At 38.9% G+C, this 72,089-nt stretch overlaps 2 protein-coding genes and 1 pseudogene across 2 annotated transcripts; 1 reads left to right on the top strand and 2 right to left on the bottom strand.

Annotated features, from left to right (window-relative positions):
- Positions 1-15,691: 15,691 nt before the first annotated feature.
- CAPZA3 (capping actin protein of muscle Z-line subunit alpha 3) lies at positions 15,692-16,591 on the bottom strand. Its single transcript, XM_040235278.1, has one exon. The coding sequence runs from the start codon at positions 16,589-16,591 to the stop codon at positions 15,692-15,694; it is 900 nt and encodes a 299-aa protein (XP_040091212.1).
- A 439-nt stretch (positions 16,592-17,030) lies between these two features.
- PLCZ1 (phospholipase C zeta 1) lies at positions 17,031-66,599 on the top strand. The gene is made up of 13 exons (XM_040233902.1): positions 17,031-17,101; positions 18,467-18,626; positions 28,938-29,169; positions 33,341-33,542; positions 37,918-38,062; positions 44,406-44,555; positions 45,121-45,363; positions 47,193-47,340; positions 53,680-53,796; positions 55,205-55,377; positions 60,957-61,080; positions 64,908-65,057; positions 66,514-66,599. Exons 1-13 carry the CDS (start codon positions 17,031-17,033, stop codon positions 66,597-66,599), a joined length of 2,001 nt encoding a protein of 666 aa, XP_040089836.1.
- Positions 66,600-68,330: 1,731 nt separating this feature from the next.
- On the bottom strand, positions 68,331-70,525 carry LOC120857988 (annotated as a pseudogene).
- Positions 70,526-72,089: the final 1,564 nt, after the last annotated feature.

Genomic DNA, 72,089 nt, shown 5'->3' with positions numbered 1-72,089 from the left:
CAGCATTGTAAAGCAATTGTCCTCAAAAAAAAAAAAAAAAAAAAGAAAGAAAGAAAAAAAAGAAAAAATCTACCAAACACTCATTATATTCCACACTCTGTAATGGCTTCACCAAAGTAAGTAAGTCCTTTTTCTTGAGGCATACATCTATAAAGACCTTTTTTTTTTTTTTTTTTAAATAAAGACCTATTTTTTGAAGGTTAATTTAAAAGAAGGAATTGATTGATGGGAATGTAAAAAGGAAACAGGGTTAGTAATAAGTCCATGAAAATATTTTGCAGAAGAATTTTGGAGTTAAATAAATTTGCAGTAACATAAGAGAGGATCTTGGGATTTTAGTCTTTTAAAAAGGAAGAAGAGGAGACACATATGGATGAGTTGGGCCAGGTCAGATTGTTCTGCAAAGTCCAGAAGGGTTTGGTATGAGGTCTTCTTGGGTGAATGAATACAGTGTGACTATGGGTGTTGGTAGCTGATTAGAAGTACATCCCCAAACCAACACAATATTGTGAAGCAATTTTCCTCCAATTAAAAAATAAAAGTACATCCTAGGACAAGCTAAGTCAATGCAGCTTAACTCAAATTTTCTAGTCAAATTCCCTATGAATAGATGTGTACTGAGAGTCAGTGGCCAACAAAGTGTATTGAATGGTTCCATGTGACTATAAATAGCCACTCTCATCATATTTTCTTCTGTATCATGAGGTCTTGTCATTAGAAATCATGACACAGTGCAAGAATTTCTAGAAATTCTGAAGAGATCAGTTTGATGAATGAATTTCAGTGCTAGACTTGGTGAATTTAATGCCAGACAAATACCTCAGACCCTTCTTGAACTTTGGGCATTTGTTATGCTATAATAATAGTTTGGCAAAAGAGTCTTGATTTTTCTTTTTTTGTTATTTTCTAATAAATTTGAAAGCGTTTGAGCTATTGAAGATTGTTTAATCCAAGAATGAGGTATAAAATGAAGTACTGAAGTGAACCTAGTAAATATCTTTTGGAAACACTGGGATACTGTTCAGGTATCTCTACTAAAAAAATATGATGTTTATGGAATTTTTGCATTACTTCATTGTCCCTTGCCTTGACTATGTCTGAACTGAGGGGCTGCATTTGCATGCTGCTAGGGTCACTGATCACATTCTTTGGGAATAAAAAAAAGAATTTGTTCAATTAGTAAATCCTATTCACACCATAAATTATTTTTTATTCATATGAGTTTAGTGCACAGACATGGTGCTTGCAAAGTGCAGGTACTTTACATATTCCAAAATAAGAATAAAACGTGACTAGGGAAATAAGAACAGTATGATAAGTATTATATTTATGTAATAAAATTAATTCAGGAAAGCTGTTGCATTTATAACCTAGAAGAGGTTGTCCTTTTCAGGGGAGTTAAAATGGACTGAAGTATATAGAAAAATTATTTGAAATCCTTCCAAACAGAGCTTTTATGTAGCTTTACAAAATATATTTATTTGTTCAAAATAATGACATTTTTAAATGAACAAAAGGATGAAATGTACTAAGAAAATGCCAGATGTTCGTCATGCTAAAACAAAAGACCTGCCTGGTATGAGAAATCATATTCAGATGAATGAATGTGTTTCTGGTATCTTCCATTTGCCCCTCCAGATCCATCTTCTTCCTTTTACCTCCCCTGCCCCCCAACTATTGGCCTTGGAAGACAAATGCGCATGGACTATTCATGGACTCCCTTGCCCTCTCATTTTTGATTGGGTTTGCCAAAGGGGAGCTCTGACAGAAGCGAGAGAAAGAAGTATACTGATGCCCTTGGCTCTCTTCCTGAGGGGTCTCCTTGAGCTGGAGTGTTCCTCCACAGAAGGTTACAGCATTTCTTCTGTTGACCCATTATACTGACTCCTTCCACATTCTAGTGGTAACTCCCTGACCCTGATCTAAAGAGGTAAACTGCTCTCACGTTATTCCACTGTCCCTTGTGTTCCCACATCTTTGTGGATAATTCCTTCATTATATTTTCTTTGAAGTATCCTATCTGTATTTGTATCTGTTTCCTAATGGGACATTCATCATTCATAGATGAATTTTTAAATTATCCATTTATTTATTTTTGGCTGTGCTGTGTCATCACTGCTGCTGTGCAGGCTCTTCTCTAGTTGCAGCGAGTGAGGGCTACTCTAGTTGCAACGCACGGGCTTTTCACTGCAGTAGCTTCTCTTGTTGTGAAGCTTGGGCTCTAGGGCTCATGGGTTTCAATAGCTGTGACTTCCAGGCACTAGAGCACAAACTCCATAGTTGTGGCACAAGCCTTCATTGTTCTTGGGATGTTGTATCTTCCCGGACCAGGGAAGATTGAACCCATGTCTCCTACACTGGCAGGTGGGTTCTTTACCACTGAGCTGCCAGGGAAGCCTGATTGATTAAATTTGAAAGCAAATCTTATCCCTGGAGCTTCCTTCAGTTCAGTTGCTAGGTCGTATCCGACTCTTTTTGACCCCATGAACCATAGCATGCCAGGCCTCCCTATTCATCACCAACTCCCGTAGTCCACCCAAACCCATATCCACCGAATTGGTGATGCCATGCAACCATCTCATCCTCTCTTGTCCCCTTCTCCTCCTGCCCTCAATCTTTGCCAGAATCAGGGTCTTTTCAAATGAGTCAGATCTTCGCATCAGGTGGCCAAAGTATTGGAGTTTCAGTTTCAACATCAGTCCCTCCAATAACACCCAGGACTGATCTCCTTTAGGATGGACTGGTTGGATCTCCTTGCTGTCCAAGGGACTCTCAAGACTCTTCTCCAACACCACAGTTCAGAAGCATCAATTCTTCGGCACTCAGCTTTCTTCACAGTCCAACTCTCACATCCATACATGACCACTGGAAAAACCATAGCCTTGACTAGATGGACATTTGTTGGCAAAGTAATGTCTGCTTTTGAATATGCTGTCAAGGTTGGTCATAACTTTCCTTCCAAGGAGTAAGTGTCTTTTAATTTCATGGCTGCAGTCACCATCTGCAGTGATTTTGGAGTCCCCCAAAATAAAGTCTGACACTGTTTCCCCATCTATTTGCCATGAAGTGATGGGACCAGATGCCATGATCTTAGTTTTCTGAATGTTGAGCTTTAAGCCAACTTTTTCACTCTCCTCTTTCACTTTCATCAAGAGGCTCTTTAGTTCTTCTTCACTTTCTGCCATAAAGGTGGTGTCATCTGCATATCTGAGGTTATTGATATTTCTCCTGGCAATGTTGATTCCAGCTTGTGCTTCCTCCAGCCTAGCGTTTCTCATGAAGTACTCTGCATAGAAGTTAAATAAGCAGGATGACAATATACAGCCTTGACATACTCCTTTTCCTATTTGGAACCAGTCTGTTGTTCCATGTCCAGTTCTAATTGTTGCTTCCTGACCTGCATACAAGTTTCTTAAGAGACAGGTCAGGTAGTCTGGATTTCCCATCTCTTTCAGGATTTTCCAGTTTGTTGTGATCCACACAGTCAAAGGCTTTGGCATAGTCAATAAAGCAGAAATAGATGCTTTTCTGGAACTCTCTTGCTTTTTCCATGATCCAGCAGATGTTGGCAATTTGATTTCTGGTTCCTCTGCCTTTTCTAAAACCAGCTTGAACATCTGGAAGTTCACAGTTCACGTATTGCTGAAGTCTGGCTTGGAGAATTTTGAACATTACTTTACTAGCGTGTGAGATGACTGCAATTGTGCAGTAGTTTGAGCATTCTTTAGCATTGCCTTTCTTAGGGATTGGAATAAAAACTGACCTTTTCCAGTCCTGTGGCCACTGCTGAGTTTTCCAAATTTGTTGGCATATTAAGTGTAGCACTTTCACAGCGTCATCTTTCAGGATTTTAAATAGCTCAACTGGAATTCCATCACCTCCACTAGCTTTGTTCATAGTGATGCTTTCTAAGGCCCACTTGACTTCACATTCCAGGGTGTCTGGCTCTAGGTGAGTGATCACCCCATTGTGATTATCTGGGTCATGAAGATCTTTTTTGTATGGTTCTTCTGTGTATTCTTGCCACCTCTTCTTAATATCTTCTGTTTCTGTTAGGTCCCTACCATTTCTGTCCTTTATTGAGCCCATCTTTGCATGAAATGTTCCCTTAGTATCTCTAATTTTCTTGAAGAGATCTCCAGTCTTTCCTATTCTATTGTTTTCCTCTATTACTTTGCATTGATCACTGAGGAAGGCTTTCTTATCTCTCCTTGCTATTCTTTGGAACTCTGCATTCAAATGGGTATATCTTTCCTTTTCTCCTTTGCTTTTCGCTTCCCTTCTTTTCACAGCTATTTGTAAGGCCTCCTCAGACAGCCATTTTGCTGTTTTTGCATTTGTTTTTCTTGGAGATGGTCTTGATTCCTGTCTCCTGTACAATGTCACAAATTTCCATCCATAGTTCATCGGGCACTCTGTCTATCAGATCTAGTCCCTTAAATCCATTTCTCACTTCCACTGTATGGTCATAAGGGATTTGATTTAGGTCATACCTGAATGGTCTAGTGGTTTTCTCCACTTTCTTCAATTTCAGTCTGTATTTGGCAATAAGAAGTTCATGGTCTGAACCACAGTCAGCTCCCAGGCTTGTTTTTGCTGACTGTATAGAGCTTCTCCACCTTTGGCTGCAAAGGATATAATCAATCTGATTTCGGTGTTGACTGTCTGCTGATGTCCATGTGTAGAGTCTTCTCTTGTGTTTTTGAAAGCGAGTGTTTGCTATGACCAGTGTGTTCTCTTGGCAGAACTCTACTAGCCTTTGCCCTGCTTCATTCTGTACTCCAAGGCCAAATTTGCCTATTACTCCAAGTGTTTCTTGACTTCCTACTTTTGCATTCCAGTCCCCTATAGTGAAAAGAACATCTGTTTTGGGTGTTAGTTCTAGAAGGTCTTGTGGGTCTTCATAGAACTGTTCAACTTCAGCTTCTTCAGTATTACTGGTCTGAGCATAGATTTGGATTACTGTGATATTGAATGGTTTGCCTTGGAAACAAACAGAGGTCATTCTGTTGTTTTTGAGATTGCATCCAAGTACTGCATTTTGGACTCTTTTGTTGACTATGATGGCTACTGTATTTCTTCTAAGGGATTCCTGCCCACAGAAGTAGATATAATGGTCATCTGAGTTAAACTCACTGATTCTAGTCTATGTTAGTTCACTGATTCCTAGAATGTTGATGTTCACTCTTGTGAACTCCTATTTGACCACTTCCAATTTGCCCTGATTCATGGACCTGCCATTCCAGGTTCCTATGCAATATTGCTCTTTACAGCATTGAACCCTGGTTCCATCACCAGTTCCATTCACAACTGGGTGTTGTTTTTGATTTGACTCCATCCCTTCATTCTTTCTGGAGTTATTTTTCCACTGATCTTCAGTAACATATTGGGCACTTACTGACCTGGGGAGTTTGTCTTTCAGTGTCCGATCTTTTTGACTTTTCATACTGTTAATGGGATTCTCAAGGCAAGAATACTGAAGTGGTTTGCCATTCCCTTCTCTAGTGGACCACATTCTGTCAGATCTCTCCACCATGACATGGCCATCTTGGGTGGCCCCACATGACATGGCTTAGTTTCATTGAGTTAGACAAGGCTGTGGTCTGTGTGATCAGATTGGCTAGTTGCCTGTGATTGTAGTTTCAGTCTGTCTGTCCTCTGATCCCCTCTCTCAGTGCCTCTGTCTTACTTGGGTTTCTCTTACCTTAGACGTGGGGTCTCTCTTCACGGCTGCTCCAGTAAAGCACATCCGCTGCTCCTTACCTCAGATGCGGTGCTTCCTTAAGGGATCTACTTTCATTTGGCATATAATATGATACAAGGAATTTATTTCCAGGAAAATATAGCATGGGAATTATATTTTTATCTTGTGCCAGACACTATGAAAGATCTTTAAAATATTAATCTGTATTTCCAAATCAGAGATATTGGTAAACAGTTCCCAGAAGACAGAGAGCTTTGTTTGAATTGAGGAATGATGCTCTCAGATCCTTTCTCTTATCTTTAGGAAATACTGCTTGTGAAGCTCTGGCCAACCTGAGAGACTTATAGGAAGCTCTCCTACCTGGGACATTTACACTAACCATTTGTTGCTCACACATTATATATAAAACATCATGCATTTAACAAATGGAACAATTGGGTATCAAAGAAATCATATATTTTAACCTTGTGTTTTGTTACAAAAGAGATGATTGATAGAATGAGAACTCAAATTTAGATATTCTGACTCAAAATTTCATAGATTTCCACTACATTGTGTATGAATGCAGCAAAATCCCTTCGTTAGTGTATTAAGAGGAATAGGACACAGATGTCTAATATTCAAATTAGGATGGGAAAGTTTCATGGCAAAATTAGAGAAAGTAGGTATTTACATGTAGGAAATGAAGAGAGCATTTGTGATGAAGCTTCTCATAGGCTTTTTGGAAAAGGTGTTTAAGTCCAATCCTAAAGTCCAGTTTAGCCATATTAAATCCATGGAAGATACAGGGACATTTGGGTCATGGGGGACCTTGGAATGCTAAGCCAGAAAGTTTAAAATGTAACCCCTAGTCAGTAGATGTTTTCTAAAAGTATTTGATTAAGATTGTAACACCAGTGAATAATCAGTTAAGGTTTATGAAAATTAACTTGGCAGCGTCTCAGAGAAGAGGTTTTAAAAAGGAAATAAAAGAAGGCTAGTTAGAAAACATGATATATGAGAAGTAACAAAATTTACTGATAAGTGAGAAAGGGAAAAAATAAGAAAAATACTTCAAAGAATAGTAATAAAAAATTACAATGACTAATTGGATTTGGGGAAATAGGAAGGGAGTTAAAGATGCCTGAAGTTTTGATCTTGAATTAATGGTAAGACAGAGATTCTAAAGGAGGAAAAAATCATATTATTGAAGAGGAGAGAGGCAGGAAAGAATAAAAACTTAATTCTGAAATTTCTGCCTTTGACACACTATAAGAAGGAAATGGCAACCCACTCCAGTACTATTGCCTGGAAAATCCCATGGACAGAGGAACTTGGTAGGCTACAGTCCATGGGGTTGCAAAGAGTCGGACACAACTGAGCGACTTCACTCACTCACTAAGTAGGACTTCTAGGTAATATTGAAATGTAGAAGCGAGGCACAGTCCAGTTGATTGGGTCATCTCTAAGATTATTTAGTAGATGTCTTGTTTTTGTTTGTAGAACATAGGTGGCCAGGGTTGGAGGGATGGTTGGATGGAGTGTGGATCAAGGGGTAGCTGTGTCAAGACAGGATGTTCTTGAAGGTCAGGTGTAAGTGGGAGATGTGTTCATGTGAAGCTACCCTGGGAGATGTGGTCAAGGTTGTATCTTAGTGCTTTGCATCAAGTTCAATAATAAAATAAGACGGAAAAAATAAATAACAAGTTTGAAAGCCAAGAGCAAAGAGAAGACACATATGCTATAAAAAATACTGTTTTGAAGAGCTACTTAATCATAGGTGTGGATTATGAGTATCCAGTACTGTTGTAGCTGAATATTATCATGAATATTGTGAAGAAAAGGGTGGTTGCTGAAAACCTTGGTGTGTGAGGGTGATCATGTAAGAGGAAGAGAATGGAGAGCTAAAGTTTGGAGGATGCCTATGTCTGATTGAGTGTGGGGTACAGTGGAAGAGGAAAAATGAAAAGACTTAGAGCAGGAGGAGGCTAGGATGCAGTTAGAACTGTGGAAAGGAAAGCTTTTCAGGATAAAGAAATAGTCAAGTTCCCATGATGATGACTGAGGGGAGGTCATTGGAATGAAGAACGATGATACTGAAAACTTGCAAGAATGGATTCTCAGTATACTCCGGGGCCAGAAGCCACAGAGTTAAGGGCAGGAATTTTGAAGTGTGACATACCTAAATTGGAATCCCAGTTCTGTCACTTACCAGCTGTGTCAATTTGGCCAAATTTCTTAAGAATATTTCTAGTTTTCTAAAGTGTAAAAAATAATTCCCTGTTGTATGATTCTTATAAGAATTCAATGAGGCAGGTGAAATTGCTTGGTAGAATGCCTAGAACATAGCACAGTCTTAATTAAACCTATTCCTTTAAGAAAATAATAAGTGGTAAGGAAACAGAAAAAAAGCTAAGAGTAGGGTAATCTTTTGAAAAGTTTCACAGTGAAAGGACCTGAGAAATTCATAGGGAAGATTTTATTTTTTAGGATAATTGGAACTGAGTATGTTTGCTTATGGGTTTCCCTGGTGGCTCAGGTGGTAAAGAATCTGCCTGCAATGCAGGAGACCTGGGTTCAATCCCGGGGTCAGGAAGATCCCCTGGAGAAGGGATGGCTAGCCACTCCAATGTTCTTGTCTGGAGAATCCCATGGACAGAGGAGCCTGGTGAGCTATAGTCCATGGGGTCACAAAGAATTGGACATGAATGTATGACTAACATACACACACATTAGCTTATAGAGGAGAGAGAGAAAAAAAAAAAAACAACAACGATGAATCAAGAGCCTGGATGACAAAAGATCAAGGATTTAGGATCAGGTGTGCAAGAAGAACGTGCCTCAAAGGGAACATACATGACTTTGGTGACTGTTAGGAAGGAGAAGGAAATAAGTATCTTTTTAAGTGCAGAGAAGAGAAGCTGTCGCAGCTCTTTTTGAAAGCATGTGTCTTGCTAGTAAAGGAACACAGTTGTTTATTTAGTGTAGGAATGATGTAACATTAGAAAAAAAATACTGTACATCATTTTTGGAGAACTTGATTTTCTTAAACATGTTGGAGGAAACAATCTCTCTCCATTGGGAGTGGGAAAAGAGCAAAGGTTTTCATCAGAGCTTGAGGCAGCTTCAGAAAGCAATCAACTGCCTTAGTATGAAGAGTCCCAGTGTCAGTCTTGGTAATAGGCAGAGGAATGCATGGCTCTTAAAGGGACAGCAGTGATTCACAGTTTACAAAATAAACCTCAAGCCCGATGAAGTCTACCATGCTTCATGTGTCTGTTATCCTGCTTTGTTCATTCATTCATTCGTTGAGTACGTATCTTAACACAGACAATTATAAACTAGATACTTGGGATAAACAAGGTCCATGTTCTTAAGGAGATAACAGTCCAGGTGGAAATAGCATTGAGGAGAAAATACTAGAATATTAAGAAAAATATCACACTGAGTCTTCAGAATCTGAAGCATTGTGTGTCTGTGTGCATATGCCTGTATGCATGCATGCTAAATTGCTTCAGTCATGTCCGACTCTTTGCGACCCTTTGGACTTTAGCCCACCAGGCTCCTCTGTCCATGGGATTCTCCAGGCAAGAATACTGGAGTGGTTTCCAATGCCCTCCTCCCGGGGATCTTCCCAACTTGGGGATCGAACCCACATCTCTTACATCTCCTGCATTGACAGGCAGTTTCTTTACTACTGGTGCCACCTGGGAAACCCATGTATATGCCTAGGCATACGTACATGTGTTTGTATCCATATCCAGCTTTAAATATAAATGTATTTGTGTATGTGTGTGATAATTATTCAGAAAAGAGGTAGTAACTGTAGATTTTCCTGACTATTCCAGCCTTCATATAAAGAAAATAACTACTAAATAATATCACTGTGGGCATGCTTTTAGGTAGAGGGCAGCATAAGTTAGAAGGAGTACAGAATGGAGGAGGGCAAAGGCTAATAGAGTTTTGCCAAGAGAACACACTGGTCATAGCAAACACCTTCTTCCAACAACACAAGAGAAGACTCTACACATGGACATCACCAGATGGTCAATACCGAAACCAGATTGATTATATTCTTTGCAGCCAAAGATGGAGAAGCCCTATACAGTTCAGTTCATTTCAGTTCAGTCCCTCAGTCGTGTCCGACTCTTTGCGACCCCATGAATCGCAGCACGCCAGGCCTCCCTGTTCATCACCAACTCCCGGAGTTCACTCAGACTCACGTCCATCGAGTCAGTGATGCCATCCAGCCATCTCATCCTCTGTCGTCCCCTTCTCCTCCTGCCCCCAACCCCTCCCAGCATCAGAGTCTTTTCCAATGAGTCAACTCTTCGCATGAGGTGGCCAAAGTACTGGGGTTTCAGCTTTAGCATCATTCCTTCCAAAGAAATCCCAGGGCTGATCTCCTTCAGAATGGACTGGTTGGATCCCCTTGCAGTCCAAGGGACTCTCAAGAGTCTTCTCCAGTCAGCAAAAACAAGACTGGGAGCTGACTGTGGCTCAGATCATGAACTCCTTATTGCCAAATTCAGACTTAAAATGAAGAAAGTAGGGGAAACCACTAGACCGTTCAGGTATGACCCAAATCAAATCCCTTACAGTTATACAGTAGAAGTGACAAACAGATTGAAGTGATTAGATCTGATAGAGTACCTGAAGAACTTTGGACGGAGATTCGTGACATTGTACAGGAGGCGGGGATCAAGACCATCCCCAAGAAAAAGAAATGCAAACAGGCAAAATGGCTGTCTGAGGAGGCCTTACAAATAGCTGAGAAAAGGAGAGAAGCCAAAAGCAAAGGAGAAAAGGAAAGATATACCCATCTGAATGCAGAGTTCCAAAGAATAGCAAGGAAAGATAAGAAAGCCTTCCTCAGCGATCAGTGCAAAGAAATAGAGGAAAACAGTAGAATAGGAAAGACTAGAGATCTCTTCAAGAAAATTAGAGATACCAAGGGAATATTTCATGCAAAGATGGGCACAATAATGGATAGAAATGGTATGGACCTGACAGAAGCAGATGATATTAAGACGAGGTGGCAAGAATACACAGAAGAACTGTACAAAAAAGATCTTCAAGACCCAGATAATCATGTGATCACCAACGTAGAGCCAGACATTCTGGAATGTGAAGTTAAGTGGGCCTTAGGAAGCATCATTATGAACAAAGCTAGTGGTGGTGATGGAATTCCAGTTGAGCTATTTCAAATTCTAAAAGATGATGCTGTGATAGTGCTGCACTCAATATGCCAGTAAATTTGGAAAACTCAGCAGTGGGCACAGGACTGGAAAAGGTCAGTTTTCATTCCAATCCCAAAGAAAGGCAATGCTAAAGAATGCTCAAACTACTACACAGTTGCACTCATCTCACAGGCGAGTAAAGTAATGCTCAAAATTCTCCAAGTCAGTCTTCAAAGTAAGTGAACTTTGAACTTCCAGATGTTCAAGCTGGTTTAGAAAAGGCAGAGGGACCAGAGATTCAATATCCGTTGGATCATCACAAAAGCAAGAGAGTTCCAGAAAAACATCTGCTTTCTTGACTATGCCAAAGGCTTTGATTGTGTGGATCACAACAAACTGTGGAAAATTCTTTTTTTTTTTTTATACTTTATTTTATTGGTTTTGCCATACATTGACCTGAATCCACCACGGGTGTATACAAGCTCCCAATCCTGAATCCCCCTCCCACCTCCCACCCCATATCATCTCTCTGGATCATCCCCATGCACCAGCCCCAAGCATCCCGTATCCTGTATCGAACATAGACTGGCACTTCGTTTCTTACATGATAGTATACATGTTTCAAAGCCATTCTCCCAAATCATCCCACCCTCTCCCTCTCCCTCAGAGTCCAAAAGTCCATTCTATACGTTTGTGTCTCTTTTGCTGTCTTGCATAAAGGGTCATCATTACCCTCTTTCTAAATTCTGTATATATGTGTCAGTATACTGTATTGGTGTTTTTCTTTCTGGCTTACTTCACTCTGTATAATCGGCTCTAGTTTCATCCATCTCATTAGAACTGATTCAAATGTATTCTTTCTAATGGCTGAGTAATACTCCATTGTGTATATGTACCACAGCTTTCTTATCCATTCATCTGCTGATGGACATCTAGGTTGAACAAACTGTGGAAAATTCTTAAAGAGATGGGAATACCAGACCACCTGACCTGCCACTTGAGAAATCTGTGTGCAGTTCAGAAGGCAACAGTTAGAACTGGACATGGAACAGACTGTTTCCAAAAAGGGAAAGGAGTACATCGAGGCTGTATATTGTCAGCCTACTTTATTATCTTATATGCAGACTACATCATGAGAAATGCTGGGCTGGATGAAGCACAAGCTGGAATCAAGATTTCTGGGAGAAATATCAGTGACCTCAGATATGCAGATGACACCACCCTTATGGCAGAAAGCAAAGAACTAAAGGGCCTCCTGATGAAAGTCAAAGAGGAGTGAAAAAGTTGGCTTAAAGCTCAACATTCAGAAAACGAAGATCATGGCATCTAGTCCCATCATTTCATGGCAAATAGATGGGGAAACAGTGGAAACAGTGAGAAACTTTATTTCTTGGGCTCCAAAATCAATGCAGATGGTGACTGCAGCCATTAAATTAAAAGATGCTTGCTCCTTGGAAGAAAAGCTATGACCAACCTAGATAGCATATTCAAAAGCAGAGACATTACTTTGCCAACAAAGTTCCGTCTAGACAAAGCTATGGTTTTTCCAGTAGTCATGTATGGATATGAGAGTTGGACTATAAAGAATGCTAAGCGCTGAAGAATTGATGCTTTTGAACTGTGGTGTTGGAGAAGACTCTTGAGAGTCCCTTGGACTGCAAGGAGATCCAACCAGTCCATCCTAAAAGAAATCAGTCCTGAATATTCATTGGAAGGACTGATGCTGAAGCTGAAACTCAATACCTTGGCCACCTGATGCAAAGAGCTGACTCATTGGAAAAGACCCTGATGCTGGAAAAGATTGAAGGCGGGAGGAGAAGGGGACGACAGAAGATAAGATGGTTGGATGACATCACCAAGTAAATGGACATGAGTTTGTGTAAACTCTAGGATTATGGAGGCCTAGCGTGCTGCAGTTTATCGGGTCTGAAAAAGAGTCGGACAAAACTGAGCGACTAAACTGAACTAAACTGAACATAAGTTAGTAAAATACCTTTTATACTTGTTTTACTTTAAAGTATGTTGCCTTTCAAAGAAAAATTTGATATTTAGTATTGCCAAGATTTTAGCGAGGCACTCTTATGCTACCGATGGGAATATAAATTGTTAAATCTGTCTGGAAAGCAATTTGGCAATATGTACTAAGAACATTAATATGTTCATATCTTTTCAATATGTGATTTTAGGGAATTTATCTTAAGGGAAATAATGTAGAATGTGGGCAAAGCTTTATACACAGAGATACTGTAGCCTAATTAATAACAGAAATAAAATGCTAAAAATTTAAATTATGTATCAATAGAGAAATGGTTGTCTTGTTATTGCACATGAAAATATGAGTAGCATGTAAATAATTAAAAGTATTTGCTCAAGGAGTTTTAATAACATGGGACAATATGATACAGGAAATTATATAAAAAGTACGGGATACAAATTTTTATATGCTGTATATCCTTAATATTTAAAGCAATTCCATTAAATTGGATTCAAGGAAATAGGCCAATATGCTTTACACTTTAAGCATTTTTATGATTTGTACATGTGACTTTTATATTCAGAAATAGCAATAAATATTATTTTAAATACCCTCTGTTAATAAGTAGCTAGTGAGAAACTGCTATTTAGCACAAGGAACTCAGCTTGGTGCTCTGTGATGACCTGGGTGGAGGATGGGGATGGGGGATGGGGAGAGGCTCAAGAGGGAGGGGATATTTGTATACATAAAATAAAAATAAAAACACCTGTGTTAGAGTAGGCATTAAATGCTTCTGTGATTGTCCCATGAAACAGTAAGTCTTAGGCTGGACCGATCTGTAATATCAATGTTTCCATATATAACCATAATATCAATTCAGATTTTTGTGAAAGAATTTGTCAGATGGGTATATTTTAGTGCAATGAGAGCACTTTTCTTTGTTGCTTTTCTTTAGTGTTTTTCCTTAAATTTTTAACATGGCAAATGAAGGCAGACATATGTCTTTGGCCTGTGTGTGAATCCAGTGAAGGAGTAGCAGTAGTCTTCAATGGACAGTAGTTGTATAGGAAATGATTTCAATTAAGTAAATGGAAAGCAGCGATGTGTTACTTTAAGAGTAGAGCAATAATATCTTAAAATGTGATTCTATAGCCCCTTGTATCAGAATCATCACTATAATTGCTCAAGATGTAGATTTGTTGACCTAATAAGTCAGAATCTGAGGATGGGTACGGAGAAGTTGTTTTAAAGATATACCCTGGGTCACCCTCCTGAGATTCTCTAAGATCTACCACCAATTAAGAGAGGTATGAAATTTAGACATATTTGTAGAACCTTAAACATTGGCTCCAATGTTCATTAAATAGAATTTAACCTTTTTTTTCAGTTGCATGGGTCGAAACTATAAAGCTTACCACATAAGTTGGGTGTGGGGCTGGGACCCAGCTACTGCTCAGCTGCAATCTTAGTAGAGAGGTTTAGATTTGGAATTTTTAAAGAACAGACAAAGTGGTCAGTAACATTGCTGGGACAAGCGATAGGGGACTGGTTGGCTAGAACACAGCAACCCATGAGTTCTAGTTCCCTTGGGAGTGGTATCCTTTGGGTAGAATGCTTACCTGAGTCATTGCAGAGTAGAGTTCACAACTTTTCATGAAACAGGCTTCCCCTGAGAGCTGCAATACTTTAGAGCAGTGGAGTCCAACCTTTTTGGCACCAGGGACCAGTTTCATGGAAGAGTTTTTCCACAGACCAGGGGTGGGAGGTGGTTTCAGGATGATTTGAGCACATTACATTTATTATGTACTTTACTTCTATTATTATTATACCAGCTGCACCTCAGATCATCAGACATTAGATCCTGGAGATTGGGGACCCTGCCCTAGGGGTTATTAAGAGTGCTAGGGGTCAGTAACACGCATCACTTACTATATGCCTGGATGAATTAAGTGACTCAATTTTTAGATTCTTCTCATATAAAGTGAGATTACCAAAAACTTTGTTGTAACTCATCTAGTACAGGGTTCAGCATGAAATTCTTGTATAAATGACTTCACAAGAGCTAGACTATATAAGCTTGGGAGTCAAGCTTTTCTACTTGATTCTTTGAAGAAAAGCCTGGAGATTAGAGTAATTCCAGATTCTTTTGAGTGGTTGGGGTATGAGGGGGAGTGGCCATGGGTCCAGTAGTCCTTCATATGAGCTAGATTTTGGATATTTGTTGGTTTCATGGACCATCCAACCCTAATGTCACTGATTGAAATCTACCCCCTTATTGGTGAGTTGAGTTAGGTGAATTATCATTTGCAGAATGACTTTTGTTTGCATGCCTTCTCCAGTTACAAAGAAAGTCAAAAGTCATTCCTACACACACTCACACAACCTTAACCCTGGCCACCTATATTAATACTTCTGGGATGCCACATTCTACAAAGTCGTTTTAGGTTCTAATAAATGTTTCTGGCTTTATGATTGTCACTACCATGAAACACATTACCATCACCCTTTCCTTGTGTTACTGGTAAATATTCCTTGAATAAAATGATTTGGAAGACTTGTCCCTAATTTAAACTTTCATCTGGAATTCCTTGGCAGTCCAGTGGTCAGGACTCTGCTTTCAACTGCTGAAGGCTCAGGTTCAGTCCTAGCCTGGGGAAACAAGTTCCTACAGACTGTGTGATGTGCCCCCCCTAAAAAAGTAAAACCAAAAATCGCCCCCAAATTTACATCTGCCAAGTGATGGACATATCTGGTGGCTTCTCAACTTTAGGAGAATAACCTCAGTGCCTCCCCTACCCCCCGTCCCCGGAAACACAACTGAATCAGATCAAGATGGTTACCAGGAGCAATCCTTTATATTATCCAGTTGCAGAGCACACTTCTTGAATAAATGACATACCCTAATTTAGGATACATCACCAGATTCAAGTCAGAGAGTATCCTCTGCCAGTCAATATGAGTACGGGTCACTGGAAGATCTCTTCGTAGAATTCTTCTCAGAGCTTCATTCGATAACTCCTGTAGTTCTTCCAACACTGCAGCTTGAAATTTATTCTCTTGCTCTTCCACAAGCCTTGCGAAACTTAGGGCCAACTGAGCTTGGTTCACTACCTCCAAGCTTTCTTTCAGGTCCTTTGAGATTTCGACATGTAGGTTGACACACCTGAAGTAGTGAGCTTGCACAAAAATTCTCCCTGTTACCTGAGTTAGAAATGGATTGACTTGGAAAATCCATTTTGATTTCCAAAGCCCATTCCAGTAGTCTGCTGTTTCATAGCTGTGGTCTTCGATGCAGGCGATCAAGAACTCCTTGTTTTTCACTGTTTTTCTCAGCACGTTGCAGTTTCCCTTTGGGTAGTGGTCGTTCACATACAGCTTCAAGGCGCACAGAACTACAGTCCTCAGGTACTCTGTCTCATTCCGAATGATTCCATGACTCTGGATGTCCTTTAACTGGTTTTGAAGCAGGTCAAATTTGAAAGAAAGTTTGCTCTGGTAGTCGAAAAACCTGTAGTCGCCCACGACATTGTGGTGAGACAGGAGGACAGCATTCCCATCGATGTTGAGTGGGACAGAATATTTTTGGCAGTGTTGGTGGCCCGCACACTCCCCTTGATGGTGCATGAGTTTTTCATCACGGATAAGCAGACAGAGATCATCAAAGGCATTTACAAATTCCCCTGGAGGAGCCTGTATCAGTAGTCTGCGAATTATCTTTTCTTTCTCTTTCCTACTCAGAGTGCTACGTGACATGTTTGGTTGTGGCAGAAGCAGAGCTTCTGGAATAAACAGTGTTCAGAGGATGAGAGAACATTCCATGGGGCACCTTTCCCATCCAGGTGTTAAACATTCAAGCTTAAGATGATCATGTCTGGCCATGCCAAAAACAGGTTGTCTGGCCAGCTCTGAGTCTCCTGATGAAGTCATAGAGGAGCTTGCTGTGTGAAGTATGGAACTTTTGATGAGATCACAATGGGCCTTTGGACCCAAAGGAAAACATGACAGTCACCTGACAGCGTGGTGCCCAGCCAACCAGCTATACGAATTTTGAAGATTTTTTAAGAACTTAGCCTCCAGAACAGCCTTCTTCATAAAGTGGTGTGTTTATCGCATAGGTGGTCGTAGATCTAAGAGAAACAACCCAGAGTTTCTAGGGAGTATTTGGAAGCTCTTTGACCCTTTGGGGACCACAATGGCAGTGATTTGTAATCAGGCCGTCAGAATAACTGTCCCCAACCCAGTGGCAGTATGTTATCCTGAAAGGTTTGAGGGGTTTAAACAAAATAGTAAAAATAAAATGAGAGACGATGGCTGTTCATGGGAAAATGCCAGACGGCAAGGGTTGCCTCTCTTATAAACATTGTGGGTTTGGAAATGGTCAGAATATAAGCAAGAAGCCAGAAACATTTTTTTTTTTTTTTTTTTAAACATTTTAAGGGCAGTGAAGTGCAGAGACCACAAGCCTCCATACAGTCTCTGGGGGATTTAAGTGTTGCGCTAACTGCAAAGAACAAAGGCAACAAACCACTGTGTTTTCTGCTTTCTTTCTAGAAAAGGGGCAGTGGTAACAGCGGATGAGTTTCAAGGAATCCCTTTCTTGCCAATGGGCGGAGTTAATTATATTTGGCACCTGTGACAACTCATAATGGGGAGCAGCTTCTAAGTGAGGAGAAACAAAACTTCAGGTCATGAAAATATGGAGAACAAATATCCACTCAGAAGTCCTTTCTGTTCCTCTTTCCCTTCTCTTGATTTATCCCCTTTGAAGACTCCTGAGCTTGTTTCTCTCATTTGAGTGTAAACTGCTTCCTTCTTTTTGCATCCTGAGTTTTTTTTTTTTTAATTTCCCTAGCTTCCTGTATCTTTTTCTTGTAACATGAGCTTTGCCATATTAAGTCACAGCCATTAAATTGAAGCGCTTCCCATTAGTTCTAACAATCTGAAATTGAGTGTATTGTTGAACAATTTTTACCGATACTTTTCATGATTTTATAGACTGTCATATTAATCCTTCTCAATCTTATTTTTTTCAATTTGAAGTGTCCTAAATTTTGTTGTTTCTCTGTAGATGAAGCAAGCTTGATTATTTTTGTTTTCTCCTTCATACTAATTAGACATTCACCATGGCATTAGAAAAAAAAAACAAAACACCTCTTTCTGACGGTCCTTAAAATGTTACTTTTGGGGGCATGTGAGTAGCTGGACATTTGGCTAGTATAATGGTATTAATCATATCAGACATGGTTATTATTTATTGAAATCTCAGTAACAGAAACTATGTTGAATGATATATTATGAGCTCATTTAATGCCCCTAACTAATCCTGGGAGAGATCAAGTGATAGAAAGATCTTGATGTTCATGTCTTCAGAAAATAGATTGTATTTCCCAAGTAATAGCTGGATTTCTCAAATGTTAATTTTTATTCTTTTCCTATAATTCTTATTTTATTAAGTCCTTTCATACCTTTAGCACTAAATAGTACCTACTTAATTTTGTTTTAAATATTATTTATCATAAAATTATTTTCTCATTTAGGCATGAGATAGGCTATCCTCTGAAAAGAAAAACATTGAAGAGAGACAAAATATTCTTAGGTCATTTTAAGTACTAAATGACTTTCTGTGAGAATTTCCTTAACTTCTTTTTTTGGTGTGTCTCCTACATGGTTTTTGTTGATGGTTCGAGATGACTTCAAAGGTGGAAAAATTACCCTAGAAAAAGCTCTGAAACTACTTGAAAAATTAGATATTCAGTGCAATACTATTCATGTGAAATATATTTTTAAGGTGAGATAATATCCGTCCCCTGCATATTGCACCCAGGAAGGACTTCATCCAATATAAGGAAATGTGGATAGCTACTTGTATGTTTTCTGCAGAAAATACATGTGAAAGATTAGTCTCTTAGAAATTAAAGCAATTAATTATGTTAGATATATTTATAATCAAAATGGAAAGCATTTAGGTAAGAGGAAATTTTATGGAGTTGTTGATAAAATTTGAAATAATACCAAGTTATTTGCTTAGAACAATCTGCTGAGAATGCATAGATGTTCACAACAGATTAAGACTTGTCATCTGATTAGATCAAATCATATAAATGATAAAATGGTAACTGGATTGGATGTTAGTGATTTGTAGAAGGCATGGGCAATCTTGAGAAAAATCATGTTTTACTCATCTTCAAGGAATTATACTGTAAGTTCCCCTGAAGAAGGGAAAGGCTACCAACTCTAGCATTTTGGCCTGGAGACCCCACTATATAGTCTATGGGGTCGCAAAGAGTCAGACACAACTGAGTGACTTTTCACTTCCTTTTGTTTAAAGAAGAATTTGTAGGAAGGGAACCTGGCTCAATTCTGTCACTAGAGGATGAATGGAAAGATCATGAAAAAAAGAAAAAGCTATGTGTTAGAGCTGAGTTTTTTTTTTTTTTTACTAGGGAGATGGCAAATTTCTTGGTGAATCAGGCAAGAATACTAGACTAGCCAACCCAGATAGTTAGGAAGGTAGACGTCCTGAGTATGATTTTGTTTTTTGGAACTGGGAAGCCAGATAACACAATCTACGGTGAAATTGTTACCAACTAACCTAAACTGGGAAGCCTGTGTTACTTTGAAAGTGAAAGTGTTAGTTGCTCAGTCTTGTCCAACTCTTTGCAACCCCGTAGACTGTAATCCTCCAGTCCCCTTTGTCTGTGGGATTCTCCAGGCAAGAATTCTGGAGTGGGTAGCCATGTCCTTCTCCAGGGGATCTTCCTGACTGAGGGATCAAACCCAAGTCTTCTGCATTGCAGGCAGATTGTTTACAGTCTGAGCCACAGGGAAGCCCCTGTTGTTACTTCACATGTGGGCTAACCAGTGAGCCTGGTAGAGTTCCAGGAATGCTTGCAGAGGCACGTTCCAGTTCAGAAAAAAAAAGGCTTGGTACTCCCAAATATACCAGTTGCCAGGGTATCACCATTTTGCTGCCATTTCTCCTAGCCCTGTTCCCAAAGTGTTATGAAGAGGGCCTGGTGACGTGTGCACATACAGTGGGTGTATTACCTGAGAGGGACCTCAGAAGAAAGCTTAGGAAACCCAGAGCTTTTATTACGGGCAATAAGCCTGTCTGATCTTGGCCCCAGATGGTGTCGTTATTAACGTTATCCCGGACAGTAAACAAACCTGCTTTTTCCTCTGGAATGCAGTACTATCTCTTCATCATGTAAATATCCTTGAAGAGCTAGTCCTGAAGAAAGGCGATTGGTGACTCTGCTCAGAAAATAAGCAGAAAGACAGGAGCAAGCATTTCTCTCAGTCAGATTTAGTCCTCAGGTTTACTAACCAAAAGAGAAGGTTCAGAAAAGAAAAACTGAGCTTCTCAGGAGACTGCTATAAAAGACAAAGAATACAGAGTTGCTTCTATGGCTCCAAGTAGCTTGTGCTGCCATAAGCGATAAGAATTTTGATTAATTTCTAATACCACACCTGAAGAACACAAATTTCTGTGAAAGGTCTTTACACATAGAGTTTTCCCCCAGTGATATTGCCCAAAGGGAGAAACAGCTGTGTGCTTTCTGGTTTAATAAAATTCACACTCAGCACAATACAGAGGGAGTAATATGTTAAATCTGTATTTAATGTGAAATAGTGTAAATCTTAGTGATTTTCAAGTTGCTTTGAATTAGCTGCAAGATAGAGATAGGTCTTTGAAATGCACTTGGGTAAAATGCAAGCTGTATCAAAAAGCATTATGTAGAATGTTAACAGGTATAACAATTCGATAAATAGCTCATTGATTGGAATTTATGATTATTTGGACATAGCCAGGCTGAAGGTCTATTTTGTTTAGCAAAACTTTTTAAAGTGGCTATGAAAACAATGTTAATTATAAAAATTAGAGAAGCAGTATTTATTTTCCTTAGAATACTTAAAAAACCCCTTTAAAATGACCTCAGATACTTTAGAAGCATGAATTTTGTATAAACAAGGGTGATGATTATGGTAAACCATTATCTGCTATTTAAATAATTCTCCTAATAGAAAATACTTTGTTGCCTTAGGTGAAATTTCTGTATATGGATTAAAATATTGATTAAATAGTATGCCTAGGGAAAGTATATTGGTTAACTGAATTTTCTAGATAGCTCAAGATTAAGCTTAAACATCCAACTCTTTTGCTTTAACTTATGTTGCTGATCTCTCCACTCAGCAACGGTACACCTATTAGCCAAAGCAAATAAAATGAATCACAGTGAATCTTCTTTTTTTTTGGTGTCCACACAAACACAAAGTCACTCAGTGTCTCAGAGCTGTTATCATTAGCAAGCTTATTGGATGTAGAAATTCTTCAGTCTGTTAGAACCTAGTTGTGCAGTATTTGATTGACAAGTCAGAAATCTCTGAGCAAATGTCTTAATCTGCAGGATGGGGAGACTAACATATTTATTTTGCAGGATGGTTCTAAATATTAAATGTTATCATTTGTGAATGTACCTAGTATCAGGCTCGGCATTAAGTAGGCACCAAGTAAATTTTAGTTGAAGCTACATCATGACTGTTCAAAAAAATAGAGAAAATTACCTTATATTTATTGATTTCCTAAATGTTTAATAGTTGACATAAATTCTGACATGAATTTACTTTCTGACAAGGTGAAGTTTTATTATAAAACTTGAGTAAACCACATATAACTTCATGACCCTGGCAAAATATTCTAAACTTCTTTTTCCAAATTTAATTACTGAGTCTTGACTCGAGCAGTAGTTCTCTAAGTTTTTTTTTTAAATACCTTTATTAAATTAAAAAAATTGTTTTTAATCATTATTTTTAATTTGTGGCAGGAAAGATCCCCTGGAGGAGGGTATGGCAACCCACTCCAGTGTTCTTGCCTGGAGAATCCACAGGGACAGATTAGCCTGGAGGGCTACAGTCCATAGGGTCACAAAGAGTCTGACACAACTGATAGACTAAGCACAGCAAAGCACAGCACAAGCTAATTTTAGGAAATATCTCCTGTCATTTCCATTCACATAGCTAGTCTTAGATTACAGTCTTGATTGCTGGCTGAATATGAAATAGTATCCTTTTCAATTTCAAGAGCTTATATTTCTCTATATTTGCCTCAGTTCAGCCAAACCCAGAAACACAAGCCCCACTGGCTATTGGAGCCAGTGTGTCCTCTGGACAAGGGATGTGTCCTCTGCACAGCAGCTTGTGTGCCCAAGCTCCTTTCTTCAGGCTAGACTCCAAGATGTGCACAAAGGCCTTCTTCAGGGAAGACTGAGTCTTAGGTGCCTCTGATTACTGTATCTGCATTAGGGCTTCCCAGGTGGTGCTAGAGGTAAAGAACCTGCCTGCCAGTGCTGGAGACCTAAGATACCCTGGAGGAGGGCATGGCATCCCACTCCAGTGTTCTTGCCTGGAGAATCCCATGGACAGAGGAGGCTGGCAGGCGACAGTGCATGGACTCGCAAAGAGTCGGACAAGACTGAAGTGACTTAGCATGCCCAGCATGCATGCATGCATTAGGGACAGAAGGAAACAGGGAATAAGAAAAGGGGAAAGAACAAGTTGCCTGCTAGTTTAAACTAGTATGTCAGTTCAGTTCAGTCGCTCAGTCGTGTCCAACTCTTTGCGACCCCATGGACTGCAGCCTGCCAGGCCTCCCTGTCCATCACCAACTCCAGTTTACCTGCAATTCAGCCATCTCATCCTCTGTCATCCCCTTCTCCTCCCACCTTCAATCTTTCCCAGCATCAGGGTCTCTTCAGATGAGTCAGTTCTTCACATCAGGTGGCCAAAATATTGGAGTTCCAGCTTTAGCATCAGTCCTTCCAATGAATATTCAGGGTTGATTTCCTTTAGGACGGACTGGTTGGATCTCCTTGCAGTTCAAGAGACTCTCAAAAGTCTTCTCCAACACCACAGTTCAAAAGCATCAGTTCTTCAGTGGTCAGCTTTCTTTATAGTCCAACTCTCACACCCATACATCACCACTGGAAAAACCATAGCCTTGACTAGATGGACCTTTGTTAGCAAAGTAAGGTCTCTGCTTTTTAATAAGCTGTCTAGGTTGGTCATAACTTTTCTCCCAAAGTTTTCATAAGACAAGTATGTCAGAGTTTGAGGAAAAAGTTGCAAGTCATAAGATTTCCTAGACTATATTTTGAATACATTGTTTTTAGGGTAATTTCAAAAAGAATTTTAAAATGCTACATTTTATGTTAGAAGTTCTGGCTTTGATAGCTCAGCTTTCTCATCAGATAGATCAGCTTTCTTATAATGTTGTTTATTAAGTAACATTTCATCTTTTTACTAGCAAACTGAGCAATGGAAATGGTAACAACGTGAAAGACCTTTATTCTGTTTTCTAAACTGTACTATCAGAATGAGTTACAATAGAATTATTTTAATATTTTCTTTTATCCTCCTGGATACAATCATTCATTTAAACATATGATCTCTAGGCTCCTAATTTAGAGTGTGCTCAGTTGTTCACTTATCTCTGACTCTTTGCAGCCCCATGTGGCCCCTTGGACCATAGCCTGCCAGGCTCCCCTGTCCATGGTGTTTCCCAGACAAGAATACTGGAGAGGGTTCCCATTTCCATCTTCCAGTAATAGGCTTTGGGAATAAAAAAAGAATAAAGTATCTACCTTCATGGGGGTCATAGGCTTAAGGTAAAAGATACGTTTTATTTCTTAAATTAAGAAAATTATTCAAACTTTAAATTTTTATTTTATTTATTTATTTCGTTATTATTGGCTGCACTGCATGACATGTGGGTTTAGTTCTCTTGCTAGGGATCAAACCCTGGCTCCCTGCATTGGAAGCATGGTGTCTTAGCCACTGGACTGCCGTGGAAGTCCCCAAAAGATATATTTTAAAATTATACACAAATTGTTTGGGAAAGTTCTTTTTGTAATGCCTTGCAAAAAATAACCACTTAATGAACGTTTATTTTTTTGTAAACTGGAGAAAGATGATTTCATTACTCTTTTTTTTTATGTTGTAAACTATAAGTGATTGCTGCCACTGCTGCTAAGTCACTTCATAAGTGATTAATATGTAACATTTTGAAAAGCTGTAATATTCCCTGCAGTGGGCCCTGAGATTTTGCATGTTTTCTGTAATATGTTTTAAAAGGCATCTTTTCCTGCTCTCCCTAGTTTTAGGGAGATATTTAGTCCCCTTTTCCAATTAAATGAACATATTTCATCCGAATCATCAAGTTCTGAAGGCCTCAGTCAGACACTCATATGTACTAAGTGTTAGTCAGTCATGTTTGACTCTTTGTGACCCCATGGACTGTAGCCCGCCAAGCTCCTCTGTCCGTGGAACTCTCCAGGCAAGAATACCGGAGTGGGTTGCCATTTCTTCCTTCAGGGGATCTTCCCAACCCTGGGATTGAACCCAGGTCTCCTACATTACAGGGAAATTATTTACCACCTGAGCCAACAGGGAAGCCCTTTATGTACTAAGGATATGGGAAACAAATGACAGACTTTGCCTCAGACAATTCTAGAAGGGATGCGTAAAGGTTTCATTCTGGTATAATAAACCCCAGTAGAGAAGCAGGTATAGAATCTTTAGGAATCCTAGGTAGGGCTCTCTAACATGACCTGGGGAGGAGACACAGAGGGACATAGGGAAGACTTCGAGAGAAGGACATTTTTTTGAAGATTAGTAGAAATTCATGCTCATGCTCGGTCACTCGGTCATGTCTGACTCTTTGTGACCCCATGGACTGCAGTCCGTTAGGCTCCTCTGTCCATGGAATTTTCCAGGTGAGAATACTGGAGTGGGTTGCCATTTCCTACTCCAGGAGCTCTTCCCAACCAACTTAAATGAAAAAGAAAACAATACTCCAGACAGAAGAAACAGCCTTTACAATAGCAAGAGGTAGCTTGGTATTTATATTGTAATTGATTCAGAGCACAGAACAGTGTGAAGTGCGTGGAAGAAGTGGTGGTGGGGGGTGGGCGGCGGCGCAGAAACCATGTCTTTGAGGGCCTTGGATGCCAATAGTTTGGATTTTGTCTTGAAAACAGGAGAAACACTGAGAAATTTAAGAGAGTTAGAGAGATCAGACTTGTATTTGACATTAATTTATTTCTGCACATATACTCTTGTCAACTGAATCAATACATGCAACCTAAAAGTTGAGAGTTATGTTCTGTTTGATGGGGATTTTTAGGATTTTGACCCTGGGAGGTAGCATCTAAAGTAGTCCTGGAAGAATTGCTCTGAGGAGGCAAGGAGGACCAGGTTACATAGAAATTTTACAAAGGGTAGGTAGTCTGAATGTCAAAAGATCATTGTAAATTAAAGAAAACCAGATATCTTAAGTAGTGCAGTGCTTTTCTAAGTATAGAAAGATGTAAGTGTCTGGGCTCACTGAAATCATTCCTTTGATATGCACCTCAGCTATCTGGGGTCATTAGTCCGTGTTTTCATATCCTCCTCAGGGCTCAACATGGGGGTGGCTGCAGTCTGATAACAGGTGTTCTTTCCTTCCTGAGCTCCCTCAGGGCTCACCAGCTCCCACTGAAAGTGAAAGTGAAAGTCATTCAGTCCTGTTGACTCTTTGCGACCAGTCCATGGGATTCTCCAGGACAGAATACTGGAGTGGGTAGCCTTTCCCTTCTCCAGGGGATCTTCTCAACCCAGGGATCAAACCCAGATTTCCCGCATTGCAGGCGGATTTTTTACCAGCTGAGCCACAAGGGACGCCCATGAATACTGGAGTGGGTAGCCTATCCCTTCTCCAGCGGATCTTCCTGACCCAGGAATTGAACCGGGGTCTCCTGCATTACAGGTGATTCTTTACCAACTGAGCTATCAGGGAAGCCCCCTGCCAGCTCACATTGGAGGGCTGCAATCACTGATGATATCCTTTGTTTATTGATATGGCAGGAAATATTCCATTTCTCACTTTGAGTACAGGCAATAGTGTATTATTTTTTCTTTCCTTCCTTGGAGTTAGTTCAAGTCCTGGTCTGCCATGGCTCTGGGACTGGTGACAATTGACATATAAAGCTTTTGATCTTCAGTTTTATCCTACAGGGGAGATATTAATACATTGATACCCTATATTAGTATTGAGGCTGCTGTTAAGAGGCTCAGTACTCAGATTTGAACCTTCCTTGCTTACCACTTTTCTTCTTCCCCCTTTTCTTCTGCTAACACTGTGTTCCCCAGGCCTCATCTTTCTTCTCCTTATTACTTACCCTTTGTGCTTTCCTTTTCCTTCTCTACCAAAATTATAACTTCCCATCTTCAGTGATAGGTTTCCCTGGTAGCTCAGCTAGTAAAATATCTGCCTACAGAGTAGGAGACCCCAATTCGATTCCTGGGTCAGGAAGATCCCCTGCAGAAGGAAATGGCAACCCACTCCAATATTCTTACCTTAAAAATCCCATGGATAGAGGAACCTGGTGGGCGACAGTCTATGAGGTTGCAAAAAAGTCAGACATGACTGAGCACACCTAAGTACCTCTTGAGAAGGTGTATGTCATCACTGCAGTGAGGACAAGGTTTGAGGCAAATCCAGATGGTTCAGGGATGTCCTCAGTCTTGAAGAATCACTAGTATTAATACCTCAGCCTGAAGTTGGGCAAGTCTTTCTGGGCAGAGAGCTACTTATGGGCTGCAATTCTCCTGAGGAACAGGGTTTGCTTCTTTACTTAAACTGGGCAGCCCAGGCCACCAGGTTTTTTTTTTTTTTTTTAATTTGTCTTGAGGTATGGTTGCTTTAAAATAGTGTATTAGTTTCTACTGTACAGCAAAGGTAATGACAGATAAGTATACATGTGTCCCCTCTTTCAGATTTCCTTTTCCCTTTAGGATCACCACAGAGCATTGAATAGAGTTCCCTGTGCTATACAATATATTCTCACTCAGTACAGTCGCTCAGTTGTATCTGACTCTGTTGTGTCCAAGACCCCATGGACTGTAGCATGGCAGGCCTCCCTGTCCATCACCAACTCCTGGAGTTTACTCAAACTCATGTCCATTGAGTTGGTGATGCCATCCAACCATCTCATCTTCTGTCGTCCCCTTCTCCTCCCACCTTCAATCTTTCCCAGCATCAGGGTCTTTTCAAATGAGTCAGCTCTTCGTATCAGGTGGCCAAAGTATTGGAGATTCAGCTTCAACACGAGTCCTTCCAATGAATATTCAGGACTGATTTCCTTTAGGATGGACTGGTTGGATCTTCTTGCAGTACAAGGAACTGTCAAGAGTCTTCTCCAATACCACAGTTCAAAAGCATCAATTCTTCGGCGGTCAGCTTTCTTTATAGTCCAACTCACATCCATACATGACTACAGGGAAAACCATAACTTTGACTAGACAGACCTTTGTTGGCAAAGTATTGTCTCTGCTTTTTAATATGCTGTTTAGGTTGGTCATAATTTTTCTTCCAAGGAGCAAGCATCTTTTAATTTCATGGCTGCAGTCACCATCTACAGTGATTTGGGAGCCCCTCAAATAGTCTGTCACTGTTTCCACTGTTTCTCCATCTATTTGCCATGATCATGATCATGATGGGACCAGATGCCATGATCTTAGTTTTCTGAATTTTGCATTTTAAACTAACTTTTTCACTCTTCTCTTTCACTTTCATCAAGAGGCTCTTTAGTTCTTCTTCACTTTCTGCCATAAGGGTGGTGTCTTCTGCATATCTGAGGTTATTGATATTTCTCTTGGCAATCTTGCTTCCAGCTTGTGCTTCTCCAGCTTAGAGTTCCTCATGACGTACTCTGCATATAAGTTAAATAAGCAGGTGACAATATACAGTCTTGACATACTCCTTTCCCTATTTGGAGCCAGTCTGTTGTTCCATGCCCAGTTTTAACTGTTGCTTCCTGACTTGCACACAGATTTCTTAAGAGGCAGGTCAGGTGGTTTGGTATTCCCATCTCTTTAAGAATTTTCCACAGTTTTTTGTGATCCACACAGTCAAAGGCTTTGGCATAGTCAATAAAGCAGAAGTAGATGTTTTTCTGGAACTCTCTTGCTTTTTTGATGATCCAGTGGATATTGGCAATTTGATCTCTGGTTCCTCTACCTTTTCTAAATTCATCTTGAACATTTGAAAGTTCATGGTTCACATACTGTTGAAGCCTGGCTTGGAGAGTTTTGAGCATTACTTGACTAGTGTGTGAGATGAGTGCAATTGTGGGGTAGTTTGAGCATTCTTTGGCTGCCTTTCTTTGGGATTGCAAAGAAAACTGACCTTTTCCAGTCCTGTGGCCACTGCTGAGTTTTCCAAATTTGTTGGCATATTGAGTGCAGCACTTTCATAGCATCATCTTTCAGGATTTGAAATAGCTCAACTGGAATTCCATCACCTCCACTAGCTTTGTTTTAGTGATGCTTCCTAAGACCCACTCGACTTCACATTCCAGGATGTCTGGCTCTAGGTTAGTGATCATATCATCATGATTATCTGGGTCGTGAAGATCTTTTTTGTGTAGTTCTTCTGTGTATTCTTGCCACCTCCTCTTAATATCTTCTGCTTCTGTTAGGTCTATACCCTTTCTGTCCTTTATTGTATCTATCTTTGTATGAAATGTTCCCTTGGTATCTCTAATTTTCTTGAAGAGATCTCTAGTCTTTCCTATTCTATTGTTTTCTTCTATTTCTTTGCATTGATCACTGAGGAAGGCTTTCTTATCTCTCCTTTCTGTTTTTCTGAACTCTGCATTCAAATGGATATATGTTCTGTTAGTTATCTATTTTATACATTAAAAAGGGATGGAATTGGGTCATTTGTAGAGATGTAGTTGGACCTAGAGTCTGTCATATAAAGTATGTCAGAAAGAGAAAAATAAATATCATATATTAACACATATATGTGAAACCCAACCTATTTGCAAAGCAGAAGTAGTAATAGAGAATAAGGCCACCAGGTTTTAAGTGGTAATTATCCACTAGTCATTCCCAAACTGGCATCATTTCATGCAGTTTTATATATTTATCTAAAATAAGAATCCAATGTAACTTCTTTTCAGGATAAGTTGGTATATATGTTACACAACTACTCTAACATTTTTGTTTTGTGTGTTTTTTACATTCGAAATGTGAGCCTACCAGTAAATTTTTTTAGTAGGATAATGACAGGCTGAAACAAGGAAGAATCACCATAGAAGAATTTAGAACAATTTATCGAATTATTACATACAGAGAAGAAATTATTGAGATTTTCAACACATATTCTGAAAACCGGAAAATTCTTTTAGAAAAGAACCTGGTTAAATTTTTGATGCAAGAGCAGTATACACTTGACTTCAGTGAAAGTATTGCTTCTGAGATCATTCAGAAATATGAGCCTATTGAAGAAGGTATGCTTGTACTTGAAAGTTTTATTAAATATTTATATGCAAACTGTTTTTATTAATAGAAATTTTCAAATTCAAACTTGATTGGGTCAGCTTTCTTCTGGGTAATATTATATATTGACAGTTATAATTTTGTAACTCACAGACAGTGTACCTACCCTTTTAGAAAGCTATGTTGTGTAACCACGACTTACTTTCATTGTCCAGTTCCTCCCTTTTAACTGTTTCTGTATCTTTCAAGTGTTCAGAGATGAACTTAGGGAAAACAAGATGAGGATCCTATTATAATAAATACCATAATGGAATAAAGGGTCCTGATATTCATTAATAAGATAAAAACCCAGGTATAGGCAGTTTTCCATGTTTGTATATTATTGACAAAATATAGAATATTAAATTTGCTAAATGAAAACAGTTCTAGGAAAGAGCTAAAACATTGTAAAATCACTCATTTCTCTGTTGTTTACACTTAATTATCTACAACATTTCATAAACATTAAAAGATTTTTGCTTTTCTTTCATTTTCCTATGCAATCATCTGGTTTAAGTCCAATAACTATTTTGGCTAGTGATCTCTTATATAGTTTTTGATCTTTGTTTCATCTTTAATGGATAAAGCACTTCGATTTTTTCCATTTATACTTATTTTTAAATAAAATAATAAAGACATAATATAATACAATATTCATATAGTTGCAGAAAAAGCACTATTAAAGCATGCTCTTTAACCCTACAGAGATTAATAGAATAGCTCAGAATATTTATTTAACAAGGGATATATGAAAGTGCAGGGCTTTTCAGGAGGCACTGGTGGTAAAGAGCTCACCTGCCAATGCAGGATACAAGAGATGTGAGTTCAGTCCCAGGGTCAGGAGATCCCCTGGAGGAGAGCATGGCAACCCACCCCAGTATTCTTGCCTGGAGAATCCCATGGGCAGAGGAGTCTGGCGGTTTACAGTCCATAGGGTCGCAAAGAGTCAAACAAGATGAAGTGAGTTAGCAGGCACGCACGCATGTGAAAGCCTGAGTTCTGCCTTTGCAAACTGGTTTATGGCTACCAGTGCTTAACATATGATGATATGGGTTCTAACAAAACAAAACATTCCTTCATGGACTCATACATTCCTGATTTACTGAAGTATTTATTTGTGGCAACCAAGCATGTTTTTAGGGCCTGAGGATACAGTGGAGAATGAGGCAAACTAGGTCTTATATTCCTGATAAGGGTTGGAAGGAGACTGACAATAATTAAACATACAAATAGATAGTTTCAGAGAGTACTATGTACTATGAAAAAAAAATAAGAGAGTAAACAACCCACAAGGTCTAGCTCAGGTGAGTGTTTAGGAGAGTCTTTCATGGAGAATGTAACATTTGAGCTGAGACAAAAATGATGAGAAAGAATTAATCATGTGACAAAATGGGAGAAGGGTCTGAGGTCTAGGCAAGGGAAATGTTGGCCCTGAGGTGGAGAAGCAATGAACAGGAAGAGGACAGCGTGGTTCGAACCTGGAGAGATAGGCAGGGATCAAATCATGTTGGTCTCATTGGTCATAAGCTAGATTTTGGCTCATGACTCAGTACCATATAAAGACTTTGGATGCTTCTAAGCATCGTTGTGGTAAGACTGAAGATAGTGCTAGTAAGAGTTTGATCTCCATTAAAACTTGCAAGTTTGCAGCAAGAGAAAGAGCTTCTATCAGAATGTAAAACAAGTATGTCTCTAAGCACATCTGATGAGTCCAGATGCTGAGTCTTTACTTTCAGTTGCAAAGACTTTCCCTAAGAAAGTAGTAAATTGATTTATGTTTTGGTTCAAACTCTTTATATCATTGCCACCTGGAAACAACCAGTTCACAGACATGCACTTTATGGCCCTGTTCCAGTGAAGATTTTTAGAACACTTACTTTCGAATTGTTACCTGCAGGTGGTAAATTAAATGATTGTTGTTTAGTCGCTAAATTGTGTCTGACTCTTCTGCGACCCCATGGACTGTAGCCTGCCAGGCACCTTTGTTCACGGAATTTCCCAGGCAAGAATACTGGAGTGGGTTGCCATTTTCTTCTCCAGGGGGTCTGCTCAACCAGGGATTGAACCCAGGTCTCCTGCACTGCAGGAGGATTCTTTACAGTTTAAGCCAGCAGGGAAGCCCAACGTAAAAGGTACAAAGGCATAGTGGAATGGTACCACTGACATTTTGGAATTGTGTTTACATTTTAACTGTAATATTATACTGTTTATCCATTCCATCTTTTGAGTCTTCCTCTGCTTCCATTCAGATAGTTTTGCACACAGGCAAGACCACTCATTTCATTTACAAGGCTATTGATCACTTTAGAGACTTATTGGGACCAATTTGAATTATGAACTTATAGTCCCAAACGCTGCTAAGTTTCTCAAGCTTGTCCCACAATGATACGTGACATGTACCAAATGAGGAGAACCTCATTTTTATTTTAAATATAAAAATCCATCAGATTAACTGTCATCTCAGTCTGGTAGTTTTTAAGGGCATAACATGAGTTTGTTTTCTATTCCATTACCAAAGATATTTACTTAGTTAATAGTTCAAAGAGCTATAAGCCAATCACTGGTAATTGCACTGGGAAAAAGAATAAATTCATGGAAATCATTATAATTACGATAAATGAAGCATTTGCCCCATACACTTGCATGTTTCTAATTTGCATAGCTTTGAAATAGTTTAGTTTGCATCACTATAAACATTTTATGTATTTTCTTCTAGCTTTCATTTTTTAAAGTAAGATTGTAATAGCATTTTGAATGCTGGCTTTTTCGTTTTTCTGATGTCATAAACATTTACTTAATGTCACTATGTATTTTTTTCAGATACATTATTTGTAATGGCTGCTTAGCATTGTATCATATTTTGAGATTTAATCTCTTTCCTCCCCTCCCCCCATTTATTTTGCTTTTATAAATAATGCTAGTGTGAGCATTCTTGTATATCAAGCTTTGTCTGAGTCTCTATTTCTGTAGTTTAAATTCCCAGAAATAAAATTCTTTCCCAAGGACCACTCTCTAAAGTGAATACTCACACTGACTTTTAATATGAGGCAAACTGAGTTATCAGCAACAAAAGCAACAGTAACTAACCTTTATAGATATAATATACAGCGCTAGTATGCACAAATGAGTGTTATGATTGTTGTCATTCCAGGGAGAGGTTAACAGGCTCATCATATATAACAAATAAATGAATTTAACCCAAGTTGTCTCATTCCAGAGCCAGTGTTCTGCTTAAGTAGATAATTTTGGTATATATGATACTGAGCAAAAAAGTTCACAGATCATTTGCTAAAGATAATTATATGCAAATGACTTAGTAATTCGATTCATAGGAATGCACCCAATAGAAACATGTACATATTTGCACCAAAAGATATATACTGGTTATTTATAGCAGTATAGTTTTGTAAATAGCCCCAAACTGGAAATTATCTAAATGCTCATCAAGAATAGAATTAATAAATTGTGGTATATTCACACAATGGAGAACTATATAAAAATAGGAATAAAAAAAATCTGTGTGCCACTATAAGAATAAATCTTATAAATGATGTTGAGCAAAACAAACCCATCATAAAAAATACATATTGTGTGAGTTCACTTATGTAAAACACAAAAACTAAAGAAAACGAATCTGTGCTTCTAGAAGCCATCCCACTGAATATACTTGGCAGTTGGGGGTTGGGGTATGGAGGAAAACTAGGAAGTTAGCAGGCGGCAGTCTTCTGGGGTGCTGTCGTGTTCTGTTCTTTGACCCTGGTGTTGGTTACATGGATGGTTAGCTTGTGGAAATTCATGAATCTATGACACATGTCCTTTTATTGCATGTATTTTAATTATATAAAAAATTTTTTAAAAAGTAGTAGTTCCTTTTTGTTATCTATTTTAAATACAGTAGTCTTGTATATATTTTTTAAACATTAAAAGAACAGAGATGATTAAGTAATATTTACTCTACTTAAATGTTGATATGAAAGAACTAAAAATAAAAACCTTAGAAAAATTTGTTTCCAAAGAAACTTAGAATAGATTAGTATTAATTCTAAATGAATACTCTAGAAACATGCTCTGTTACTAAGTTTAAACTGAAATGTAATTTTTATACTATTTATGATATTTCTACATTCTTTTTATTTTTTATAGTTAAACAAGCACACCAGATGTCATTTGAAGGTTTTAGAAGATACATGGATTCATCTGAATGTCTGCTATTTGATAATAAGTATGATCATGTTTACCAAGATATGACTCATCCATTGACTGATTATTTTATTTCAAGTTCACATAATACATACTTGATATCTGACCAATTATGGGGACCAAGTGACCTTTGGGGATATATAAGGTATTTCTTTCGATTTTTGAATCCATTACATTTAAAACATGTTTGAAAGTTCCTAGTGGTTTCTACTCCAGCAGGCTGTAATTCACAGGAAAGGAAGGCAATGCATGTTACCAAAACCATAGGGTAGAGAAATTTTGATTGGTGCATATCTTGAATATCCAACCTTTGGCTGGTTGTATACTTTATTCATTGTATTGTTATCATGCATGTGTGCATGCATGCTAAGTCACTTCAGTCATGTCCTATATGTGACACTATGGACTGCAGCCCGCCAGGCTCCACTGTCAGTGGGATTCTCCAGGCAAGAATACTGGAGTGCATTGCCATGCCCTCCTCTAGGGGATCTTCCTGACCCAGGGATTGAACCTGCGTCTCTTACATCTCCTGCATTGGCAAGTGGGTTCTTCACCATCAGTGCCACCTGGGAAGCCCTTAGCATGCACTGCCCTTCTAATCCTGTCTGCCAACCTCCTCTCCCTGATTATTGGCCCTCTTAAGTTTTTTGAACAATTTGGATATTTTGTGTGGGAAAAATATGAAGAAGACTTTAAAAATCTTATTTAGCTATTCAGAGCATCCTGTACTTTAAAGAAAAATATGGTCAAAATTAATTCTCAGATATCTCCATGCCAAAAGAAAAAAAGTAGCATTTATAGATGATAATACATATGTTTATATGTCAGCCGACTTACATAGATCAAAGGCAGTCTATGCTGCACCTTTAATTTTGTTTTCTGCAATGTATCATACTGTTCATACCAATTTAGCCTTCAGCTTTAGTTTAGTCAGTCAGCTGAAGATACAGTGGTGAACAAGATTTTCAAAGTGGTTACACAGAAGAACTGTACAAAAAAGATCTTTACAACCCAGATAATCATGATGATGTGATCACTAATCTAGAACCAGATATCTTGGAATGTGAAGTCAAGTGGGCCTTAGAAAGCATCACTACGAACAAAGCTAGTGGAGGTGATGGAATTCCAGTTGAGCTGTTTCAAATCCTGAAAGATGATGCTGTGATATGCCAACAAATTTGGAAAACTCAGCAATGGCCACAGGCCTGGGAAAGGTCAGTTTTCATTCCAATTCCAAAGAAAGGCAATGCCAAAGAATGCTCCAACTACCGCACAATTGCACTCATCTCACATGCTAGTAAAGTAATGCTCAAAATTCTCCAAGCCAGGCTTCAGCAATATGTGAACCGTGAACTCCCTGATGTTCAAGCTGGTTTTAGAAAAGGCAGAGGAACCAGAGATCAAATTTCCAACACCCTCTGGGTCATGGAAAAAGCAAGATAATTCCAGAAAAACATCTCTTTCTGTTTATTGACTATGCCAAAGCCTTTGACTGTGTGGATCACAATAAACTGTGGAAAATTCTGAAAGAGACGGGAATACCAGACCACCTGACCTGCCTCTTGAGAAATCTGTATGCTGGTCAGGAAGCAACAGTTAGAACTGGACATAGAACGACAGACTGGTTCCAAATAGGAAAAGGAGTATGTCAAGGCTGTATATTGTCACCGTGCTTATTTAACTTATTTGCAGAGTACATCATGAGAAACACTGGACTGGAAGAAGCACAAGCTGGGATCAAGATTGCTGGGAGAAATATCAATCACCTCAGATATGCAGATGACACCACCCTTATGACAGAAAGTGAAGAGGAGCTAAAAAGCCTCTTGATGAAAGTGAAAGAGGAGAGTGAAAAACTTGGCCTAAAGTTCAATATTCAGAAAACGAAAATCATGGCATCCAGTCCCATCACTTCATGGGAAATAGATGGGGAAACAGTGGAAACGGTGTCAGACTTTATTTTTTTGGGCTCCAAAATCACTGCAGATGGTGACTGCAGCCATGAAATTAAAAGACGCTTACTCCTTGGAAGAAAAGTTATGACCAACCTAGATAGCATATTCAAAAGCAGAGACATTACTTTGCCGACTAAGGTCCGTCTAGTCAAGGCTATGGTTTTTCCTGTGGTCATGTATGGATGTGAGAGTTGGACTGTGAAGAAGGCTGAGCACCAAAGAATTGATGCTTTTGAACTGTGGTGTTGGAGAAGACTCTTGAGAGTCCCTTGGACTGCAAGGAAATCCAACCAGTCCATTCTGAAGGAGATCAACCCTGGGATTTCTTTGGAAGGAATGATGCTAAAGCTGAAGCTCCAGTACTTTGGCCACCTCATGAGAAGAGTTGACTCACTGGAAAAATCTCTGATGCTGGGAGGGAGTGGGGGCAGGAGGAGAAGGGGACGACAGAGGATGAGATGGCTGGATGGCATCACTGACTCGATGGACGTGAGTCTGAGTGAACTCCGGGAGATGGTGATGAACAGGGAGGCCTGGCATGCTGCGATTCATGGGGTCGCAAAGAGTCGGACATGACTGAGCGACTGAACCGAACTGAACACTCATTTGTTCATGAGAATAGACAGATAAGAAAGCGGGAAACCGGTATTTTCAGGGACTGAGTCATATGAACTAAGGTAATGTGATAGAAGGTAATTGTGAGGTAAGGGATGCTCCTTTAATTGAAGGTTCCAGAAAGGTTTCTCAAGAGAGTATAGCTGTGGTCTGAGTGATGATAAAGAAGAAGAAGATCTAGTAGGAAGGGAAGAAGTAATAATGCTTGGCATGTTTACAAGAGAGAAAGACAGCAAGTGTGGGTATAAATGAGTGAATGGAGAAGGAAGAGAGGTGAATTAGAGGAAATAGGCAAGTTTATGAGGGTCTTGGAGACCATGGAAGGGAGAATGGATTTAATCTGGTTGCAAAGGGAAGTCATTGGAGGGGTTTTCCTTAGGAAAATGTCATAATTTAATTTATTCTCTACTGTGTAGGAAAGACTGATGGTGAAAGAGTGGAGGTAGAAGATGCTTTGGGAAAATATTGTAGGAGTCCAGGGATGATGGTGATCTAGATGGTTAATTCATGAGGCAGCAGTTGAGATACATGATTGAATTTGAAATATTTTAGGGAAACAGAGCCAACGAGGTGATTTACCAGGCAATTTGAAGAGAAGTGTGAGGGAAAGGGGAGTATCAGGATTTGGGGCCTGATAACCTAGAATGTGATGACATTATGGACAGAGATGGTGAAGCCATTGTAGGGTGTGATTCAAAAGCAAAAGTTCTGTGATGTCCATGTTCCGTTTGAGATATCAATTAGTTATCAAAGGGCTAGGCTAGATAGGCAGTTGGGTATATGTGTCTGGGGTTTAGAGGAAGTATCCAGGTTGGAAAAATAAGCTTGGAAGCCCTGGGCATATAGATGCCATTCAAAGCTATGTGATTGGGTGATATTACTTAGGAAAAATCATAGAAAAGATATCTTATAATCCCATGATAACATCAAACTTACAAATTAATATTGCTTCTATAATTTAAAATCTAAGTAAATACATAAATCCACAAATTCAGAAATATACCCACTTAAAATCCTATAAAGATAAGCCCATTCATAGCTCTACAGAAATTTCTATTCATACCTCATTATATTTTTTTGAGAGAAAGTACACCTTTTCCACACGTTGATTTAGAAATACAGAAATTTAATTTTGAATTCTGAGAAAAAGGGTTCTGCCACTGTGAACATTTAAAATTAAGTTTAATTATATTTCTTACTCTATTTCCTTACCCACCTATGAGGGATCCAGTTTGATAAAAGTCTTTCAAAATTTCTCTACTTGTGAGAGGTGGTGTAGAGTGATGTTTATCTATTAATATTTAAGTTTCTGGTGTTGATCTTTCCTCCCAGTCCCTCATTTGTTAATTACCCGATGAGTATAACATTTTTTATGTCTCAGTTTCCTCCTCTTTAAAAGAGAAAAACCAATATTAACTGCGCTAAAGATTTTAATTCATGAAACCCCCCTTAGATTTATTTAAGTGGAAAATTTCTTTATTGAGTGAGAAAATTTTCACGATTCATTCCCATGTTTCATTATTCAATCATTTCACTCAGTGTGAGATAGTGAAAAGTGGCCTCCATACCACCACTGAAAGAGAGCTTTCTCTTACAAGCTTCTGAGTCAAGAGTTTGGCATGACACAGTGCAATTCCCTCATTTTTTGCTGGGGACCAAACCATGTAGTTAAAATAAGCAGCTAAAGGTTGGCTTGATCATGGATAGAATTAAACCTGTCTAGAGATTTTAGCAAGAAGCAATATTTTTAAGGTTGTCCTCCATGAAAAAAAATTTTTCTGTAAAACCACAGAGGGTTTTGATCTACTAGTAGGCAATAAAACCCAGGTAGTATATGGTTAAAAGTGAAAGTGAAAGTCACTCAGTTGTGTCCGACTCTTTGCGACCCCATGGACTGTATAGTCTGACAATTGTATAGACTGACAATTTATTTTGTTTAAATTTTACTAGTGCCCTTGTGAAAGGATGCCGCTGTCTGGAAATTGACTGCTGGGATGGATCGCAAAATGAACCTGTTGTATACCATGGCTATACATTCACCAGCAAGCTTCTGTTTAAAACTGTTATCCAAGCGATACACAAATATGCATTCGTAGTATGTACATGCCTTTGTTAAGTCACAGTTATTTAAACATAAGATAATTTGTTTCAAAATCCTACAATGCTTGGCCTTAGTTTCGATCAGTGACATTTCAACTGTCGCTTATGATCCGTTAGTTGGCAGCAAAATCCATGTAGTGTGTATCATTATGTGTGTATGCTCAGTCATATCCAACTCTTTGTGACCCCATGGACTGTATGCCCATCAGGCTCCTCTTCGGTGGGATTTTCCAGGCAAGAATACTGGAGTGGGTTACCATTTGCTTCTCTAGGGAGTATATATCATTAAAGGTAGATTTATTAAAACAGATCTCAGGTAGGAAGGTACATGTAGTTTCAAGGAACTTTTTGTTTCATTATGTAATTATATTATATGTGTGTATATGTATGCATGTGTGTGTATTGTGTCTTAATGTAAATCATATTTCTTACCATGAGTTATGGCCAAAGAGTTTGAGAAATACTGTTCTATTTAATAGTAAATATTTTACCAACACTCAGATATTTTACTTTCAAGACACAAATGTCAAAAATGTATTACCTCAACTTTTGGTATATTTCATACTATGATGGCAGTTATTTATACAGAAAAGAATGTTTAAAAGTTTACTTTGGATTTTAAAATTATTAAATTTATTAAGTTAAAGATTCAAAGATCTAATTCTTTCTAAAGCTTCTAATTCAGTTTAAAAATACTCATCTGTAAATTGAGCAGGTATTAATAGTCACTGAATTTTGAAAAATACTTTGATCCCATTGACAAGCATGGTTAATTGAGCACCTTCAGACATTTTAAATGGTGTTTTTAAGCTTAGTATATTTGATTTCTTTCTTCAGTACTTCAATTGTAGTGTAATTGAAGAGATTTAACAAAATCTAAGTACTTAATGTCTATTTAATAAATTAAACTTACAAACTTGAAAAACCTAAAGTTCTCCTAGCTTGGTCAATTTATTATCTGTAAACAGAAGCCTAACTTAAAATCACATACTTAGATTAATTGTTCCATTATTTATTAGAGTATAAAATACTAAATATTCATAAAATATTTTAAAATTTATCATAATATAAAACATTAATATATGGCATTGATTCTCTTAAACATCTAATTTCTGATGTTTAAATTTATCCAAACTTCTCCTTTGAATTTTACACCAGTGTAGACAACTTCCTATTTGACATTTCCACTTGCATGTTTAATAGCTACAGTTGACATGTTTCAGCTTGAGCTCCAGATCATATCCCTCTTTTTCCTAGTCCTGCTTTTCCTATGGTCTTTTCCATCTCAGTTAATGACAACTGTAATTGGCCTAAATTATTATTGTCCACTTTAATGTCCCCTTCTTTTTTCTCTAAATCCTCTATATATTCTTCAGCAAATCCTCCTGGCTCTACTTTCCAAATATACACTGAATTTAATCTCTTTCCCCCATTCTCACTGTCCCTCTCCCGGTCAACCACCATCACCTCTGACTTGAATTATTGCAATAGACCCTGGCTTCTTATCCAGGGTCTCTGCTTCTCTCCCTCCTCTTCTGCAGTTTCATAAGTCCAATCACGGCATTCCCCTTTTCAAACTCTTTAATTTCACTCAAAATAAAAGTTAAAGTCTGTACCATGACTCCCAAGGCCCTACATGACCTGTTTACCATTACCTCCCTGACGTCTTCTCCTCCTCTCTCCCTTGTTCGTGTGGCCATTTTGGCCTCCTTACCTCTTTTCAGACCCATCTCAAAGACTTTGCACTTGCTATTCCCTTCATCTGAAATACTCTCCCCAAATATTTTTGTACCAAACTCTCCCACTTCATTCAGGGTGTATAACTGAGGGAATAAAAGGAAATAGAGACAGTCTGAAAATTCAAAGGCCTTGCAAGGATGGACAGACATCTACACCTTCTAAGACTCCAAAGAGTATGTGATGGAATGAAAAGAAAAAAAAAAGGCTTTGAACAGACTCAATGAAACTTCTCAGTTGGACACAGTGACACAGTTTTGCAGCAAAGATTAGACTGAAGTTTAGACTTTCTACTCAACATAGTTGCCATTAATCTGGGGATAAGAGAGCGATGAAATAAAATACACTTGATATCTATGGCCCAGAAAAAACTGAGTATAGGTACCAGCACATGTGACTTACTAGAAACAAGCATATATGAAATTGCAGTTTTTGAAGGCATTCAGTTCAGTTCAGTTCAGTCGCTCAGCTGTGTCCGACTCTTTGCGACCCCGTGAATCGCAGCATGCCAGGCCTCCCTGTCCATCACCAACTCCCGGAGTTCACTTAGACTCACGTCCATCGAGTCCATGATGCCATCCAGCCATCTCATCGTGGGTCGTCCCCTTCTCCTCCTGCCCCCAATCTCTCCCAGCATCAGAGTCTTTTCCAGTGAGTCAACTCTTCGCATGAGGTGGCCAAAGTACTGGAGCTTCAGCTTTAGCATCATTCCTTCCAAAGAAATCCCAGGGCTGATCTCCTTCAGAATGGACTGGTTGGATCTTCTTGCAGTCCAAGGAACCCTCAAGAGTCTTCTCCAACACAGCAGTTCAAAAGCATCAATTCTTCGGTGCTCAGCCTTCTTCACAGTCCAACTCTCACATCCATACATGACCACAGGAAAAACCATAGCCTTGATTAGACGGACCTTAGTCGGCAAAGTAATGCCTCTGCTTTTGAATATGCTATCTAGGTTGGTCATAACTTTTCTTCCAAGGAGTAAGCGTCTTTTAATTTCATGGCTGCAGTCACCATCTGCAGTGATTTTGGAGCCCAAAAAAATAAAGTCTGACACTGTTTCTACTGCTTTCCCATCTATTTCCCATGAAGTGATGGGACCAGATGCCATGATCTTCGTTTTCTGAATGTTGAGTTTTAAGCCAACTTTTTCACTCTCCTCTTTCACTTTCATCAAGAGGCTTTTTAGCTCCTCTTCACTTTCTGACATAAGGGTGGTGTCATCTGCATATCTGAGGTGATTGATATTTCTCCCGGCAATCTTGATTCCAGCTTGTGCTTCTTCCAGTCCAGCGTTTCTCATGATGTACTCTGCAAATAAGTTAAATAAGCACGGTGACAATATACAGTCTTGACATACTCCTTTTCCTATTTGGAACCAGTCTGTTGTTCCATGTCCAGTTCTAACTGTTGCTTCCTGACCAGCATACAGATTTCTCAAGAGGCAGGTCAGGTGGTCTGGTATTCCCGTCTCTTTCAGAATTTTCCACAGTTTATTGTGATCCACACAGTCAAAGGCTTTGACATAGTCAATAAAGCAGAAATAGATGTTTTTCTGGAACTCTCTTGCTTTTTCCATGATCCAGTGGATGTTGGCAATTTGATCTCTGGTTCCTCTGCCTTTTCTAAAACCAGCTTGAACATCAGGGAGTTCATGGTTCATGTATTGCTGAAGCCTGGCTTGGAGAATTTTGAGCATTACTTTACTAGCATGTGAGATGAGTGTTATTGTGCAGTAGTTTGAGCATTCTTTTGCATTGCCTTTGTTTGGGATTGGAATGAAAACTGACCTTTTCCAGTCCTGTGGCCACTGCTGACTTTTCCAAACTTGCTGTCATATTGAGTGCATCACTTTCACAGCATCATCTTTCAGGACTTGAAACAGCTCAACTGGAATTCCATCACCTCCACTAGCTTTGTTCGTAGTGATGCTTTCTAAGGCCCACTTGACTTCACATTCCAAGATGTCTGGCTCTAGATTAGTGATCACATCATCATGATTATCTGGGTCGTGAAGATCTTTTTTGTACAGTTCTTCCATGTATTCTTGCCACCTCTTCTTAATATCTTCTGCTTCTGTTAGGTCCAGACCATTTCTGTCCTTTATTGAGCCCATCTTTGCATGAAATGTTCCCTTGGTATCTCTAATTTTCTTGAAGAGATCTCTAGTCTTTTCCATTCTGTTGTTTTCCTCTATTTCTTTGCATTGATCACTGAAGAAGGCTTTCTTATCTCTCCTTGCTATTCTTTGGAACTCTGCATTCAGATGCTTATATCTTTCTTTTTCTCCTTTGCTTTTCACCTCTCTTCTTTTCACAGCTATTTGTAAGGCCTCCCCGGACAGCCATTTTCCTTTTTTGCATTTCTCTTCCATGGCGATGGTCTTGGTCCCTGTCTCCTGTACAATGTTAAAAACGAAAGATAAGTCTGACTTGTTAGGGGAACCTTAAAACCACCCTTAGTCAGAAAGCAAGCTGAAAAAGTTATTTGGCTTTAAGAAAAGCCAGCTCCTCAGTTCATACTTCAGATATGGCCAAGGAGGATAAAGACAAGATGATCTTCCCAGAGGAGGGAACAAAGACCACAGAAGACAGTGACCTCTTCCCAGGCAAGAACACTGGAGTGGGTTGCCATTTCCTTCTCCAATGCATGAAAGTGAAAAGTGAAAGTGAAGTCAGTCAGTTGTATCCGACTCTTAGCGACCCCATGGACTGCAGCCCACCAGGCTCCTCCGTCCATAGGATTTTCCAGGCAAGAGTACTGGAGTGGGGTGCCATTGCCTTCTCTGCCAGTGAGTGAAGTCAGGGCCTAATTGAGAAATCCATTTGCTAGGCCTTCACTTTGCCTAAACTCAAAATCACTTATTATATTTGGGGAAAAAAATGTACACTCTTCTCTTGATATTAGACTTAAGTTTATATATGTATAAATGAAAATGAAAGTACTAGTTTTTCAGTTGTATCCAACTCTTTGTGACCCCATGGACTGTAGCCCAGCAGGTTCCTCTGTCCAAGGAATTCTCCAGGCAAAAATACTGAGTTGCCATTCCCTTCTCCAGGGAATCTTCCTGACCCAGGGATTGAACTTGGATCTCCACAGGCAGATTCTTTACTGTTTGAGCCACTAGGGAAGCCCTATAAATATATGTGGGTATTTATAAGAAGATCATTTTGTAGGCTGAATAAGAGCCCCAAAGATACTAGATTCTAATTCCTTGAACCTGTAAATGTTATTTTATTTGTTAAAAGGATCTTTGCAGATGTGATAAGTTAAGAATCTTAACACCATTGAGACACCGCCCTGAATTATCTGGCTGGGTCCTAAATGCCAGTATCATATCCTTATTCGTGGGAGGCAGAGGGAGATTTGACACACAAAGGCAATGCGAAGATGAGGGGCAGACTCTGGAGTGATATGACCACAAGCTAAGAAATGTTGGCCACCACCAGAAGCTGGAAGAGACAGGGACCAGATCTCCCCTAGAACCTGCTGACATCTTAATTTTAGCCTGTGAAACTGATTTCAGAATCTCGGCCTCCACAATTATGAAAAGATAAATATCTGTTGTTTCATGCCACCTAATTTATGGTAATTTGTTACAGCAGCATAAGAAATTAATAGACTCAGACTTAATGTGGTATGTTATATGCAATATGACATATGACATATATATCAAAGGTCTGTAATAATTCAGCAGACCTTGCAATTCCTTTTCTTGTTACTGTAAATTGGCAAATGTGCCCTGAAAATTATATGTGGAAAGAAAGAAAATAATTTTGAATAAGATCTCCAAATGAGTGATATTCACTATTTTGTGACATATTTAAAAGTTTCAGTGGTGGAAAATACCTTTGTAGAGTCACTTTTAACCCACTCCAGTAATCTTGCCTAGAGATTCCTGTGGACAGAGGAGCCTGGTGGGCTACAGTCCACAGGGTCACAAAGAATAGACATGACTGAAGTGACTTAGCATGCACACAGACACACACACACACATACAAAGTCACTTTTACTTACTAGATATTCTTTCTTATGTAAAACCTGGAAATATCTTTATCTTGAATTTAAAATAGAAAAAAGTAGAAAATTAACATTTTCTCTAGCATATCAGTGTTAAAGTTTTTTCTAAAAATATCAAAACATATATATATATATATATATACTTTGTAAAGTAAAAATGTAGAATCTTACTTTTTGGCAACTTGTTTTTTTTCATAAGACTAGATCATAGATACTGTATTTCTATAGCAGTATATATAGCTCTACTTCCTTTGTGACAGATCTTTATCATTCCTTTATATGAATATGCTATAATTTATTTTAAAAAATTGGGAGTTTTAACAAATTTATTTAAACTGTTGGGAGTTTCAGTTTTTTTCCCTATATTTTAAGTACAACTAGGACTAATTCACCTTTATATACAGATTTAATGTTCCCTGTTTTGTCAGATTCAAAGTATTTTCAGTTTAAAGAATAGGTAATTATTTTGCTAAGGTACCGAACATTAGAAGTTAGTTTTAAAATCAATTAAGTACTTCTATTAATTGCATTAAAGTTATTGAGGAGTTTTGATTATTAACTGTGGTAATGGTTAATTTTTTTAGGCATCTGAGTACCCAGTGGTGCTCTCTTTAGAAAATCACTGCTCCCCTTCCCAACAAGAAGTGATGGCCGACACTTTGCTCGCTACTTTTGGGGATGCCTTGCTGTCATATACGCTTGATAATTTTTCAGACAGACTACCTTCACCAGAGGTAATATTTTGTCTGAGAAGCTCAGGCTAAGAAAAAGCCTGCTGCTATTATACTGGCCAATGAAACTAAGCTAGAGATCAATGAAAAATGCTTAGTTTTAATTATAGTGGTGTATCTTTGCAATGTTCCTGGGAAATAGCCTGTGAGTATTTAGGTGAATATATTTTGATAAAAAGGATAGTCTAGTGTAGTGTTAGTTGCTCAGTCGTGTCTGACTCTTTGCACCCCTATGGACTGTAGCCTGCCAGGCTTCTCTGTCCATGGGATTCTCCAGGTAAGAATACTGGAGTGGATAGCCATTTCCTTCTGCAGAGAATCTGCCTGAACCAGGGTTCAAACCCAGGTCTCCTGCATTTCAGGGAGATTCTTTACCTCTGAGCCACCAGGTAGCTGAGAAACCAGCTACCTTGGTTTCTATTAGGTTTTTAGGAATATGGAAAAAAGAGCTACATATATTACTACTGTGGGCAAATTGAAAATATGATGAAAGACTTTTCAATGACCATGACAAGTGCAAATTTACCTGTGTATGTATAATTATATCTCTTTCAAATTGTTTCTGTAGGCATTAAAATTCAAAGTATTAGTTAGAAACAAGAAAATAGGAACCTTACATGAAACCCTTGAAAGGAAAGGTTCTGATAAGCATGGGCAGGTAGAGGAATTTGAAGAAGAGGAGGAGATAGAACAAGAGGAGGATGGAAGTGGTGCCAAAGAGCCAGAACCAGTGGGTGATTTTCAAGATGATTTGGCAAAGGAAGAACAGTCGAAACAGGTGGTTGGAATCCCACTCTTCAGGAAAAAGAAGGTGAGGCAACGTTTTGTGAAAATCTTACAAGTGATTGAAAAGTTGTTTTACTTTTTTGTTAGTTGAGAATTTTTTAACTTTTTGGAGGAAAACATCTTTTTCCTACTTGTAATCACTGTAGTTTATCATTTAAAATTTATTTGGGAAAAATTAGCAGTGGAAAAGAAATTTTAGAAGTTGTTATCTCTTTCCCCGTGTTAGCTGTTCGTAAATTCTTTTTGTCTACAGCCAACAAATATTAGGCCTTCTTATATATTAGATGTTGTGCAGTGTACAAAAGATAATGTCTCTGCCCTGAAAGAGAGCTTACTGTCAGAGACAAGAAAATCACTGTTTATATTATACAGTATTTTAAGTATACAAGTTAGCATGACAAAGGAAGGTATACAAGGTTGCAAGCAATACAAAACTAATTCAGCTGGTTTAAGTAAAATATGAATTAATTCATCTGGTCCATAAAAATAAAACATTCAGGAAAGGGAATCTAATTTCAGGAATGATTGGTTAAAGTGTATTAAGCAAAGTCCACAGAATTTTCTTTATGCCAACTTTGGCCCCACTTTCCTAATATGGGTGCAAGCCTTTGCAAAGCTTCAGTTTTACATGCTTTCAGATTCAAATCTGAAAGTCCTATCTATCATTCAGCTGCCCAAGCTGACTCCTTTTGGATCACAGCAGGCTGGCTGTGATCCAAGCATGCACAAATGCCTAAATTGGTTACTGTTGCCAGGGGAATGCACTCTGCTTAGTCATGCCCACTCCATATGATCGACACTTAAGCACATGGATTGAGCATTGCTGGCAATGTTTTCCTGAAAACACACACACGCACACGTACTTTGGAAGAGGCTAACAGAAGTGCAGCCATGAAATTAAAAGATGCTTACTCCTTGGAAGGAAAGTTATGACCAACCTAGATAGCACATTCAAAAGCAGAGACATTACTTTGCCAACTAAGGTTGTCTAGTCAAGGCTATGGTTTTTCCAGTGGTCATGTATGGATTTGAGAGTTGGACTGTGAAGAAGGCTGAGCACCGAAGAAATGATGCTTTTGAACTGTGATGTTGGAGAAGACTCTTGAGAGTCCCTTGGACTGCAAGGAGATCCAACCAGTCCATTCTGAAAGAGATCAGCCCTGGAATTTCTTTGGAAGGAATGATGCTGAAGCTGAAACTCCAGTACTTTGGCCACTTCATGCGAAGAGTTGACTCATTGGAAAAGACTCTGATGCTGGGAGAGATTGGGGGCAGGAGGAGAGGGGACGACTGAGGATGAGATGGCTGGATGGCATCGCTGACTCGATAGATGTGAGTCTGAACTCCCAGAGTTGGTGATGGACAGGGAGGCCTGGCGTGCTGTGATTCATGGGGTTGCAAATAGTCGGACACGACTGAGCAACTGAACTGAACTGAACAGAAGTGCAGAGAATATAGATCCTGGGCTGGAAAAGTGTACAATAGTGTACTGTACAGCAGAAGTTATCCCAAAATGTTAGATCACATTGGAAATAGTCTAAAATTCCTGAACTTGTAAAATTCGTGAGACTAAACTAAGACCTTTGGGAAAAGGAAATAGAAGTAATTGCCATCTTCAGTACTTACTGCATGAATTTGGATTTTAGGTTTAGATTGCCTGGTAAGTAACATCAAATGATATTATCATTGAACATATTTACATTGACCAAATCCAAATAGTTTTTGAGGATATAATCTTATGAAAAAACTAAAATCATTGATTTGAAAGCATATTTTCTTTATTAGAAAAAGGATTTTTCAAATGATTAGTGCAAAATTGTGAAATTGTTATTTTTTTTTGTTTGCATCACAAAGATAAAAATATCTATGGCCCTATCTGATCTTGTTATTTATACTAAAGTTGAGAAGTTCAAAAGTTTTCATCATTCAAATCTATATCAACAATTTAATGAAAGCAACTCTATTGGGGAGTCCCAAGCCCGAAAACTTACAAAGTTGGCAGGTAAATTCTTATAATTCAAATAGAGGAAGTGTTTAAACAAGTTATATTCACTTTTAAGATATCAAAATTGGTCAACAATGTTCATAAATCTATCTTCTAATACAATTTCAACATATTTAACAGATTTTAAAAAAGGTTATATGCCTCAGGTCGCTTTACATTTTATTTCATAGAACTGAACCATTAATTTACTTCTCTAAGTCATGAAAGTTTGCTTGAGAATGTCCAGTATGGACACTTTGTTGGGAGGGGCTGTGGTGAGCAGCTTATATGAGAGAGTAGTGAATGATAAGGTTTCAGAGGTGGGCAAAGCTAAATTACAAGAAACTTGAACTTTGTAAGTGAGCAGAAGATTGAAATCTCAGGAGTTACATGATCCCTTGTATGTTTCTAAAAGATGCCTCTGTTAGCAGCATAAGAGTGATGCTGGCTGTAGGGAGATGATAAAGGCTTGTTGTTGTTCAGTCACCCGTTTGTGTTGGACTCTTTTGAGACCCCATGGACTGCAGCATGCCAGGCCTCCCTATCCCTTACCATCTCCCGAAGTTTGCCCAAATTCACGCCCACTGCATCGGTGATGCCATCCAGCCATCTCATCCTCTGATGCCGTCTTCTCCTCCTGCCCTCAATCTTTCCCAGCATCAGGGGCTTTTCCAATGAGTCAGCTGTTCACGTCAGATGACCAAAATACTGAAGCTTTAGCGTCAGCATCAGTCTTTCCAGCGAGTATTCAGGGTTGATTTCCCTTAGGGTTGATTGGCTTATGGCAGTGAAACTGAAGCCAGGGTGAACTTTGTGGACATCTATGAATGAATGAATGCCTAGTCATTCAGTTGTGTCTGACTCTTTGTGACTGTAGCCTACCAGGTTCCTCTTTCCATGGACTTTTACAGCCAAGAATACTGGAGTGGGATCCTACTCCATGGGATCTTCCCAACCCAGGGATCAAACCCATGTCTCTTGTGTCTCCTGCATTGGTAGGATTATTTACCACTAGCTGAAGTGGGCTTCTATGAGGTAGAGATAAATAGACTGGAAGCTGCATCTCTAAATTGAAGAAGAAGGTAAAAATTGTACCCAGACCAGGTTGCCAGCTGTGTACCTACAGAGGAGCCATTTGTCTCTGAATCTTGTTTTCATTGTCTCCAGACTCTAAATCTGAGGTGCGTTACTTTACGTGGTACAGCCTGAGATACAACTGTTAGGCCTGGGAAAAAGAATGGGAAGCAGACTCTGCCTTGTTCTCAGACTTACATGGTGGGAAACATCATCAACTTGGAGCTTCCTTGGTGGCTCAGTGGTAAAGACTACAGCTGCCAAAGCAGGAGACTCAGGTTCAATCCCTGGGTCAGGAAAATTCCCTGGAGAAGAAAATGGCAATCCACTTCAGTTCTTTCCTGGAAAATTCCATGGACAGAGGAGCCTGCTGGCTACAGTCCATGGGGTCACAAAAGAGTCGGACATGACTTAGTGACTAAATAACAGTTATCAACTTAAAAAGGAATGGTCTGTTGGTAGGGGAAATCTTTTCTCTTTTACCCTTCTTGAGTTCTTGTGACTGGACTAGTAATAAAATTGATGCCAGACATATTGACAGGAGAAAAAGAAACAAAATTTAATTCATAGAAATGAGACCCTAAGAAGTGACCAGAGTCGGCAGCTTTTATGCTTTCCAGACAAAGAAACAAATGTGTAAGAAACTTAGAGGAAATTATTGAAGAATATAAACAGTTTGAGCTTGGGGTAGTGATTAAATATGGCACCAAGTTTATTTTTACTAGGCTTCTCAGCTCTGAATTGCCTATCATTGGTGGAAATGATGTCCTACCTTCGTATACAGGGAGTGTACCTTTCACATGAGAGATTTATTTACTGTTTTGAAAGTGAAAAAGAGGGAGAGTGTCCCTCTTGCACTGGCCATTGCTTGACTTTAATCCAAAATAATCAGGTTGCCACTGAGGCACATTTTGAGGCAGCCACAGTCAATGAGAATAAGGTGACTTGCCATATCCTTTTTAAAAACTGCAATCTACTATCTTATGTAGAAGCAGAAAAATCAGCACCTCCAAACCTGCAAAAGAAAACTTGAGAAAAGCTCCTGACTAGTTGGAAATGCAGATTCTAATATATATGGTGGTTAACCTCTTTGGGCTGGCCATCAGTGCTTTAGGGTTTTGAGGCATGTTTTAACTCCTCTCCTCAAAATGCTTGTTAGAAACATGCTGGATATTTTAGGGCCTGTTGGTTTTTGTTGTAAACTGAGGCTTGTGACCAAAAATCTATTCAGTAGCTCTACATGGCAGTTAAAAGAATAGAATAGAATGAAATGGAATATAATAAAATGGAATGAAATAGAACTAAATAATAGAATGTAGAAGAGTATATTGTATACAGGAAGCGTAAGTATTATTTTATAAAATGTGTGTGTGTGTGTGTGTGTGGTGTTGGATTGTGATATAAAGTATATTTTTACTGTGAAATATTGTGAATGGAGTTTGAATTTGACCTACTTTTCTAGAGTCCATGATTTCAAACTATAGGATGGTTTTTGTTGTTGTTCATGCAGTTGGGACTTCTGGGCCAAAAGTGGTTATAATTCTCTCATTCTCATCATATTAAACACTAAATCAGCATTTGAAAAGGGACTGAGTAGAGTCATAAAAGATAGCATCACCATTTCTTTGGAAAGAGTATAGAGCACTTTTCTTGAACCAAAAGTCAGTTCAGTTCAGTATAGTCGCTCAGTCCTGTCCGACTCTTTGTGACGCCCTGGACTGCAGCATGCCAGGCCTCCCTGTCCATCACCAACTCCCGGAGCTTGCTCAAACTCATATTCATCAAGTTGGTGATGCCATCCAACCATCTCATCCTCTGTTGTCCCCTTCTCCTCCTGCCTTCAGTCTTTTCCTGCATCAGGGTCTTTTCCAATGAGTCAGTTTTTCACATCAGGTGGCCAAAATATTGGAGTTTTAGCTTCAGCATCAGTCCTTCCAATGAATATTCAGAGTTGATTTACTTAAGGATTGACTGGTTGGATCTCCTTGCTGTCCAAGGGACTCTCAAGAGTCTTCTCCAACACCACAGGTCAAAAGCATCAATTCTTTGATGCTCAGCTTTCTTTATAGTCCAACTCTCACATCCATACATGACTACTGGAAAAACCACAGCTTTGTCTAGACGGACCTTTGTCGGCAAAGTAATGTCTCTGCTTTTTAATATGCTGTCTAGGTTGGTCATAGCTTTTCTTCCAAGGAACAAGCGTCTTTTAATTTCATGGCTGCAGTCACCATCTGCAGTGATTTTGGAGCCCCCAAAAATAAAGTGTGACACTGTTTCCACTGTTTCCCCATCTATTTGCCGTGAAGTGATGGGACTAGATGCCATGACCTTCATTTTCTGAATGTTGAGTTTTAAGCCAACTTTTTCACTCTCGTCTTTCACTTTCATCAAGAGGCTGTTTAGTTCTTCTTTGCTTTCTGCCATAAGGGTGGTGTCATCTGCATATCTGAGGTTATTGATATTTCTCCCGGCAATAAGCAGGATGCTTATTTAACTTATATGCAGAGTATATCATGAGAAATGCTGGACTGGATGAAGCACAAGCTGGAATCAAGATTGCTGGGAGAAATATCAGTAACCTGACCCAGAGGGATGGTACGGGGAGGGAGGTGGGAGGGGGGTTCGGGATGGGGAACACATGTACACCCATGGTGGATTCATGTTGATGTATGACAAAGCCAATACAATATTGTAAAGTAATTAGCCTCCAATTAAAATAAAGAAATTTAAATTAAAAAAAAAAAGGCAGGATGACAGCCTTGACCTACTCCTTTCCCAGTTTGTAATCAGTCTGTTGTTCTATGTCTGGCTCTAACTGTTGCTTCTTGACCTGCATACAGATTTCTCAGGAGACAGGTAAGGTGGTCTGGTAGTCCCATCTCTTTCAAAATTTTCCACAGTGTTGTGATCCAGACAGTCAGAGGCTCCAGTGTAGTCAATAAACCAGAAGTAGATGTTTTTATGGAACTCTCTTGATTTTTCAAAGATCCAGTGGATGCTGGCAATTTGATCTTTAGTTCCTCTGCCTTTTATAAATCCAGCTTGAACATCCAGAATTTCATGGTTCACATACTGTTGAAGCCTGGCTTGGAGAGTTTTGAGCATTACTTTGCTAGTGTGTGAGATGAGTACAATTGTACGGTAGTTTGAGCAATCTTTGGCATTGCCTTTCTTTGGGATTGGAATGAAAACTGACCTTTTCCAGTTCTGTGGCCACTGCTGAGTTTTCCAAATTTGCTGGCATATTGAGTGCAGCACTTTCATAGCATCATCATTTAGGATTTGAAATAGCTCAACTGGAATTCCATCACCTCCACTAGCTTTGTTTGATGCTTCCTAAGGCCCACTCGATTTCGAATTCCAAGATGCTTGTCTCTAGTATATAAGTAATGATTGGTCAAAGATGTACTGCTGCTGCTGCTGCTAAGTTGCTTCAGTCGTGTCCAACTCTGTGTGACCCCGCAGACAGCAGCCCACCAGGCTCCCCCGTCCCTGGGATTCTCCAGGCAAGAACACTGGAGTGGGTTGCCATTTCCTTCTCCAATGCATAAAAATGAAAAGTGAAAAGTGAAAGTGAAGTCACTCAGTCATGTCCGACTCTGTGCGACCCCATAGATAGCAGCCTACCAGGCTCCTCCATCCATGGGATTTTCCAGGCAAGAGTACTGGAGTGGGATGCCATTGCCTTCTCCGAAAGATGTACTACAAGGAGGTCCATCATTCTTAAGATACAATAAACATCATTAATTTTATTATAAGGAAAAATCAGAAACAAGTTTTCATATATATGAATGCTTTTCATTAATCTAAAAATAATGTCACAGGTGAATGTTATTGAAATGGAATGGCTTTCATGTTAGTAAGTCAAAAATGGAAGTTTATAAAAGAGAGTTAACAATATGATTCAATTGAAGCATAAGTATATACTTATGTCAGAATAATGGAAATATATATACCAAGAGGTTATCACGGTTATTAATAGAGCGATGAGATTATATGTTGTTTTCTTTTTTTTTTTTTTGGCTTTAGGACACATCTTTATTTCTATTTTATTTTCTTATTTATCTAAAATAAACATAAATCGCATTTGTGAAAACATAGCATGTTTAATTTCTAAGTCTCAGAAGTAACAAAATCAGATTAAAGATATTTAGTGATCATTCATGTTTATCAATTTGTAGATGAAAAAATTTAAGACCCAGAAGAGTCCATGTTTTATCAAAAGGTAGACATCTGATATAGGACTAGATAAGGAATCATAACAGTTGGACACACAAAACACATTTATACATGAGTAGCTTCAAAATGAATTTTTCCTCAAGGAGAGTATAGCCTCTAGAAATGAGTTAATTAAATTAACTATAATCACTATTAACTTCAGTAACTAATTTCTTATCTGACCATGCATTTAGGAAAAGAATAGCATTTAGGATGAGAGTGGCAATGATTCTGCTCAAACTTGACTAGCAAATAGAGTGGGTGTAGGCAATAACCATTTCTTCCACGACTCTCACCATATTAGCTGAAATAGATGTGGGAAGAAGATCCACATAGTGAAAGAATAAAAACGTTGGAGAAATATGAAATCTGTGTTCAAAAATTTGAGGGATATCCCATGGTGATTTTTGTTTAGTCGCTAAGTCGTGTCTGGCTCTTTGTGACATCATGGGACCCCATGACCTCCTCTGTCCATGGGATTTCCCAGGCAAGAACACTAGAGTGGGTTGCCATTTCCTCCTCCAGGAGATCTTCCCGATCTAAGGATTGAACCAGAGTCTCTTACATTGGCAGGCAGACTCTGTACCACTCTGTACCTGGGACAAACACATATACACACAGTCTGTTTCAGTTACTTTACAATTCCTATACATATTCTTTAAGTGTCTACATATATACACATTTTTATTTATTCCATTTAAGTCACTTAAGATTCAAAAGTAATTTATACCATTTACCATTATGGATGGTATTTTATTTTGGAATTTTATATGCTCTATGTCAAAGTGAAATTAACCTGAATGTGAGAAAAAGAAACATGTTATTCAGTTGTTTCTTTCTTCAAGTGAATGATTACATAAAATTGTAAAATAAATTATTATTAACTTTTCAATAACAGTTGAATTATACCGTGAAACAAAAGCATGAATTTATTTTGATTTCCATGAATTGCAAATACTTTTGCCAAGACAGTAGACATCAAAATTGTAGAATTAAATAAATATATAGACATAGTAATTGATTTGAAATATTTTGCAATATTTTAATAAATTTGTTTTTCAGCCAGGGAATTTATTCTTCACACCAGGAAGTTCATTACCAGAGTATATCCCAAGGCAATAAGAGCTGACTCTTCTAATTTTAATCCTCAAGAATTTTGGAATGTAGGTTGTCAAATGGGTATGTTATATAGAATATTGAGGTTTGGGTTTATTTTTTGCTTGTTTTCTTTGCAAAAAATAAGACAAAATAAGTTCATTTTGTGAACTAATAAAATATTAGTTTTATTTTCAAAGGAAAAGAGCTTCCTTTGAAAAATTTTTGACCCTGGAAGTTTTGGAGTCAAGCAATGATGACTCATTGACTTCAAGAGTTGAGTTTATTCTTAAATGGGTTGCATAGGATAAATCTGCTACTGCTAAGTCACTTCAGTCGTGTCTGACTCTGTGCGACCCCATAGACGGCAGCCACCAGGCTCCCCCATCCCTGGGATTCTCCAGGCAAGAACACTGGAGTGGGTTGCCATTTCCTTCTCCAATGCATGAAAGTGAAAGGTGAAAAGTGAAAGTGAAGTCGCTCAGTCGTGTCTGACTCTTAGCGACCCATGGACTGCAGCCTACCAGGCTCCTCCATCCATGGGATTTTCCAGGCAAAGTACTGGAGTGGGGTGCCATTGCCTTCTCCGAGGATAAATCTAGGTAAGGGTAATTTAACATGGAAGTTAAATTCATGAAGAGTTTGCAAGGGAAGCGTAGGAAGGGGAAAAAGAAACTGAAAATGAACGTAAGAGAACAGTGAAGATCAGGTGCTTTGCATGAAAGATTTGATAAGGGCCTCTTCAAATCAAATGACCTGTGCTTTTTGTACTTTAATCACTTCTGAATTCATAATATTGAAAAATGAGTAATGTGCTCTGTTATTTATCCTTGTCAGACCCTCCTTATTCCAAACTGATCAACTGGTATGCCACTGGGACTAACCAGTTAGAAAGTGCCAAGTGTTAACTCTTCTGTTACTGAACTGTGGCAAGGCCTATAGGTTTGTAGAGAGGGAACAATTGGGATCAGGATGGTAGGGTGGGCAGTGGGGGGCAGATGGTGGTACTGAATACCACCAGTGTCCGTTTACCAGGCTATATGATGTTTTTTGTATATTTTAACAACAATTATCGCTCTGCCTGTTCCTCTCTTTCTCAAGTGATAACAGTACCCCTTTAGACTTGAAAGTTTATGATACATTGGTGTCAACTCTTCCAGCATTTAATGCAGTGATTTTCTTTATTCTCATATTTCCTGAATGTTATCTGACATGTACATTGTTATTCTATAATCTGTGCTATGTGCCATTTTGATTTTTTAACTCAAAAGCTGTAGAATAATTTACAGACTAAGTTTTGAAACTCACCTTCATCTGTTAATGTAGACATGGCAACAAATGTTTAAGTATCATGAGTTGTTTGGTAAACACTTGCTCTTAAAATGTTCAAAGATATATAATTCATGATTAGGTTTCACTCAATTGTTTAACTATGTTTCTTTAGATATTCCCTCATTTCCTGACAAGGTCAAAATACTCTTTTCCCTTATAGTGGCCTTAAATTTCCAGACCCCTGGTCTTCCTATGGATCTTCAAAATGGGAAATTTTTGGATAATGGTTGTTCTGGATATGTTTTAAAACCACACTTCCTAAGAGATAAAAAAACAAAGTTTAATCCACATAAAGTACTAATAGACAATAATCCACTCACACTTACAATAAGGGTAAGATTACTTTTACCTTTTTTTCAGTTATGATATAAGCTAGATAGTACCCACTAATACTTTTAGTTCCATTGATTTTCCTTATTACCTTTTAAATTTCTGTTAATCTTTTCAGGTACTGTAGGTGGATGGTATTGCAGCATCTTGCCATATCTTTTTGTTGCCTTTTTGCATGAATGAAAAAATTCAAAAAGTTGCATTGTTCTAATTAGAGGAACATGTCTAGTTGTTCTAGGGAATAGCTGGGACGAAGCAGCCACCTTTTCAGACCCCTTCCTAATCCACACAAATCTCTCTGATGTGCTTCTGTGTGTTTCCTCCTTTCTTTTTCAATCTACCTCCAAGCAGTTCTTTCTCACTTTCATTTGTGGGTTCCTCTTTTGTTATTTAGTCACTAAATCATGTCTAACTGTTTTGCAGCCCCATGGACTGTAGCCCACCAGGCTTCTCTGTCCATGGGATTTCCCAGACAAGAATACTGGGGTGGGTTTCCATTACCTTCTCCAGGGGATCTTCCCAACCCAGAGATTGCACCCACATCTCCTGATTTGACAGGTGTTTTCTTTACTATTGAGCCACTGGGAAGCCCCTGCATGCTTAGTTGCTCAGTCGTGTCTAACTCTTTGCAACCCCATGAACTGGAGCCTGCCAGACTCCTCTGTCTATGGGATTCTCCAGGCAAGAATACTCAAGTGGGTAGCCATTCTCTTCTCCAGGGTAGCCCCTATGTGTCCCTAAAATATTCACGTTGCCAAAGGCTTTTTCTCAATCCTCATATCAAACTAAACATTCTCTTTGTATTCTTTTATACACTTTCATGGTTTCAACCACAAACATGCTCACATTGCTAATCTGACTTCATTTTTTGACTCTAAAGGCTTATTTTTAATAGCCCGTCTAGCATCCTACCAGTGTTCTGTCAGACTTAAAATATTAAAGCCGAACATCCCTTCCTAGTTAACTCTCTTCCATTTTATTGAAATCTCAGTGAACTGAGTCAAATTCATTTATTCAGTTGACCCAGGCCATAAAATTGGGAGCTATTCTTCTCTTCCACATCTCCTTCACGTCCCATGTCTTATCAGTCTCTAACTTCTGTAGATCTTACTTTAATTGTCTTTTTTATTCATTCCCTTGATCTGATGTCATTTGCTGCTGTCTTTTTTTTTTTTTTTTTGTAAGGAATTTCATACCTGTCATCACCTCTGTTCCTTTGGCTTCCTAAGGGGTTTTTAGGTAGCCTGTCTCAGTCATCCTGATCCATCTTCTACAAGTCAACAAGAGAGATTTTGCTGAGGGTAACCTGATCATGTCTACTTAATATTTATTTGTGTCTCCTGATTGTTTTCTTAGTCTGGCTTTGTCCCACTCCTCTAGCCTCATCTCTCACCACTCCCAGCCTTTTAACCCATTTTAAAATCATATGGAAGCCTTTTGTTTTTTTTTTTTTTGGTTCACAATGGCACCTCTAGGTACTGCATATGCTATTTTCTTTGACTGGACTACTCTTCCATTCTTCATCTGCCTGTTGCATTCTGACTCATTATTTTCAAGACTTTCAGAGTCACTTCTTTTTAGAAACCTTTTCCTGTGCTAAGTTGCATTTCTTTTGAAGTTTTCTTCTGTTTTTCCATGACACCCTATGTTGTTGTTGTTTAGTCGCTCAGTAGTGTCCGACTCTTTGGCAGTTCCATGGACTGTGGCTGACCAGGCTCCTCTCTCCATGGGTCTTCCCAGGTAAGAATATTGGAGTGGTTTGCCATTTCCTTTCTTGGGAGGTCTTCCTGGCCAAGGAATCGAACCCACATCTCCTGCATTGGCAGGCAGATTCTTGACCACTGAGCCACTAGCAAAGGCCATAAAACTCTATACATCCATGCATTATGGCACTTACCACACCGCAAGTTACATTTACTTGTTATACTTGGCTTTCTCCCCCCACTTGTCTGAGGGTCCTTTAAAAATAGAGACTATGTTTTGTTCAATCCTTATCCACAGTCACTGACACAAAGTATTTGCTTAGTACATGTAGGTTAATTTGAAAAAGCGAAGCTGGAAGATAGCTGGTATGCACAGATGTTTATAAATGCCACCTATTTATACTCCAAAAGGGGCTTACGTGACATGATGTGGAAGAGGTAGGGTTAATGATTTTCCTAGGAAGCTGCTCTCATAGCCACGTGGGTCTTCCCCTCTTCTAATTGTTCTAGGGAGCTTTGTGATTATTTGCACAAATTGTGGAAAGCATGATTTGAGAATCAGAAGCCCCAGTTTTGCCATTATTTTTCTTAGGTCCTTGATAAAGTCATTCAGCATTTCTGGTTTACTCTTTGTTACCTGTAAACAGAGAACTTTGGAATAAATCGGTTATTTTCAAGCTTATAAAAACTATGCAATCATTTCCTAAGCTTAAAGTCTCCTGAGTAAGACCACCGGATGAAAGCAAGAGCTATCTGGTTGACCACTAAGGGTCGTCTGCTTGACATCCATCCTCTGCAGTGGCCCTTGAAGGGACTTTGTGAATCAAAGTGTACAAATTATTCGAATGATAAATCTCTTAAATTCTATTTCAGTGCTCATATTCAGTTATCATTATTACTTAGTTAGCAATTTTTGTTGTTGTTGTTGTGAGTTACACCTCCCTAATAAAAAGGATATATTGCCCAGAGGGCTGATAGTCAGCTGATGTGAGGGTGTTCAGTCGCTGGCGTGGGGGTTCAGTCGCTGTTGCGTGTGACTTTTTGGGACCCCATGGACTGTAACCCACTAGGCTCCTCTGTCCATGGAATTCTCCAAGCAAGAACACTACAGTGGGTTGCTGGGCCAATTCCATGCTGATCATTAAATATTTGTGCAGTCACTCTGATTTCTACTGGGTGCTATAATGTGTGGAGGTAGGAAAGGAAAAATTACACATTGGCACGTTTTTCTTTTCTCTTCCCTCCTTTTTTCTTTTTATAAACTTTTATTGGATATGTCCTAATTCTTTTTCTTTCTTTCATTTTTCCCTTTATTCAAAGGTATTTATTTGTTCCTATTTATTATAATCTTCAGAAATTGAAATCATGTCTCAATTTCTACATTAATGATAGCTCAGTTGGTAAAGAATCTGCTGGCAATGCAGGTGACCCTGCTTTGATTTCTGGGTTTGGGAAGGTCAGCTGGAGAAGGGATAGGCTATCCACTCCAGTATTCTTGGGCTTGCCTTGTGACTCAGCTGGTAAAGAATCCACTTGCAATGTGGGAGACCTGGGTTCGATCCCTGGGTTGGGAAGATCGCCTGGAGAAGGGAAAGGCTACCCACTCCAGTATTCTGGCCTGGAGAATTCCATGGACCATATAGTCCATGGGGTCCCAAAGAGTAGGACAGGACTGAGTGACTTTCCCTTTCACACTTTATAAATTAGTACACTTCAAATGCTGTTCTTTTTTATTTAGACTTTGTTCCTTTTGTTCAGTTCAGTGGCTGTCATGTCCGACTCTTTGCAACCCCATGGATTGCAGCATTCCAGGCCTCCCTGTCTGTCACCAATGCCCAGAGTTTACTCAAACTCATGTCCATTGAGTTGATGATGCCATTCAACCATATCATCCTCTGTCATCCCCTTTTCCTTCCACCTTCAATCTTTCCCAGCATCAAGGTCTTTTCCAATCAGTCAGTTCTTTGCAACATGTGGCCAAAGTATTGGAGTTTCAGCTTCAACATCAGTCCTTCCAATGAATATTCAGGACTGATTTCCTTTAGGATGGACTGGTTGGATCTCCTTGCAGTCCAAGGGACTCTCAAGAGTCTTCTCCAACACCACAGGTCAAAAGCATCAATTATTTGGAGCTCAGCTTTCTTTATAGTCCAACTCTCACATCCATACATGACTTCTGGAAAAACCATAGCTTTGTCTAGATGGACCTTTGTTTGCAAAGTAATGTCTCTGCTTTTTAATATGCTGTCTAGGTTGGTCATAGCTTTTCTTCCAAGGAGCAAGCGTCTTTTAATTTCATGGCTGCAGTCACCATCTGCAGTGATTTTGGAGCCCAAGAAAATAAAGTCTCTCACTGTTTTCACTGTTTCCCCATCTATTTGCCATGAAGTGATGGGACCAGATGCCATGACCTTCATTTTCTGAGTGTTGAGCTTTAAGCCAACTTTTTCACTCTCGTCTTTCACTTTCATCAAGAGGCTCTTTAGTTCTTTTTCACTTTCTGCCATAAGGGTGGTGTCATCTGCATATCTGAGGTTATTGATATTTCTCCCAGCAATCTTGATTCCAGCTTGTGCTTCATCCAGTCCAACATTTCTCATGATGTACCCTGCATAAAAGTTAAATAAGCAAGGTGACAATATATAGCCTTGACGTACTCCTTTCTGTATTTGGAACCAGTTTGTTGTTCCATGTCCAGTTCTAACTGTTGCTTCCTGACCTGCATACAGGTTTCTCAAAAGGCAGGTCAGGTGGTCTGATATTCCCATACTTTTCAGAATTTTCCACAGTTTATTTTGATCCACACAGTCAAAGGCTTTGGCATAGTCAATAAAGCAGAAGTAGATGTTTTTCTGGAACTCTCTTGCTTTTTCCATGGTCCATCGGATGTTGGCAATTTGATCTCTGGTTCCTCTGCCTTTTCTAAAACCAACTTGAACATCCAGAAGTTCACAGTTCATGTACTGCTGAAGCCTGGTTTGGAGAGTTTTGAGCATTACTTTGCTAGTGTGTGAAATGAGTGCAGTTTTGTAGTAGTTTGAGCATTCTTTGGCATTGCCTTTCTTTGGGATTGGAATGAAAACTGATCTTTTCCAGTCCGTGGCCACTGCTGAATTTTCCAGATTTTCTGGCATATTGAGTGCAGCACTTTAACAACATCATTTCCTTTGTTCCTTAAAGTGAAATAAATCTGTACTTCAACAATTAGCTTGAATAATAGAAGGTGAAATAAAATTATTATTAATTACTTTGTTAAACATTTTTCTGCTATTCAATCCCTAAAATATGTATATATGAAATAATTGATTTTTCAAACCAGGTGACTTATGATAATATAGACAACAATGGATAAGGTGAAAATTCATGATAATTTATCCAAACATATAAATTATATTGTCAGAAAATGCTATCATAGAAAATTATGTGGTGCTTTTTTGTACATTTCAAGTAATGTTAATAGTTTCCATTTTTTCTGCTGTTTATAGACTATACATATTTTAAAATAGTTCAAGTTATTGGAGTGCTCAGTCTGTCTTTTAGCAGAAGGGGGGTCATAATATTTTTAAACATTGCTTTACAACAATCATAACAAATGCTGTTAGAATAAAAATATATGTTCGACCATAAATATTGGAGAATGTGGATTCTGCTATAATCACATCTGGGTCAAATGGAATAATTTGGTAATCATCTTTTGATACTTAAGTTGAAATTTAACTCAAAAAGGACTAAAGTTTAAGATTTGCCTTGTTTTCTATGTTGTTTTTTGGTGGGACTTGACTTAGTTCATCATAATGTTTTGGAAAACATTTTATTTTGAAAGTTAGCAGTGATACAGTTTGTTCTGCTGAATTCTTGAATTTACTTATTTTTGTGCAGCTCATCAGTGGTATCCAGTTGCCTCCCAGTTATCAAAACAAAGCTGATACCTTAGTGATTGTAGAAATTTTTGGGGTTCCAAATGATCAAATGAAACAGCAGAGTCGTGTAATTAAAAAAAATGGTGAGCTTCTAATATATTTTATTGATCAGCCTGTTAGATTTCACGTTGGAAAGCTTAAAAATTACATATTGATAGAGTTTTGATACATATTTATTTTTCATAAGGAAAAGCTTTTGCATTATGTTCAAGATGACCAAAGTATTATATGCAGCAAAAACAATTTGATAATAACTTAATGTTGGTTAGATATAGTTTCAATTACAGATACAAAAATGTATCTGACCTGAAGAAGTAGTGTTTTTTCCATTTTTACTTCCTTTTTATGTTTTCCTGTTTGACTGATTAAGAGAGAGATTTTGATGGCCTCAAATCTATCTAGCTGCTAGCTTCTGTGCAAAATAAAAAGCTTAAGATTTCTCTGATATAGTGTGTTGCATAGTTTTACTTAACAGCTTGAATATTTTAGATCAAAGGTCTGTGGCTTCTGACAGTATGCCATAGAAACTTACTCATAATAGTATTTGGATTCATAATTCAGCCATTTTTGCCAGAAGAGAAATGTAGGAATGAAAGAAGTGACTTTGGTGAGATTTTCAGTGTGCCAGCATCTCATGACAGTTTACATGATACAGTACTAACACTGTTATTTATTCTCTGAAGTTGAAATCATTAAGAACATTAGAAAAGTATAGATTCTTGGGGTTGACTGTTAGTCAGATAGTCAGAATCACTCAGGAAGAGAACTTGCAGCTGATTCTTTGAAAGTAGAATCTTCTTTGAGTGAATATTCTCAAAGTATAGTGGACTTCATTTCAGAGTCTAGAAATATGCTCCAGGTTGAATGGCATGGACAGAGAAACAGGTGCAGTTTGAGCTATCTTTTTCTTCTTTGGTGATAATTCCCTCAAATCCAATGTTTGCCTCCTCCCAAACCCCAAATATTCCTCCACCTCAGCTTCTAGGAACAAAGGAGAGAAAAAAGATTTGGAAAGTTTTATTACCTCATCCTGTGTTATCATCGGGAAGGGATATTAGTAGTAACTCCCTGCCTTATTTGGCTCCTGTTAGAGTTGAAATGGCAGTGTCAAGAAATGGTAACTGCTAATATCAAGAAGCTTCTAGTAACCTATCCTTTGTTCTCTCCATCCCCCTTACTTGAGTCTTCATGACTAAATGCACAGAACATTAATTTATTCCATGCATCCCTTATATAATACTGTGATTTTAGCTCCCATTAGAAATTTGATTGCATCCCTGGCTTTATGGGAATATACCTACAAAAATTCATTTTGGTTCACCAGACATTATTGAGCCTATCATGTTAAAAGCCTGATTCTAAGTATCAAAAAACTTAAAACCTCTATTAACTGCATTCTTATGTATGCCCCAACTAATTCTATTATAGATAGTTTATAGTTCAGTATGGAATATGAGATGTAAGTGAAATTGTTGTGAAAGAGTCATTAGTGCTTTAAAGAAAGTACAAAGAATTGTATGGAAGGGGCAAATTTGAAGATGATTCTTGGCAAATGAGTAGAATTTTTTTTTTATAGAGATTGAGGATAAGGGAATTTTCTTTCTTTCTTTTTTCTCTATTTTTGGCCACAGTTTGAGACTTGTGGGATCTTAGTTCTCTGACCAGGGATTGAACTCAGGTGATGGCAGAGAAAGTGCTGAATCCTAACCACTGTTCCTCTAGGGAATTCCCTAGGATAGGGGAATTTAAGGCAAAAGTAATAATATGTGTGCTAAAACATGGAGAAAACAAAATTCAAACATGTCAGCAGAAAGTACAAAAGTTCAAGTACATCATACTTAAGAAAGATTAGTTGTGAGATAAAATGAGAGATTTACTTTGGGGATGGCTATGGAAAATCGTGAAAGCCATGACACAGCATTTGAAACTTTCTTTTCTGTATAAAATGAATAAAATGAAAACTTTTAAACAGGGATATAAAGCACTAAGAACTGAGTGTTAACAGAGATCGTTTCTACAGAGTAGAGAGGAAGAAGTGTGAGAGAGAGAGATGAGAAATACAGGAGAGAGTCAGGATGTGGTTTCACAGTGACACGATGCAGAAGTCAAGTCTTAAAGACGGGCTGCACTATCAGAAAAGGAATGGAGGATACACGTGAGGAAGACTGGCAGGACTGAAAGTGTCGATAGCCAGACGAGAAGGGCACGGAGATCGCCTAGCTACTAGGGTGATGGTAGTGCATTGAAAGACATGAGCATCTGGGAGGAAAACAATCATGTTTGCGTACAATAAGGGAGTGATTTTTTAGAAATATTTATTCATTTGGTTGCATCAGGTGTTAGTTGCAGCATGGAGCATCTTCATTGCGTCATGTGGGATCTTTCCTTGTGGTGCTGGACTCTCTAGTTGTGGCGCAGGCTCTGGGATGTGCAGGCTTCAGTAGCTGCAGCACTTGGTCTTTCTAGTTGTGGTGGGTAGGCCTCGTTGCTCCAAAGCATGTGCGATCTTAGTTCCCTGAACAGGGATTGAACCTGGGTCTCCTGTATTGCAAGGTGGATTCTTTAACCACTGGACCACCGGGGAAGTCCCATGATTTTTAACTATATTTGTAACTATCAAATTAGTTTTTTTGTTTTTTTAATTTGACAACTAATAGGACTTTCACATATATCTATGTGTGATTTTATGTGTGTATGAAAGAAAGAGTATGGTCAAGCAGGATTAGCAGACAGAGAATAAGTTAGCATAAGAATTTTGTGCAGGCATTTTGCAGTGTCTATAGAGATTTCACTCTTAAACCTGTTTCCTGTACTTCACTGAATTACTTCTCTGTTAGGGCAAGGTAAGATGTTCATTATTTCAATGTGAGTGAATTCGTTTAGTATTTTCAGTAGCATCGACTGCATTCTGAATTCCTACCTAGTAAATGTGCACTGTGACCACAGATACACCACAGAAAGCACAGATATGGTATAATTAGTCACAGCTGCTTCAATATGTGCTGAAACATGACACAAAGGACAAATCTATTGAGGTAGCATGTGTAGCATTGCCTTTGTTCGTGAAAAACAATGCATTATTTTTCCCTGAACTTTTTTTTTTATTAAAGTAAGAGCATTTATTTGATCTGGATGAGAATTTCTTGGTTCCATTCAATTATGCTTAATTTTTATCTGATTTGGGTCACATTGTAATGCAATTTGGATTTCTTGTTTGGCAGGAGAGTATTTGGGATGCTCTATTTCGCTAGGGACATAGATTACTCATCAATTTTGGATTTGAAAATAAGCATTTAATCAAAAGAAGGATCAAGAGCTGACTTTAGAGCAAACATTAGTGAGCTCTCAGTCCAACCACTGTCTGTAGTTCTTCCCATACTATGTCCTGATCTAGAAAAATGATGTTATATAACTTCCTGTTGTCTCAAGTTTTCTTTGTTGATAAAATACTTGAACACAACAGTCATATTGTATAACAGTTACATGTTTCTGCTGTGAACACCATTTGTTTGATTTCCTGCCCCACTACTTAATGGCTATTTCTTGAAGGCTATTTCATACACACACAAAAATTGCTATTTTTGAAGTTTATGAAACATCTTTGTGACTCAGTTTCCCATCTGTAAATGTGGATAGAGATAACCCTGGTGTGAGGATTAAGTGAGATTATCTCCTTAAAGTTTTTAGAATATTGCCCAGCACTTGTAAATACCTAATAAATGTTATTATTGCCATTATTATTTCTTTCTCATTGCATGCATTAAAGATTTAAGTCCTCTAAACCATCAGCTTTCATTATTACTATTAAAGTGTTAAAAATAAGAATTTTAGAGAACAGATATTAAGCATTTTCCCCTAGGAACAGAGTTTGATTTTTTTATTTTATTTTATCTCTTCCTTTATATTTCAGCTTTTAATCCAAGATGGAATGAAACATTCACATTTGTTATTCAGGTGCCAGAATTAGCATTGATTCGTTTTGTTGCTGAAAATCAAGGTTTAATAGCTGGAAATGAATTTCTTGGACAATATACTTTACCAGTTCTGTGCATGAACAGAGGTAATATTCTGAAAAGTAAGAAGACTGTGCTAATATTTATGTATAACTTGAGTTAACAAAGAGACTCTTTGATATACCAAATAGCTTTCTTCATGGCAGTCAGATATGTAAAGGAAAAAAATATATATATATTGATATACTTATCTATCTATATATATATTGATATAGTTCTTCCTAGTGGAAGTATAGAAGTATGTTCTGATACAGAAGGTGGGATTAGGGACTGAGAATGCTAGGAAAACTAATTAGACAAACTTGACTTATATGAAAATTTCTCTGCATGGATTATAGCTCTTTTGTTTCAGTTAAGAGTTGGCATGACTGCCATGAAGGAATGAAGGATGGGAACCATTCAGAAGGGAGAAGAAGTGACTCTTTTTTTCCACATGAGAAGAGACAGGGAGCCCAACACTCTTATCTTGACTCTTTTCAGAGCTGCCTCGCAGTCACCTCTCTGGGGTGACTTACAGTGTGCTCCCAGTTTTATCCTTATATTTACTTTTCTAGTACCATCTGAGATGTACCTAGGAAACAGCCTTTCTGACGCAGAAGAGTGATGGCTAATTTTGGAGAGGCAGCATTTTCGGGGTGGCGGGAGAGGTGAGGAAGTATGAGCTGTGTGGTACTTAGTATGAAGTTGGAGTAGAAACTTCAAACATTTTGTTTTGGAGGAAAATGAATATACACGATGGAATATAGCTGCATAGTCCTAGTTTTTATATGTACTTTATTATTTCTTGCTGGGAAAGATTGAAGGCAAAAAGAGAAGGGGGAAGCAGAGGATGAGATGGTTAGATAGCATCACTGACTCAATGGACATGGATTTCTGGCACAACAAGAGGTAGTCCAAGACTTGACATGGGACAGTCAATTTATATCTACCCCAAGTATGAGATTCAGGAGAATACAGTGCATTTTTTACAGTTAACACTGTAGCTACTGCTGCTAAATCACTTCAGTCGTGTCCGACTCTGTGCGACCCCATAGACGGCAGCCCACCAGGCTCCCCAGTCCCAGGGATTCTCCAGGCAAGAACACTGGAGTGGGTTGCCATTTCCTTCTCCAATGAATAAAAGTGAAAAGTGAAAGTGAAGTCGCTCAGTCGTGTCTGACCCTCAGCGACCCCATGGACTGCAGCCTACCAGGCTCCTCCATCCATGGGATTTTCCAGGCAAGAGTACTGGAGTGGGGTGCCATTGCCTTCTCAGTGGAAAATATTTTGGGCATCCCTATAGCCCAACTCATGGACATGAATTTGAGCAAACTCCAGGAGATAGTGGTGGACAGAGGAGCCCGGCATGCTGTATATGTATAGTCCATGGGGTTGCAAAGAGTCAGACATGAGTTAGCAACTGAACAACAAACAGTAAAGCATGTTATTTCTCAGGAGCCCTATTGGGGCCCCTGCTGATGAATGTATTTTTATTGTGTTAATCAGATGTGATTCCTTTTGCAGGTTACCGTCGTGTTCCTCTGTTTTCCAAAATGGGTGAGAGTCTTGAGCCCGCTTCCCTTTTTATTTATGTTTGGTACATCAGATAGCTACTCATGGTACTTGAAATATCATTAGCTTACACATTGCAATAAAACAGTCTAGAATGAATGTCTAGATATTTTTTTCTTTTAATGTAAAGAAAAATAATTATTTTGAAGTGCTGAGCAATTTCACTTTTAAATATGCAAACTAGAGCAGTGGAAACAAAACAAAAGCTTCAGCGGATCCCGACTCAGTGTGACATCCTTGTCAGCCAATTTCTCTTGCCCCTCTGCTTCTGAGGCTGCTCTTTCAATTTGCTTGTATCATATTTAATTAGTAGAATTCACAAGTTTCTAAAATATGTCTGAGTGAATAACCTATGTTGGCAAATATTTGGAGGTATAAAAGAAATGTGAAATCTAAGAGTGTTTTAACTTCTAGACACTCACTAGTGCATATTGTAGTGGGAAGGAATTGGATTCCAGGTGCTTAGTGCCCTTTTACATCCTGGAGAGTAATTAGCCCTTACACTCTCAGACTAGTTCTTAGATGCTGTGCACTGGATTGGGTACCCTGTAATTACATAGACGTTTTTATGAGTGCATATGATTTTGATTTGCATTCAAACTGCCTTCCAGACTCTGTATCTCTAAAAGTGATGTACTACAGTGGCTTACATGCCCAGATCTTGGAATGAATTTGCATTGTGTCTGAATCTGCTTCCCTGGTGGCTCAGCTGGTAAAGAATCTGCCTGCAATGTGGGAGACCTGGGTTTGATCCCTGGGTTGGGAAGATCTCCTGGAGAAGGGAAAGGCTGCCCACTCCAGTATTCTGGCCTGGAGAATTCCATGGGCCATATAGTCCATGGGGTCTCAAAGAGTCAGATGCAATTGAGTGACTTTCACTTCCCTTCTGAATCTGCACTAAATGTACATTGAAGTTAATCTCTTGGTTAGATTTGAAATTCCTATGCTATTTCGTGTACTGGGCTTCTCAACCATCAGCAGGGTTTCGCTTTACTAAATGTCATATGTAGAAGAATATGGTTCAGCATTAACTGTTTTTCACAAAACCGAGCATACTAATATGGATTCTACCACACTGTTGCATGGCAGTGAGGTGAAATCACCCAGTAAAATTTTTGACAACAAAGAGGGCCATTATAAGTATTTGTTGAAATTAAATCTGACTTTATAATTAAAACAACAAAAATGACTCTTTGTTTATGATTGCTAATGCATTATCACTTGATAGCCAGACAAATACACAAAAAAGTCATCTACCATGTTTTCCTACTATCATGGTTTAGCCTCAGAACTAAATATTTAAAATAAACATGCCACTGGGAATTGAAATACCCAACCCATAAGAAGTTGGTTATCCCAGATTGCTCAGTGTGTAATCATCCAGATCCTCCTTCATGGGCTGTCAGGAGTTAAGACCAAGAGACAGTCTTCCCAGTGGGCTTCCCCAGTGGCACGGTACCTGCAGTGCAGGGGACTCCAGAGATGCGGGTTCGGTCCTTGGTTTGGGAAGATCCTTTAGAGTAGGAAAGCACTGGAAAAAACTCATGGACTGAGGAGCCTGCCAGGCGATAGCCTGTGAACTCACACAAGCGTTGGGTACAATGAGCACGTGAACAGAGTCTTCCCAGGGGGGAAATGAACAGCCAATTCCCACAGGAACGCTTCTCTTTTGCCAGATTACAAAATGATTTTAGATTTATATAGAATGCTTTTATTTTATGAAAAGGCCAATTTCAAATCTCCCTGAAAACTAAGCCGGATACAAAGTCTTAGTGGAGGAGGCCTGGTGGATCTGTGCGCAAAAACGTGGCTGCTGTCCTTTGGCGTTCCAGCTTCAGGAAGAGCCCTTCAGAAGGCCTCCCGTGTGCATGTTTTAGGGACCTGAGCACAGAAATAGACTCTGGCATCTACTCTCAGATACCCTTCAGCTACCAGAGCATCTCATCTCTTCAGCGGGTCATTCTTTAGTAAGGAAATTACTTCCATAAATTCTCCATCTCCTGACTGTGGCTTAGGCCTTACATTTTCATTATCATCTCCACTGAGAGTTATGGTAGAGATGCGCGTGGTACAACTAATTTGACAAACCCGGATCCATACGTATGGCTGCAGAACATGTAGCGTTACCCTTATAGCCGGTTTTCTTCCTCGAGGTCCCAAAGAGCAGCTGCTTCTGGGCTTTCACTGTCATCCATCGGACTGGCGGGAATTCATGGCAACAGCCTCCCATTGGTGGTTGGAACTGCTTCACTAGAATGATGTGTTCCTAGCAAAGTGTTCTTTGAGGCTCTGGGGTAACTGCCACACCCATCACCCGACTATCCTCTTTGCTTTGCTGTTTCACAAGTTCTTATGTGACCAGTAGGATCCCTGTAAGTTGTTTTTTCAAGCATGATCCATTCCAGAAGGATCTTATTTAAATCATTTACTGTTCAACCTAATAGCAAGTGGCCTGTTCCCCCCATTAATGCAAGGCTTTCACCTTCTCTAAACTCCTAAAGCCTTTTGAAGATTTGGAATTCCATGAAAGTTTAAAGGCTTTCATCAGGTGAATATTGTAATAGTTCCTTAATTCTTGAAGCAGAAAGAACTTATTTCTCATTTATACCAAAAAGATTTAAAATAAGGAAGAAAAAATGATCTTTCCTTTTCTTACTTTACTTCAGGTACCACTCAAACTCAGCTCACTCTTTTTTTTAAAATATAAATTTATTTTAATTGGAGGTTAATTACTTTACAATCTTGTATTGGTTTTGCCATACATCAACATGAATCCACCACAGGTATACACGTGTTCCCCATCCTGAACCCCCCTCCCTCCTCCCTCACTCTTTGAAGACAAAATCTTTCTTAAAAATCCCACATTACATCAGAAATGCAATTTTGAAAGGAAACATTAGATTATTTTATTTCCCTTCCAGTAATCTTGGAATTTAGGCATGTTTGTTTCTATTTTATGTGCATTATTTATCATTTACATCACCCTTTAAATTAAACTGGTACCATTATTATTACTATTATTATTTTCTCACAAGAGCTTTTAACAGATACTACTCATAGAAACTCCACTGCCAGAGATGTTCTCACACTAGAGAAGATTGGGAATGGTGTGAAAAGCCAGCTTTGACTTATTTCTAAGCCTAATTCACTTGTAGAAAAATAACAGTGTTGGTGAGGGAAAGGAAACAGAAGAGACAGCTAAAATGAACCTCTAGGCTGTGCTAACGGAAGATCTTTTAGCTTTTAAACTCTAGTTTAAATGTCACTTCCTCGGGGTGCCCATCTATCACCTCCTAGATTATTTTACATTCCTTGCTTCGTCTCCATGCAACTGAGGAAAGTGACAGCTAGGAAGTGACTTTGCGCTGTCAGGGAGGCCTTGGTGTTGCTAGGAGCTAGCCTGACACTCACAGTCAGGCTACGGTGTTCGTTTGCTGGGGGTGAACAATTTCACAACACCCAACAGGACCACTGCGTGACCATGATGGATAAGGAGGAAAACGGGACGAGTCTGTAAGTCTGTAACCATGGTGCGGCGCCTGACAGAAGCATGAGTATTGTCCAAACACAAGTGCCAAGCACTCCTGGGGAAACGTAAGTGGCTCTTGGATTCTTCACCTACTTCCTTGGACCTTCTCTCAAATCATCCAACACGAGCCTGAATCCGATAGGACGTCCTTTGCTGAGACGCTCCACGGCTCTTCATTTGTGTATCTCCCTCATTGCAATGAGGAGTCAACCCACTGTGTGTGTTTCTGGTGGTCTCTGGCTGGAGGTCATTAACAAAACCTGGACTCTTCCTTTTGTTACTCTCACTACGTTGTAGTGATCAACGACAGGAAAGTTTTGTTATGTCATTAATTTTGACCTTTATTTTCCCCCCCTTGCTTCTGGTTGTTTAGAACTTCAAATAGAAAACATGCAGACCACCGTCTAGACTTACCTTGACTTTTGTTTGGGACATGGTGGCCACTGGAGGCCACTGATGCTGGCTGCTCTTAAGTTGCCCTATTTTTGAAAGAAGGGTAGAAGAACTGCATAGAGCTGTAAAAAGGAGGTTTTTATTTAAATTTTGGGTAGTATATGGTGCCTTGAGAGATGCAGACACATAAATCCCAGATTCCACTTGAAAACTTTATACAAATTTCAGGGGTTATTTGGGAGCCACAAAGGCAGGAACCTCATGTTGTGGATTAAGATCGGGAAAATGGAATCGCTTACTTTTAGTGAAGTCCTTCTGGGCTTGACCAATGAACATTTTATTGAGAGACTATATGAATTAGATTCTATTTTCAGGAGTTATTAAAATTCCTTGTTTTTTGGTAGTGTCTAAACATTTGCTGAATTACATTTCTTTCAAGGTAACAACCCTCTGGAAATATTTGTATCAACAAAGCTTTCTTGTGATGCATTCTGGATTCTTAGGCCATAAAGTTTGAGTCCCCTGTAGGATTTGGAGGTAAGTTATTTTTACCAGCCACTAGAAATTCCCATTTAAAAATCAAAGGGGTAGATTAAAATGGAATTTGAGCTTATGAGAGGTTGGGCTTTGTGTCTTGCATTCTTACGCATCACCTTAGCACACGGTAGTGGTGGATGGTGGTGGGAGCTGGTGTTAAATTCCTTACAAACCTACACATTTGCAGGGACCCGTGCTCTCTGTCTACTTTCCATTCCATTTGTATACAATTTAACCTTTTAAAAAATTGTTTATTTACTTGGCTGTGCCAGGTCTTAGTTGCAGCATGTGGGGACTAGTTGTTTTGTGTTTCTGGTTTTTTGACCTAGAGGCATGTGGGATCTTACCTCCCCAACTAGGGATCAAATCCATACTCCCAGAATTGGATGGTGAAGTCTTAACCACTGTCCCTAAAGTTCTTTTTCTGATGACATGAGGAAAACTTTTGGTATTTCCCCCCTCTTATTGTTTTAATATTCTTTCCAGATAGTTTGAGCTGGATTTTTTTTCTTTTTTTTACTTCATCCTTTGGTCCCTCTATTTCTGTAGTTCACATAAGGATAACAGTGTTTCCTGGGCCTGAGTGCCATGTTAACTTTTCTTATCCCTTTGCTCTGTGGCCTAGGCATTTGTTTTTCTTTCTACTCTCAAAGTTCTGTCTTGAGGGAGATGAAGTCAGTGAGTTCCATGTTTGTTCCACATCCCTTGTTTACATGAGACGTGACCATCTTGATCCTCTGGAGCGGGTTGTGTTGTCATTATTTAGTTGCAAGTCATGTCTGGCTCTTTTGTGACCCCGTAGATTATAGCCCACCAGGCTCCTCTGTCCATGGAATTCTACAGGCAAGGATACTGGAGTGGATTGCCATTTCTGTCTCCAGGGGATCTTCCTGACCCAGGGATCAAACCCTCGTCTCCTGGCAGGCGATTCTTTACCACTGAGCCACCCAGGAAGTGGTTAGTCTCACCTAAACTGTTCCTTTCAGACCAACATCTGCTCCAGAGCAAGTCTTGACCTGTAACCATCCTGTCTGATTTCTCTTCAGTAAGTCCTCTGTTTGCTTCATTT

The sequence above is a fragment of the Oryx dammah genome, unplaced genomic scaffold (genome assembly GCF_014754425.2).
Source record: "Oryx dammah isolate SB20612 unplaced genomic scaffold, SCBI_Odam_1.1 HiC_scaffold_29, whole genome shotgun sequence".
Taxonomy (NCBI): Eukaryota; Metazoa; Chordata; class Mammalia; order Artiodactyla; family Bovidae; genus Oryx; species Oryx dammah.
The sequence above is the reverse complement of the archived record's forward strand: the minus strand, read 5'-3'. Positions and strand labels throughout refer to the sequence as shown.

Bases quoted from the DNA above. Each gene is read 5' to 3' on its own strand.
- CAPZA3 (XM_040235278.1), bottom strand. From the start codon at position 16,591: ATGTCACGTAGCACTCTGAGTAGGAAAGAGAAAGAAAAGATAATTCGC.
- PLCZ1 (XM_040233902.1), top strand. From the start codon at position 17,031: ATGGCAGTGATTTGTAATCAGGCCGTCAGAATAACTGTCCCCAACCCA. The intron at 38,063-44,405 runs GTATGTACATGC...TAATTTTTTTAG, and splicing joins TACACAAATATGCATTCGTA to GCATCTGAGTACCCAGTGGT. The intron at 53,797-55,204 runs GTATGTTATATA...TTTCCCTTATAG, and splicing joins GAATGTAGGTTGTCAAATGG to TGGCCTTAAATTTCCAGACC.